Here is a 72,089-nt window from a genome sequence, read left to right as displayed (position 1 = left end):
TGTAAATTCTTTGTTTTCAGCAATGAATATTCTGAAAAACAATCATAGTACATGGCTCACAAATACTCCTCTTCATAAACTTTAAGAGTCGCTGTAAGTAGCAAGAAACAGCGTTTCGATAGTATTGTGAAGTCAAAGAGTGCTCATCATTTTTCTCGCTGATATCAGCCATATTTATTACACCACATTCATTCACTGATTTTTAGTCAAATATAAACAAAGTTTTTTAAAATCGTATTTGATGCTTTGTTTTAAGGTGTACACAAATAATTGAATGTTTATGTATGGTAAAAAATTCACTCCTTTAGCTCGTTTTGGATCTTTAATTTGTCAGATTTGGATGTAGTGGATCATGACCAAAAACATTTGGCCATCCCTGCTCTAATCATTGCAAAACCTACTGTAAATCTTCTCCAATTTCCAGAGGTATATAATTAGAATCCAAACACTCTATGCATACCCCTATGTGTAGGGCGTCCTCAAGCAAGTTTATATATCAATAAGTTTACTCTAATAGAGTTTAACAATTTACAGAATTTAAAAAACTAGTACGTAAATGCCAGTCTGCAACATAAACATAACATCATGTAATAAATTCCTTAAACCTTAAAAACGTTATCTTCTTATTTTATAAAACCTAGTATCCTGGCAGTCTAGTGTGTCGTAAGAGATTGCCAGGTGTAATAACTATGTGTACAATTATTTCAAAAAGCCGCAAGGCGGTAAATCGGCGCAGGTGGTAGAGTTTTGGTCTGCCGAGCTGAAAGTCATTAGTTTAAATTCTGTTCAAAGCAATCTTTTTTTAGCTTCCAACAGGTTTTAGGCCTTGAACAGAAGGTTGCACAAACACAACTAGTTTTTTACAAAGTTTTATAAACATTTATAAAATAAAAACATGTCGGCTGCAATATAATTATGAAAAGAAAATGAGTACCTGATGGTGAAATCGAACCAACTGCATTTCTTTATCGGTGTGGCTTGCTACTTTTTCGCTGAAAATTCTGCTGTGATGACTCATTCTTATGCAAGCAATGTGACCAACACAAACCTAGAACTCTTTTCACATTAGCAGAGCAGACAGACAGACAGACAGACAGCAGAGCTTTAGACTCGCTGCTTTTTCATGACAGTCAGCATCTCTGATTGGCAAATAAAATAGATGCGTTGCCACGTACATCAATCATACACACGAGGGTTTTATAGTTTATATCTATTTCAAATACATCAGTTATTTGCAACAAATGCATTCTAGACCATTTGTAAAACTTGATTTTTGCTCTTTGAATTCTAAATAAAAGAAACATTAAATAAAAAAATGATAAACTGCAGTGATTTAGCTCACAGCTCTCCATGATACAGTTGCAGGAGGGTGTGCCTGCTTTTGATGTTTGACTACTTTTATAATCATATTTTAATGGGCTCCTAACCAACTTAGTAGACAAAATATGCACTATTATATAGAGCAGCTGTGGTGTAGTGGGTAGCACTCTGGAATGCTAAGAAGAAGGTCAGCGGATCAAGACCAGCTACAGGCATCTGGTCATAAATTGCTATAAGTCGTAACACGAACAGAAAAACCTGCAGCAAGCAACTGAAAGCTAGATCATTACCTTGCCCCAAGAGAACTCCTACATTGGGAAAAGAGTTGGGGAAATACTGTTGACTGCTGAATCAATGGGGAATATTGCAGACTAATTATCTGGTACTTGAGCATAAATATATAACACTTTACCAGCATAGTAAATTCTAACAGTTTAACATAAATGAGATTTTTAAACACGCCATAAAGTTTTAATTCGAAGCGTAACTCTGTCGTCCAAATGATGAAACCTACATATTAAATCAGTGAGCTGAGAAGTATCATGGCTTCACCCTACCCTCTAATACCTTACAGTGTCAAGAGACCCAGGGCTAATCTCAACAGTCTCTGAGCCGATACCACGTTTGTCGCCTCAGCTAGTGCAGGAGCAACTAAATATGTAAATAACAGCCAGCTTTCCACTATTTGCCTTCGTGACTCATTAGAGAGGAGACGACTAACTTGGTTGATTCCTTGTTTAACATGATATAATGTTATGGTTGATTTAGTTGTTCAACCTACAGTCTCTGGCTAGAAAGGATTCATTGCATCATGCTGATGCAATGTTTGATTATGATCTAGTAACAATTCAAGTGCATTATTATATCATGGCAAAAATTGGGAAAGTTTTCAACACAAGATGAAGTTTCTCAGTTGACTGACACTAAAATCGTCTACATATCATTGCCTACTAGTTTCTAACTTAACAAGCATTATCTTTTTATAACAAATAATATTTTTGATCAACACAAACTAATAAAATGCATTTTTCAGGAAACTTAAGGTAACCCTATTTAGATTCAATTTTCTAATCTTTGCTGCTGCAGAAGGTAGTTCTTCAACAAAGAGATGCTTTAACGCAGGTTCAACAAGAATGAAACATAATTAGTTTATAGATAAAAATTGTTAAAAAATTTGGAATTGTGCAAAAAATTTACATGTGCTCTTTCCTTAAGTAAGCTGCCAGGAGAAACCCGCTTAGACTGTCATAAATACCGACTGATTGACTTAGTGCATAGGATGAACAACTCCAAAAGTGATTGTACATGAATGTCATTGAGATTTTGACAATCTATACAGTTTACAGGATTCTAACGCTAATTGATGACATTCTGTGCAGGTGCTTTAAACCGCTTCAACTGAATAGTAAGAGAGCTTTACCATAAAAGACTGTGTTCTACTTAGTTTCCCAAAACCAATCTCATTTTACTTACTGACAAAATTTTCAGATTACATTTATTTATTTATACAAATATGTTCATGATATTTTATTTTCAGCATCGATTTTGATGTTAGAAAAACAAAACAGGAGTTTTGAAAACAAAAAGACTCTGATGCAAGCTCCGAAATAAGGCAATTCTTTTAGCCAATATCTGAATGCGCAACAAAAGCGCTTATTGTTGCCTGCCATTTTAGTACAACTTCCTCATCTAGTCGCTACGCTACATTTTTTGGTTACCCAACATGGGAGATAACTTCAGCGCAAGGTGAAGCAGATTTCACAAGTACTAAAAAGTCTACACTGTATTTATATGTCCATATTAACTTTTGAGCACTGGTTATAGAATTACACCTTGTGGCTTGTGTGCACAGCTTGTTGAGTGTGATAACCAAAAATTATTCTTTCACACAAAATAAATGTTTAAAAATTGTCCGTAAAGATTAGGAAGTCATCTTGTTCGGTTCTTTTACTGGCTGATTAAATCGACTATTTATGTAATTATTTTATTTTATTCTAATTATATTTAGTTCTTTGATATACACTGTCTATCTCTCTGTAACTACCATGTCCTGGGAGAATGTAGTTAAATGTGGCACTCCCCCACTTTCTATGACCATGACCTCGCAGGTTTCAACAGTAGTTTACCATTGCCCTCTGTCAACAAACCATCTCTAGAGAGGAGCAACTCTGCCCTTTTAGTTTTATTTTTAGTCCTGGAGGTTGTTAGACACCTTCCTCATGTACACCGGAGTGCAGACAATGGAACCGGCTCAATTGCTGACGACCTGATTTGACACAGGAGCAAGTACGGTTGGATGCTTTTTTTAACACCACCAATGCTCCTTCTGTGATTTGAACCACTGACCTACTGATCACAAGCCAGCGCACTAACCCCAGAGCTATGGCTGATCCTTAAGATCCATTGTCCTCTTTCAATATACCACTATTTTAAGTTTTATGATTTTCTTTAAACATCTTATACTGTAAATAGCACAAAGTCAAATTAAAAATAAATTAAACTGCTGCAGTCTTGTAATGTTTTTTTTTCCCTGGCTTAATGATTTTTCAATATTGTAAACCTTAATTTTACTGAAAAGATAATTAAGCAACTATTCGATGCATCAAAATTCAATTTTTGGTCAATTTTGGCAAGCAGACAAAAGTATTATGCAATAAAAATTTATTAGGAAAATGTTATCTAATTTCACAATATGCCAAGTTAAAAAATCTTATTCCCGTATCAGACGACCTACCTGTTTTTTTGTTGCTTTAAACCTGCTAAGAGCTCTGATCAGAGGCTCTTCCTAGCCTGTAAAACAAACACTAAAAATAACCATACTCTGCTATATATTGTTGGAACTCTAAAGTTATAATCTTTTATTATGACAGCTTCCAATGAAGTTTTTACTTTTAAACTACTAAAGAATATTTAAGATAAACTGTTTTTAGTGTTTGAAAAGTATCAATTCGGTTCATATCAGACCATAAAACTGAGGTCTTATTTCAACAACGACACCTTAGCGATGACACTAAAAGCGATATACCAGCTAATCAAAATGGTCTGAGGTGTCGTTATCAAATTGAATATTACATTAAAAACTCCTACAAGTAAGAGTAAGGTGTGAGAAAATGACCAGCTTGTGAGGTTATCAGCCTTTACAAGCAAATATTCTAAGGTTTTCCTTATCACGATCTTCAACAGCTCAATAAAGCCATCTCAAATCTTGCAAGCAGTCTTGTGACATTTTACGGCTGCAGCAAGTAAAAAAGGAATTTACACAAAACTTATTACATTTTATCTGAAAAGATCAGTATTTTCTATCGTTTGCGATTGTTTTTGATGTGATCTTTTTGCCAGAATGTTTTATGGTTTAAAATCGATAATCTTGATCACGATTGAAATGCTCCGATCAATTAAAAGTGTGATTATGAGGTCTATCCATCGTTTTTTGACGTCATCACCCTGTTTGCACATGCGCTCATCTACGAAAAAGCCGCCATCTTTGTAGAAAACGATAGTCATCCTCTTGATTATTAGTATTTTTTGGTATTGTTTTGATACTAAAATAAAAACTTTGCAAACAAAAGGGTTGTTTGCAGTAATTAATTGCAGAAGCTTCGTGGTGGACAATGATAGAATGACGTCACGAAACAACGAAGGGTAGTTGCAAAGAGACCGACAGAATAGAGACGCAAATTTTGGTCTGCAACGAGTAACTATGCGTAATGTGAACTTGTAACTATAATTAAAATGGAATAGCTGGTATGAACTATAGCAATTAGTGACCCCTAGTGACCCCTAGTGACCCTTAGTGACCCCTAGTGACCCCTAGTGACCCCTAGTGACCCCATCTTTTTCTTCTGAATGTTTTAATCAGGTTCACTTTTTGTCAATTTTAATCCACAAACATCCTGGCAAACAGATCACCTCAAACATCGACAATAATCGCAAACGATAGGAAAATGCCAATACTTTCTGATAAAATCTACAAGATTTTTGTGTAAGTTTATCTATAAAATTGTTTGAAGCTGTTTGTGAATCTTAAAATCTTGGTTGGACTGAAAATACTGCAGGAGTTGATTCGTACATCGCAATATGTTTACTTATGCAAATGTCTGGCTAGCCATTCTGATCGCTATTTTTCTATTTATATAATACACAGAATCGATTATTTAATATTAGCTCATTCTTTACTAGCATATATAACTTTAAAAAATAGCTGTCATTAAAAGACATTCTAACTTTTGAGTTATGCGCATAATGAAGGTTTTCTTTTTGAAACTAGTAGAAATGTTCAGAGCGAAAGCTTTCGTGAAATGACTGGCAAGTGGTAATTTTTACAACTAACCACTCAATATCTTTGTTAATGGTGAGTTGAAAAGGCTTCACTAGTTAGCTTAAGCGTGAAGTTAACAATCTATATATATAAATCTCAGTGTTTGTCTGTATTCTGTATGTCCGCATGTCTAGTTATACAGTATGAGCTACGCAAAATTACTACTGAAATAAACACAGTACACAAAAATAACACAGTGCACTGAAATAAACACAGCGCATAGAAATAAACACGGTAAACCGAAATAAACACAGTACACAGATATGAGCAAAAACATTCATTTTAAGTTAGAATGGTAGATGTTGTATATGTTGGTTAAGTATAAATTTTCTATGCAAAGCTTTCTTATTACCCATTCAATGCCCGGGTAATAAACAAGCTTTGCACAGAAAATTATAAGAAGACTTTTTCTAATTATAGCTAGTCTTCTTATAAAATTATAAGAAAACTAGATGAATGGTGGGCAATGCCCGACATTCAGCTAGTATTTTTATAAGACTGAAACTATTCAATCAATCATCTAGTAATATTCCACTGTAGTTGACGCTAAGCTAATATAACTTGCTTTAAGCATTTAAAACTAACTATTAATAATATGTATATTAATATATATATTATATATATTAATATTAATAATATAATATATTAATATTAATAATATAATATATTAATATTAATAATATAATATATTAATATTAATTTACCAGTTTTACTCAATTTAACAGTGTCACATTATATTTCACTACCAACTGGTGTAAACAGACCAAAGTTCATTTACTCGGTTAATACCATGAAAACTAGTTCGTCATGACATTTGACTAAGGATTAGCCTAAATCCTTTTTCAATATGTTGATGAAAGGCTCTTATAAATTAGGTCTTTTGCTTTAATTGTTATGAAAAGAACCTGAATGGTCTTTTTTCTTTTATTATATATTTTACCAGAGTGATTGTTAGAAAGATTAAAAAGAAGATTAAACTTCCATTAATTGTTAAATCAACCTATATGCAAATTGTCTTTATTCCAGCACTCAAATGTGACAGAGCTGATGAATCTGTGACATCAGACAATTTATTTTTCAAAGGGTCAATAAAGCTAACTGCAATCAGTCTAAGCATTTAATTCCAATAATTTCCTAAACTTTGTTAATCTTCATGTTGACCGCGCTAGGCTTTGAAAGCCTGTAAACTCATAAAAACACTTCAAAAAGTGCAGGAAAGAAAACACTTCAAATAGTTACATATATATTAGCTAACTAATAGTTGCAATATTATGATATGTAACAAACCTTTTGCTTGTAGCCTGGTCGGTATCTTCCCAATGTAGATAAATGCTCCATGCAATGAGACTTCTGTGTGTCAATGCCCAGCCTTGAGACACACGTTGCACTTGTCTGCGAACAGGCTGATAGCTGTTATAATCCAAGGCTTGTCCTTACTAAATGGCTGCTGAGTGAATTACGATTTGATCTACCTTCAAGTCTTTGTAGGCTTTTCAACAACAATTGTGGCCAATCAACACCCAGTATTCACACGACATGCTGCAACAGGTACTCCTTTAAAGAATATGTATATGCCACTCTGCAACAGGTACTCTTTTAGAAAATATGTGTATGCCACACCGAACAGGTACTGAAACAATACCGAACAGGTAGATGATACAATACCACTGGCACTTTTCTAAAGAATATGTATTTGCCACACCCCGACAAGTTCTTCTTTAGTCAATATATATGCCACACGGCAACAGGTACTTTAGAGAATATGTATTTGCCACACCACAACAAGTTCTTCTTTAGCCAATATATATATGCCACACTACAACATGTACTTATTCAACTACATTTGTACATAACTACAGAGTTTTATGCTCTGCCTGAAAATAGATCATAATAAATAGTTCACTGTTTAGTGCCTGCTTCCAGGGAAATAGATACCAATATGCGATCAATATGTGATCAATATCTACGCTAATTGACTCTCACTGGAAAATTCTTTACAAGTCAAATATACTGTTTTACTTTACAGAGTATTGCCGAAAATGACAGAGATGCTATAATGATAGGCTAGCAATAGACTGCTTAGTTTCACCTTGATCAGCTAAAGTCATAAAACACATGCACACACACATGCATACATGCATGCACACACACACATGCACAAATGTGCACACACATGCCCACACATACATACACCCATGCGCCCGCAAACGCATGCACGCATGCACACTTGCACGCATGCACACTTGCATGCTTGCATGCACACACACACGCACACGTACGCATGCATGGACACACACATGGACGCACGCACACACGCATACAGGAGCACACGCACACATGTACACACGCACACACATATACTCTTTATTTCTATATATGAGCTTGTCTATAATTAGTCGTGTGACTTTTGAAAAGGTTTTTTAGCTATATGATGATTCAAAATATTCTGAACTTCTAATTTACATTTGTTTATACATCATTTTTGACAATATTTTTAAAATTTCTATTGTGCTAAACGATTGCACTTTTCTTTAAGCTCACAAGTTTGGTTCAAGAGTATAGACTTGCATACAATTTCAGTTCTATTAACAAAAAAGTGTTAAATACAAAATAATATAGTTGAGCTCTTCTATTCGGAAGTGCCAATACTCTGGAAAGTTTTTGAGGCTGTTTCAATAGGAAAGGAGTCCTAGATAACGACCTCAGCCTCAGAATCTCAGTTATGCAAGTAAAACCTTACATTTACTTCATCATACTTCAAACAGATTCTTGGATTAAATAAGAAATTTCATAAGATAAGATTAGGGTGGTGAAGACGATTTGACAACATGATCTATAGAAAGAGTAACCACTGGCTCAATATTGGAAAAGCACTAAACATTGTGACCAGCTAAAAGTGGTAACAGAGTTTTTAATTTAAATGACACAAAGGTCTATTTGCAGACTTAGTATTTAAATAAAGAATGCGAAGAGCCTCTTAGAATCATGACTAGCTCATACTTTGGCCATTCAGTGTGCTGATAAACATATGGAACAATTATTATATATTATAATAAATATGATAATAAATTATTATATTTGTTATAATTATTTGTGATATTATTTTAGAATACAGGAGGAAGGTTGAATAGTACAGGTGCTCAAGTGTCAGTCTATCAAGCTGAATATCATGAGGTGGTGTTTCGTTGTAAACAATCTTTTATTCTCATGACCAACCATGGCTTCAGAGAAACAAACTGACAATCACGGCTCTTATTATAGTAAAGGCTGGTTCACACTATATCGATGTATCTCGGCGTCGATGCCACAAGACTTCAGTGATCGTCGATGACAACCATGTTCACACTATCACAAACCTATCCGCGTTTGCATCAGGAAATACTCCATGATGTTGTTTTTGCGATTCTATTTTTAAATTTTTGTGAAGAAACCTCTTTGTTTTCGTGTTCTAGAATCAAGAACTAGTTCTGCAGTGACTATCATAATTTGAAAGGAATAAATCACGCCATTCCCGAATTACCATTGCCAAAATGGTTCACATTTGAAAGGCGGTCATCGATGCTGGGCGAAATTTTGAGAACGTTTGACAGCTGCAAACGTTCCCGACCTGATGCTTCGTCAATGCCATCGGTTCATGGTTCACATAATAGACGATGAACACCGAAAGGGAAATGCTGACATATGGCGATATAGTGTGTACTAGCCATAAAAATGGTAGAACTTCAATTGTGTTCATCCTGTCTAGTTGATATAACAGAGAAAATGCAACGATTAAAAATTATTTGCACAGAACCAGAGATGTGATACGGTAAAGTTTAAAAGCTCATCTCCTAAGCAAAAGGTCTTACCATCTCATCATCAAACTTCAGGTACTCCTTAAGTTTGTCAGTTGGTTGAAGTTAATTAGTCATTTATATATCCACTGTCGTAGCAGATGGGTTTCTATTCTCTCTCACTCAATTAGCTGTTACAATATTTCTGTTTTAAAACTACCATTACAAATCATAGAAATTATAATAAGTGTCACAGATCATTGTCGTACTAACAGAGTACTTGGGCAGTTATATCTCAGCTTGTGTACCATAATTAGTCATACCACAAGCTTGAGAATATATTAAACTTAAATAGTGTTAGCAGAAAAAGACTGGTATTATATTTGAGATTCTGTCACGTCTGGCTGACTCAATTTTCTAACTTTACCTAGTTGACGCTGAAGTGAACATTCTCAAAGCTTATAAAGTTTTCTTTAGCAGGCACTTGACCCAGTAAGCCTAAATAACTACTATATTTAGTGTGCAAGTCTTTCAATAGCTGTCTGTTCCCAGACTATATCGCTATTTCAACTACTGGGATATTAATTTCACTATATAACTTAATAGTTTAATGCTATGTAAGCAATAAGTGGTTTAATAGAAGGTGAAGAGGGCGCATGCCAGTCAGATGTTTCTAGGGCTGCCCCATATTACCCTCATCTCTTTCCAAAGGTTTATAATCACCTTGATACAATTTAATGCTCTGATAAGAATGTTGATATAACAGCTTAAAATGATGTTCATAGATCGTGCTCTGGTGCATTTAGATAATTTGCTACTGTGTTACCTTGTTGTTCACATCATTAATGCTAGCCAATAGGCATGTGATCGACCAGCATGACTAACCAGTTTATACAGTGAACTCACAGCTCACTGGTTTCCAAGCCGAGTAAAACTCTCAGATAGATTTCTACTTCAGACTAAAACTGACTAGCGCTATAAATAATACAGGAATACAATAATTTTAATCATTGAAACAACCTACAGAACAAGCAAGCCATACTTCCACAAATCATAAACATATATGAATGTACATATGATTTAAAATAAACACAAAGTTGACATAAAAATGAACATAGACATACATAGACATAAACATTGACACAGACATAAACTATACATAGTCCTAAACAGACATGGACATAGACATAAGTATAGATTCGGACAAAAACATAGATATAGACATAGAACTAGACATCGGCATAGAAATAGTCATAGACATAGACATCAACATAAGCACAGACATAGAAGTAAATATAGACATAAACATAGACAAACTTGTAGACCTAGACCCTGTCATAGACTTAGAAATAGGCATAGACAAAGACATAGAAATAGGCATAAGCATAAACACAGAAATTGCTAGCTTCAACTCATTATCTATGTTGGAGTATTGTAATGGCACCTTTTGGTGCCATTACAATACTCCAACAAACTACCAAAAAACAAGATTAATGATATCATAACTTTTTTCTAGTGAAGATAAAAATTTAACTAATTTTATTTTGGTTTTATTGTGCTTTTCCTTGAACATGTCTAGAAAGCATATAAAGAGAAATGACATAAATTAACAATTGAGCTCAAAGAGCAAAGCACAGAGTTAAAAACTCAACAATTTTGACATTTCCTCGGGAAGTCATCAGATTTGTGGCTATATTAGTCATGAGAAGACAACTTACACTAAACTAGACACTTGTAATACCTAAAAAGCTACTGCTGGTTATAAAATTTTTAACAAAGTTTGTTTGGAAGAAGCAAACACAGTGCTAAGAACACTCCTAAAGTATTTAAAATAAGTAAAAAAATTTTAAAACTCTTTTAAAATAAATTTAAAAATTTAAAAAGTTCATTCATGATATCTTCATTGGTGTTGAAATATTCAAAAGATGGATTTACCAAAACATTACAGACACCTTTCTATAAGTTCACACTAGTGAGTGAAGCCTAAATTGTGTATTTGACTCCATCAAAATTTAAAAGCCATTACGGACAAAAATAATTTAGCAAAAATTAACAGTGTTGAAAAAATACAAATGTATCATCAAAGTAAAACCATGACCTCTGTACCTGTTTGCATTGGCTCATTTTTTAGACTAAAAACGCGGAAAAAAATTGCAACTTTTTTAAAGACTTCAATATATTATTGAATCTTTTTTTCTAGTAGAAGAATCAATATTAAGTTAAGTGTAGCAATATCGTAGACAAACTACATACTGTTAGACCTTTTGGTCAAAGAGTTCCAGTACAGACAGCGTAAAATGAAAAATCAGAAGACAATCAATAATTATTTTTTGCATAAAAATATGAAACCTTGGAAGTCTGCTAAGTTTTTAGTTATGCAAAACGTTTTCTATCAGAGATATGATTAAGAGAATCACACAATAACTCAATATAAAAAGCTATTTTTATAATTTTTCATGTTGTCAAGGAGGTCACAAAAACTAAACATAAATCTTTCATTCAAAGAAGTTGAAGATGTTAAGGAAAGACATAGCAGTATGGCTGCCAAGTAGGGAAAGCAACTAGCAGCATACAATGGCAACTTGATTCCATAAAAAGAAAGTGCCTGACTTCAACAGTTTCAAAATTCATGATTAGTTCTGTAATGAAAATGTAACATCAACTCTATCAACTGTTTTATCAACTCTAATTAACTCTTATCTCTGTGTTTCCCAAGTATGTTTATTATTGTGTTTACTCCAGATCTAACATATTTATAAGATTTTAACATAGTTTTAATATAACTAGTATGTATCTATAAAATACTAATTTATATAGCTAAATTTCAATGTCTGTCGTTCGGTCTGTCCAGCTATAACCATTAAAATCTAGGAATAAAAGATTTGCTTCCTTCTGAATTTGACCTTGAAACCTCTCTCTCATCTGGCGATAACCTAACAAATTAAGCTATGCAAGATGCAATAGAATCATTAGGCGATATAAGTCGTTATCTCTGTTAAAATACGCGTACTAGCACCTCGAATTACGCAACATCACTGAAGCTTGCTCTCACGGCTCTTATTAAGAAGTTTAGCAATATGAATAGTAGCTTACTCAAATTAGTTATTGGCAATGTGCCAGGATAATGGTAAATGGCAGGCAACTACATTACCTGCCACTGTTTATAAGCTGTTTTCTCATACCCGTGCAACACAAGAAATTTGGCTAGTAAAATGCTACATCAGAGTTGAATTCCAAGTTAAATGAAAAGGTTAAATTTTCCCCGTTTAATTGATGACTTGAATTTTTCCATGTAAAATCATTTAGAAAAAAAAGCAAACATTATTCAAATAGTACCATATGTTATTATCAGCCGTAGTACATCAGGTTGTTCCCATTTCTTTATGATTGGTTCTGTGATGAAAAAGCAATATTACTTATTCTACATATGACCTGATTTACCAACTCTTAACAAACTTCTCACATTTAGTTACTGTGGAGATCAAAATTATGGGACCACCTAGCAATCTTTGGTGCTCTTTGTCATCTATGGCATAACCTCAATTTCTTTATTATCCCAGCTCATATATACTGCATATATTTGAGAAAAAAGTTATGCAGACACTCTGGCTGCCACCAAAGTATTCTGAAGATCTAATCTATTTATTGAACTGATTGATTGACAATAGAGACTGTCTAACTAAATGTTAAGATTGCACTAATACTCCAAAGGCTATCAATTATATTTCATAGAGTTATTAGAGCATAGAGTCATAGAGCATTAAAACCATGTTAAGTTTGGCCAATTTTGTCAACGAGTATAGTTTTAGTTGTTATTTGATTTTTGTGATAATGTTTAGATACTGCATAGTTACACCAACAACAAGCTACAAAAGTAAATATCAGTTGGTATTTAATAATATTCATGTCTAGAACATTCTTAGCTTTATAATAATATATTGTCATAATTAATCTGATAAACAACTAAAAACTTAATTAACTCTGCATTTTAATAACAAATAACGCGTTTATTTAAACAGTTCCATAATTACGATCATTATTGTAATTGCTTTTACATAAAGTATTTGTTTTTCTCAAAGTAATAGGTTTTCCTTCAACCTTTAAAATTGTGTATTTTAGTTTATTTGTTAATAACTGTCTTGTTGCCACTTTTTTCTTTTTTTTGGTTTTATTGTTATTGTATGATTTGAAAAACATTTCTACTTAGAAATAAATTTATTGCCAATGAAGTAATATATGTATATATGTACATATATATATATGTATATATATATATATATATATATATATATATATATATATATATATATATATATATATATATATATATGTGTATATATAAAAATACATATATAAATATATATATATACATTATTTATATACATTATATATATATATATATATACATTATATATACATTATACATATAATGTATATATATATATTGTCCACTCTAACTGCCAGTTTTGACAGCGTGCTGCAAGTATAGTTACCTAGAGACTACCCAGCAAATTGGTAAAATATATATACGAAATTGAAAAGGTCTGAATGACTAAAAGCAACTTCTCAACTTCAAAGAAATTCAGCCTCCTCATCAGGAAAATAGCTTCACACATTTAGGTTAAGTAGTGTCAAGAATTCTTGGAAGTGGTGAGCTTATAACGGATGATTCACATATACCGGTTCTCTGCCTTTGATCTCTAGCCGTAAATGTGAAAGTTGGTTATTTTCTTGTGATAGCGTAGTCTTTGTAATGTCGATCTGTGGTGATAATCAACTGAACGATTAGATTTTTGCAACAAAGCGAAAATAAGGATGACAAAGAAAATGAAACATTATTTCTTGCACTTAATTCTAATTAAAGAATTAGAGAGGTTTCATAAGTTCGGCTTTTACTGGCAGACCATTAGGTGTCTCGTACTGACCTAGTAAACTATGAGCGTTCCGAGTCTATTTTTGGCAGATCTTACTTAGCCCTTTTGCATACTAGGAAAACTACATAAGTACCAATATCAAATATAGCGAGCATCTCATTTGAAAGAAACAATACACTGTAACAAACCCAGTCTAAATATTGCTGATAACACGGAAAAGTGCTATTTATCACCATCTATCAAATCAGGATCAAGGAGAACTAATATCATAGCACAACGTTTAGTGTGCAACTCACTTCATTAGAAAAAAATTTATGTACTATTTGGTTGGATGGCTCAGATGACTAAGAGCTAAGGCTATGTATTCGCGGTTGCTTTAAATTCATTGCATATGTACATATATATCTTATATTCAAATAAAACAGTTTTTTATCTAAAAAGAGAAATTATTTTCTCTTTTTAAAAATTTGAAACTATTTGCGCACCTTCCGACAATGATATACAGCCCCCCAAGGATAGCTGACGGCTCTCATATGGGCCGGGTTTAATGATGAAGCTCTGTTGGGATGAACCCGAATACGGCACCCGAACAAACAAATATGCTGATTAAAGCCCATTGTAAATTTACAAATATTATGAACTATAGTGGTTATTTTACTTATCTGTTTAATTCTTTTTGTTGTCAAATAAGTATAGTATCCCAATATTGTCACCATTATGATCAGTCCATCGCCATTCGCAAGCATTCGTGATATTAATAGTCGCAATCGTAAAATAGCTCAAATTTGGTTTTATATTTAGATTTTGAGTATGAAAACTACACTGCACAGCTTTGCCTGCTGTCCCATCTTATTGGCCAGGTAAAACAATGTGAGAACAATGAAAGAATTTGTCATTTTATATTAGGGGTGGCAAAATATTAATCAAAAACTAGGAAAAAAAGGCCGCTGTCCGGGTAATTTCGGGAAATTAAATTCAACTTTAAGCATATACAACAACGTTTTCCAACTTAAAAATTACTAAAAGTAGGTAATTTAAAATGTTTTATTTTGCATGGACCCATTATTTTGATTAGGCATCATCCCTACATTGTAAAAATTCCAGGTTTGCTATTGTGAACCGCGGGGTCTACTGACTGAATGAGCTAATGAAACGATAACAGTGAGTAGTGTTTTCCAAAACCTAACAAGGCAACGCGACCACCCCGCGAGAGTTGTGTTTGCTCTGAAACCCAGGCTAGCCCAATCCTGACAGAGCTCCATCATTAAACCCCGCCCTTGTGGTAGCCGTCGGCTATCCTTGGGGGGCTGTATATCTTTGATTCCGGTCAAGTCACTGAAACAGATAACATTCAAAAAAGACAAAACTAAAGATGAGGCAGTAGTTCCAACCAAACAGTTAGTATTTTGTTCCGATCTACTATATGATAAAATTCTTGATGAATTCTATAATAAATTATAGAATTATATATATTAAAGAAGTCATCAACTCATATAAAAGTCTTAATGAATTCTATAATATATTATATTATAATATACTATATTATATATATGTTTATAATATAACATAGTATGTTATAATATACTATATTATAAATAATAAGTCTTGAACAAATCACAGGGCTTCATGAAAGGTTGGGGTTAGTTGGTCTCAAACCCATGACCTTCAGCTCGCAAGACCACCACTCTACCACTTCCACCCCTTGACAATTGTTATAGAATAATCTTACAAGATTAATGTTAATGAACTCTCACACGAGGACGAACTATAAGGGCTTACTTACTACAGCTTATTTATAGTAAAACAGTAGGTTTTGTTTAAGAAATCTCAGGCTCAATTGGCAATCTTAGAACTGTCTGTTTTCGTTATGTGACTTGATCTATCTATCTATATATTTCTCAAAGTCTGTCTGTGCATCCGTCTGTAGGTTTTCTGGCTATAGCTATTATTAGAACAGCTGAGCTGGACAACAATGCAGACTCAAAGTCATGGCTTACCGTCATTGAAAGCCTAACCTTATTAACTAGCTTAGTGGAGTTTTCCATTGGCAATATGCCAGGCTACAAGCTTGAAAGGTACAGTTGTTGGACAAAGTTTTAAAACCTTTACAGCTGTTTTCATTTTCCTCTTAATTTATTCCAACTACACAAAACACTTCTCTCATGATATGTAGTTTGAAAGTTAGAATGGTAAATGTTGTTATATGTTTAATACAAATCAATTTTCTGTCCAGACTCTTTTATTACCCAGGCAACGCTATGTAGCACAGCTAGTCTGATTGGAAAATCAACAATCCCTCTTTTTATGCAGTAAGAATAGTTGCCCTAAATGAATGTGCTCATAGATTTTTAGCGTTAGCTACATAGACCTATTAACTATACTAATATATTAAAGTATAGTTAATTAGTATAGTTCTATTAAACTAGTAGAAACATAGCTAAAACATTTAGCTTTAAAAATGAAAAAAATCCCGAGCATTGTTGGGTTTAATGATAAACTTACACTAAATTTTAATTCCTGATATCTGAAAGTATCGGCATTTCCAATTGTTTTTGATGTTTGAAGTAAACTTAATGCCAGGATGTTTCAAGATTAAAATTTACTAAACTTAATCGTGGTTAAAACGCTTACAAAAAGTGCGGAATGGCATCACTAGTTGTTATCGTTACGATAGCTGCTATCAGCTATCGTAACATTTTAAAATGCTCATAAGAACAGTACATGCAATAGGATGTCACTAGTTGTTATCATTCTGACAGTTGATATCAGCTATTGCTTTCAAGTTACAGCATTACGCGTCTTTATTTCATTGGTCTATTTTCAACTAGAAAATGATAATACCACTTTTGCTTCATCTGAACGTTTTAACAACGATGAAGTTTTGTGGATTTTAATCATGAAACAGGGTGTCAGGGTGGCCTAGTGGTATCATCTTTGACTATCAACCATGGGGTTGGTGGTTCGAGCCCTGCTTAATGCCAATCTGAAAAAAAGCTCTCAGCAAGCTTACAACCCTTAATTGCTGGGTCTTTTGGATCTAGACCTTAACTTGGAGGCCCCGTGTACCACACTGACAACATGGGCACGTTAAAGATCCACCTCTGTCCTTCGCACATTGAACAAGTAAAATGACAGAAGCATGCCATTATTTATTAATCATGAAACATCCTAACAGTCAGATCACGTCAAACATAAAAACAATCGCAAACTATAAAATACCGATACTTTTTGATGAAATCTACTAAAATCTTTTGCAAGTTTATTTTGAATGCTGGTCTATTATAAACACGAGCATCAATTAGGTTGTGTATAGGAGGCTTGCAATTTGATGAATATGTCTTAAAGCGGTATACTGAACCGTGTTGTGAGTCGATCATTTCTGTATTCGATGTTGAGCAAACTTTCTGTATGACTCATTGACTACTACTTATATTCAATACTCCTGAGCTAGAGAGCTAATTTAGAGCGTGAATAAGATTCAATAGGAACTTCAGGACATAAACCCTTTCCTTTCAAGTGATATATCTGGGCAGATATTTCACAGACTTGATCTTTTGACAGCATATTTAGCCTATTTGCAATACTTGACAAATGCCTCAATCGCAGTGGCCCATTGGTCTAGATCACCTGAATGCAAACCCTTGCTCTAATTCTCAAAAAGGCCAGTAACAGTAACAGGAATGACATCCAACCCTAAATCTCTTTCTGCAACTGGACTCAGACATGTCCAGCCAAGATTAAAGAGCCTTGTTTATGCAACAAGATTCTTCAAAAACACGCACATTCTCTCACTATGTTCTTATGACGGCATAATTTGCAAATTTGAGCCAATCCGCAAGTTAGTGGCTTCATGGAAACGACATTAATCTGTAAGCTAAGCGAGTTTTGTGATTTGCAAAACTTTAACGAATATAGCATGCTTGCGAATCATGGAAACAGCACTTGCGAAAGTTACGCATTAAAATATCGCGCCAGCTATTCAATTTTAAACATTTTTAATATTTCCTTTCTCGATTGAGTTTTATGCATTTGTGTCGCTAACACTCTTGTCTACTAAGCAGACATCCTACTAGCTCATCGAGGAATTCTTCACATGAAACTTTACCTAAAAGCATTCTATTCCAGCATTTCTTACCAGTAATTTTCACAGCCACAGCAATTAGTAAACCTATGACCTTCCTACTAATTAAGGATATCTATATATACATGTCTCAAAGTTTGACTGTATGTGTGTCATTTGGTTTGTCCAGCTACAGCTGTTAAAATTTAGGAATGAAATGTATGTTTCATTCTGAATTTGATCTCACCAAGATTGAAATCGCAAGTTTCAAACCACGCATCCAATTACTGAGCCATACAGCCCTTAAAATTCTATTGGTCTTATTATGTACTTTACACAATATGCACACATTAAACACACTACCGTAGGGTGAATGCCTACATTTAATCTTATTGGAGAAGAGGAGCCGACATCAATTGTCATGTTGATGTAGCACTAATATTTTCAGCATTTCACTTGATTACTAGAAATTCTATGATTGCCAAATAAAAACTAAATACATCGACAGAACTGCTTTTCAAATTTAAAAGCAACAAGCAACAAGTAGTGATGAAAATTATAAAAAGGCAGGAAACAGACATATAGGCCAATTGAGTTACATTATTAGCTCAGAAGAAATGCGCTTTTTACCAAATAAGGTCAGGCTTGTGTAGTCACATTTTCACAAGTTATATGAGGAGCACAAGCTAATTCTTATGCTAAGGAAGCCATAAAACTGTCATTGTTATGTAAGGAGTGTCTTTAATCAATGGGTGCAGGATTATTGCAGATAAAAGTCATCATTCAATTACAAGATAGCACCACCCAAAGGCTGGTTCACATTATATCGCCATATCTCAGCGACGATGCCTCAGTACTTCGGTGATTGTTGAGGATAGCAATGTTCACACTATCACAATCCCATCCGCATTTGCATCAGCAAATACTCTGTAACATAGTGTTCTCATTTTTGGTTTTAATTTTTTTTTCACAGAAACCTCTTTGTTGCTGCGGGCACAAATCAAATAAAAGTCTCGCAGCTACTATCATGGATGGAAATAAATAAATCATGAGTCTGCGGCAGCAACTTACCACAAATTACTATTCACTATTGAAGAAATGGTACACATTGCACAGGCTGTCGTTGGTACTCGACAAATATTGGGAAAGTTTAACAGCTGCAAACTTTCCCAGCGTATCCTCATTGCTTCAATTCAATCGGGTTACGGTGCCCATAGTAGAGAATGAATGCCAAAAGGATGTCATCATAGTGTGATATAGTGTGGTACAGTGTGATGTTTTGTGATATAATGTGATATAGTGTGATATATATTGTGATATAGTGTGATATAATGTTATATATATTGTGATATAGTGTGATATAGTGTTATATATATTGTGATATAGTGTGATATAGTGTTATATATTGTGATATAGTGTGATATAATGTTATATATATTGTGATATAGTGTGATATAGTGTTATATATATTGTGATATAGTGTGATATAATGTTATATAGTGTGATATAGTGTTATATATTGTGATATAGTGTGATATAGTGTGATATAATGTTATATAGTGTGATATAGTGTTATATATTGTGATATAGTGTGATATAGTGTGATATAGTGTGATACAGTGTTATATATTGTGATATAGTGTGATATAGTGTGATATAGTGTTATATAGTGTGATATAGTGTGATATAGTGTGATATAGTGTGATATAGTGTTATATATTGTGATATAGTGTGATATAGTGTGATATAGTGTTATATATTGTGATATAGTGTGCTATAGTGTGATATAGTGTAATATAGTGTGATACAGTGTTATATATTGTGATATAGTGTGATATAGTGTTATATATTGTGATATAGTGTGATATAGTGTGATATAATGTTATATAGTGTGATATAGTGTTATATATTGTGATATAGTGTGATATAGTGTGATATAGTGTTATATATTGTGATATAGTGTGATATAGTGTGATATAATGTTATATAGTGTGATATAGTGTTATATATTGTGATATAGTGTGATATAGTGTGATATAGTGTGATACAGTGTTATATATTGTGATATAGTGTGATATAGTGTAATATAGTGTTATATAGTGTGATACAGTGTTATATATTGTGATATAGTGTGATATAGTGTGATATAGTGTTATATAGTGTGATATAGTGTGATATAGTGTGATATAGTGTGATATATTGTGATATAGTGTGATATAGTGTGATATAGTGTTATATATTGTGATATAGTGTGATATAGTGTGATATAGTGTTATATATATTGTGATATAGTGTGATATAATGTTATATAGTGTGATATAGTGTTATATATTGTGATATAGTGTGATATAGTGTGATATAATGTTATATAGTGTGATATAGTGTTATATATTGTGATATAGTGTGATATAGTGTGATATAGTGTGATACAGTGTTATATATTGTGATATAGTGTGATATAGTGTGATATAGTGTTATATAGTGTGATACAGTGTTATATATTGTGATATAGTGTGATATAGTGTGATATAGTGTTTTATAGTGTGATATAGTGTGATATAGTGTGATATAGTGTTATATATTGTGATATAGTGTGATATAGTGTGATATAGTGTTATATATTGTGATATAGTGTGATATAGTGTGATATAGTGTAATATAGTGTGATACAGTGTTATATATTGTGATATAGTGTGATATAGTGTTATATAGTGTGATATATTGTGATATAGTGTGATATAGTGTTATATAGTGTGATATAGTGTGATATAGTGTGATATAGTGTTATATATATTGTGATATAGTGTGATATAGTGTGATATAGTGTTATATATTGTGATATAGTGTGATATAGTGTGATATAGTGTGATATAGTGTGATATAGTGTGATACAGTGTTGTATAGTGTGATATAGTGTGATATAGTGTTATATATTGTGATATAGTGTGATATAGTGTGATATAGTGTGATATAGTGTTATATAGTGTGATACAGTGTTATATATTGTGATATAGTGTGATATAGTGTGATATAGTGTGATATAGTGTGATATAGTGTGATATAGTGTTATATATTGTGATATAGTGTGATATAGTGTGATATAGTGTTATATATTGTGATATAGTGTGATATAGTGTGATATAGTGTAATATAGTGTGATACAGTGTTATATATTGTGATATAGTGTGATATAGTGTTATATAGTGTGATATATTGTGATATAGTGTGATATAGTGTTATATAGTGTGATATAGTGTGATATAGTGTGATATAGTGTTATATATATTGTGATATAGTGTGATATAGTGTGATATAGTGTTATATATTGTGATATAGTGTGATATAGTGTGATATAGTGTGATATAGTGTGATACAGTGTTGTATAGTGTGATATAGTGTGATATAGTGTTATATATTGTGATATAGTGTGATATAGTGTGATATAGTGTGATATAGTGTTATATAGTGTGATATATTGTGATATAGTGTGATATAGTGTGATATAGTGTTATATATTGTGATATAGTGTGATATAGTGTGATATAGTGTGATATAGTGTGATACAGTGTTATATATTGTGATATAGTGTGATATAGTGTGATATAGTGTTATATAGTGTGATATAGTGTGATATGGTGGGATATAGTGTGATATACTGTGATATAGTGCGATATAGGGTGATATAGTGTGATATAGTGTGATATAGTGTGATATAGTGTGATATATTGTTATATAGTGTGATATAGTGTGATGTAGTGTTATATATTGTGATATAGTATGATATGGTGTGATATATTGTGATATACTGCGATATAGTGCGATATACAGTGATATAGTGCAATATAGTGTGATATAGTGTGATATATGGTGATATAGTGCGATATAGTGCGATATATGGTGATATAGTGCGATGCAGTGCGATATAGTGCGATATAGGGTGATATAGGGTGGTATAATGCGATATAGTGCGATATAGTGCAATATAGTGCGATATAGTGCGATATAGTGCAATATAGGGTGATATATTGTGATATAGTATGATATAGTGTGATAGCCTATAGTGTGATATAATGTGAACCAGCTGTAAGATACATAGATAACAACTATGATCAACCATGATCAACCGTGTTTTAGGATCTCTCAAAATACTTTCCCAATCACAAAGTACTTTAACTGCATAGAATCCACTGAATTTAGTACTTGAAAGCCAAAAGAAGCTGCTGTTCTACTGGTTAACAGTAGCACTTGTTTTGTCACGTTGCCTTTCCTATGTATACAGGTCACGATTCTTCTGTGTCACTAAGCATCAAAGCATTTCTAGAATTTTCTTACTACTTGATCCAGGTTAGGAGAAATAGACATAGTATAAAACATATAGCCTCTATTATACTTGACTTCGCCAACAATGGTAATCTTGGCAAGAGATGAACCCAACTGTCAAACCATCCTGCGCATGTAAGATGACCTGGCTGGCATGGAAACGAGACGAAATGTATGCTTACAGCCAAACCTTGGCACAGAGAAGTTCAGACCTTCTACTTCAAAGAGCTGGTTTAAGTATTGTGCTCTTTAGTGTTTGCGGTTGGTATGGCAGAGTTTCTATGTAAAACAAGAGGCTGTCTCTTCCTTGGTAGTTGGGTGAAGTAACTAAGACTGTCTATAGTTCTGACTTATGTATGATAGCAGATCTCCACTAAGTTCAATTACAAACAGTCATTGGTCATGAGTTTGTATTGATCTAACTCCTTTTTAAATTCCTTTTAGTTACCTTTTTATAGCAGGTTCTAGGCTTTTATTCATTTCACTGTTATCACATAGTTGAGCACATAATAGTTGATGTGAAAGCAAACCTTGTTTTATTCTATTACAAAGCCTAACCATCCCAGACTATTTTGAAAACAGATGTGAGCCATTGATAGTCGGAATGCCCATTTTAAAAATTTTTGCGTTTGTCATCTTGTCCTGCCGCTTGACGTTCGGAATGCCAGGTCTCCCATGACCTCATGACCTCAGGTCTCCCATCATCACAGCCTGTAGTTTCTCTACTTGTACTTGCTATAATTTTCTATGTAAAACAAAATACTCATTGGTTGATGCTGTTTCTGGTTTCTGTTCTGGTCTCTCTTACTCCATCATATCTGCTTCAATAAAATTGTTAATGCTAAATTCTCTGAACCCATCACGGAATTCCAATTTCTGGTGAGTCTTTTCCAGTCAACCAAAAACCTTTTAAAAGAAAGTCAACTACTACATTAGAAGCAAGTAAGATAGAGCTCACCTTAAAACTTGGTACCACATTTATTTAAAAACTCTGAATACATCATTAAAGGAGCCGACTGAATTCTTCTACACACTCCACAACAATCAGACCAGTTGAGTACCAAAAAATAAATAGCTTATATATATTTCACAGTAAATATGTAATGGTACAGTCAAACATGCAATAATCATATAAGTAACTGTACAGTGTGAGACTTCCAGGCGCTCGCTCCACTGTTGGTTGCTTCTGCGGTGTCTTATATAGCTTCTGGCTTTGGCTTGGCTTCGCTCCTCGATTGTAAGACCGACTCAGTGGCCAACCCTTGACCGACCAAAAGTACGATTGAGGCCGGGCTTGGTTTGGAACTTTGGGACTTGAGTTTGGAGAATGGGTCGGAACTTGGTTTGGTCGTGTCGTCATTCGCCTCGGCGTTGGTAGTCTTTTCACTCTCTGCTCTGGCCTCGGCAGTCGGCCACCACAGTAGGCGGAAAACTAATCGTGTGTTACCACCAATTAGTTTTCACCAATAGAAAATACCACAAAGTTTTTTAAACTTTGTCTGCCAACACGAACCAGGATGAATAAAAAACAGAACTTATGTTACTGCTCATGGCCCATGCCTCGACACTTAGTCAGGTATCTCTGGTGAAATCAAAGGACCTAATGTGCTATTACAAAGTTTCTTCAAAGACCACATTAGGCAACCTGCCAGTCACCTGTTGGCCTGTCAGCTGGCAAGCTTATTAACACTCTGAACATTTGAATGCTAGTTTTAGCGGTCATATTTAATTGATGGCTTGTCAGACAGGCTGGAGTTCCTACGTGCCATTATGAATGATCATAGTGCCTCTGTATTGCTCATGGTCCAATATCCTGCATGATGGTAAGACACAATGCTTTTTAAGCGAAGAAACTCCAAATGCAAAGGTCTTTTTAATGGGGTAACCAACAAAACCGCATTGTTAGTTTCATTTGGTCAGCAAGTAAAGAGGTAAAAATCTATATTTCATAAGAGGTTGTAATCAAGACCGATATGTGGATGTTTTTGATGGAAGCTTTTACTATGCCCTACCTTTTTTAGCTGATAACCGAACTCTAGGGAAATGAACAATGGTTAAGCTACAATTATAGATCTAGACATTTACTAGAAAAAATGGCATGTTTCCAACTCATACAGCTGCTGGCCAAGAGTAGCTGATAGCAGTATTGTCGTAGAGCTCTTTGCAAGAGGGGCTGCTGGAACCTAGACAGATGAATGGAGCGTGAATCTAGCAACAGTAATAAGTATTTTTATGCTGGTTATATATTATAAATAATATATAACCATATATTATTAATAATGTATGGTTATATATTATAATGTTATAGACTATAATTATATAAAATTATATAATCAGGAAGTATCGGTATTTTTCTACCATTTGCGACAGCTTTGATGTTTGAGATGATCCGACTGCCAGGATGTTTCAATATTAAAGTCGATAAATCTTGGTTCCGGTTAAAATGCTCAGAAAAAACGCCTCCAAAAGGACTTCAATAGTCATGCACGCAGCTTGTTCAATTTGCAGCGATGCGCGTCTTTATTCTGTTGGCCTTGTTACAACTATAATCACCATAATTGCAATTTTGCTAGATCTGAGCGGTTTAGTCATGATAAAATCACAATCGATTTTAATCTTGAAACATCCTAGCAGTCCAATCACCTCAAACATAACATCCTAGCAGTCCGATCACCTCAAACATAACATCCTAGCAGTCCAATCACCTCAAACATAACATCCTAGCAGTCCAATCACCTCAAACATAACATCCTAGCAGTCCAATCACCTCAAACATAACATCCTAGCAGTCCAATCACCTCAAACATAGAAAACAATCGTAAAGGATAAAATAATATTGATACTTTTTGATCAAATTTACTAAAATGTCGTGCAAGTACATCTTTAAGTTTAATTCATAAGCAGGTTATTAAAGACTCTATCATTTGAAAAATTCCTTAAAATTATTATAAAAAAGGAAATATCTGTATAAAGTTGGTTCAAATTTCAGTGGATTGACTTAATAAATGAACAAACAAATGCAAATCAAATGTCAAATCATATGTCATGCTAGGTGCAAACAAACTGTAAGAATGTTCAAGGAATAGGGGGTAATTCATGCGCAAGATTTATATTTTCATTAAGAAGATAACTCCTTACATACAAGCAGATAAGGTCCTAATAGTGTATCATGCTAATTATGTGGGTTATTATTAATTTATCTGAACACACATGCTTTATCTTTTATGAGCATCTCTAGAGGAATGAATGGCAAACTTCAATCCGGAGAAGGCTTTCGACTTGCCTTTCAGTTTCATAGCTAGCAAACATTTAATAATTAGGTTTAGTTTCTTTGATGTGATAGGTTGATCCGACACCCACTCGTAAAAAAATCTGAAACACAGCACACAGAAACACAGCACAGGTAATGAGCTGCTTATTGATAAAGCAGGCACAGCATCGGAAGATTAAAACAAAAAAGTTTTTAGACAAGAAAAACTATCTCGCTAATCAAATATGTTTATATTTTCCAAAATATCTTTTTTAAAACACTTGAAAAAAGTTTTTTAAATTGTTTTAAGACTGATTGTCGATTTGGTTAGTCAATAATTTTACTCATGTAACAATTTATTACGTTAATTAATAACAGTTTATGATATTTCTAAAAACATTTACAAAATGTTAAAATTTTAGTTTTAGTACCATAGTTGCTGATAATGGAGCATCTGAATGATTTTATTATTTATTTAATAAAGTATTTATTACCATAAATCTTTGCATATAAGCCGACCTCACATGTAAGCCGACCCTACAAATCATAGTACGCTGTACGTAGTTATCGCAGCAAAAGGTTGCAAAAGAGAACTAATAAAAGTGAAAACCATTGTTTATTGTTTCACATAGATTTCTATACACAACACCTGCGACATGATTATGCCACTCAGTGTATGCGTTTCCTGCTAGCCGCTTGCATCCACTGATGATGTGTTGGATATATATATATATATATATATATATATATATATATATATATATATATATATACTCATGCTACAGACAGTACTGTTTCGGCTATTGAAGCCTCATCAGTGCAGCTCAGAGCTTAGGCAAGGGACACAAATCCCATTACCAATGAGAGTTGACTTCCTGCCATGAAACAACTAGGTTGCCTCACAGACTTTAAGAAAGTCAATGTGCTGGCACCAGAGTGCTCAAATCACAAAAGTGATGAGCTTTGCCCAAAGGCTAATAGTGCCGCACCTCTCACAGAGTGCTCAACCAAACCGAAGTGAGGGAGCATATACTCATGCTACAGACAGTACTGTTTCGGCTATTGAAGCCTCATCAGTGCAGCTCAGAGCTTAGGCAAGGGACACAAATCCCATTACCAATGAGAGTTGACTTCCTGCCATGAAACAACTAGGTTGCCTCACAGACTTTAAGAAAGTCAATGTGCTGGCACCAGAGTGCTCAAATCACAAAAGTGATGAGCTATATATATATACATATATATATATATATATATATATATATATATATATATATATATATATATATATATATATATATATATATATATATATATATATATATATATACATATATATATATATATATATATATATATATATGTGGTTTATTAAGGCCAGTCTATCTGACGAGTGTGGCCTTAATAAACCACAACACTGGTGGGAAGCTCCTGGTAAGGCAAATGAAAATGACCGCGCTAAAATCCTCTGGGACTTCTACATCCAGACTGACAAGCATGTCCTAGCAAACCAACCAGATATAGTGGTTGGTTTGCTAGGACATGTATATATATATATATATATATATTACTTTATTGGCGATGATTTCATTTTAAATGAAAAAGTTTTCCAATTTATGCCTTACAACAATAATAAAACAAAAAAATAAAAAAAGTGCAACAGTTAGCCACTAAAATCGAATAAATAGTTTAACATTTAGTGTTAAAAATAGCTTTCTCTTTTTCGAAAATGAATTTTAGGTGGGAAATGGTTAAAGCAGCCACATGTATAATAGTAATAGCTATAGGAGTTATTATGAGGTGGGGAGGTGGGTTGGAAAAGTTTTACAAAATGAATATAGATTAAATATATTTTCTTTATGTCAAACAGAAAATGATTGTTTTAAATAAAAGTTTTTGGAATCTGAGCTCGAGTCTGAGCAGATTAAACTCATCTCGAGGTATCGCTTTAGTCTACAAATGATTGATTTTTTAGACATTTCACTTCAGCTTTATTAAAATTAAGCTAAAACTAATTCAAAACAAAACAATTTGAAGAAAACTCGATACTTCTATGAATAATTCTATGAATATATATATAAGTACATCTTAAATATTAAATGAACGAAGGATAATGATAAGGCAATTTCAAGCGCTGCGACTGACCTTTATACAGATATTTTAGATATGTCAAGCATGAGTAATGTGTGATTATGTTCACAAAGACAAACTGCAAATCTCCCGACAAGGTAACTGATAAAATAAACACGGAGACAGTGTCTTTAGATAGATGAGTAATGAGATAAAGTCGTCTAGCTGTTACTATAGAGTTAATAACAGATGCCTCTGGTATGTCTTTCATCTCCTTCGACTCAAACAAAAACAAATAAGTCATGTTTACCTTCTAAGGACTAACTAATCAGTAAATATTTGTCCCTGAGCACAGGCTATTCAAAAGTAAACATTTGTTAGACAGATTTGGGTAATCTGGCAAAGTGAGCCTAATTGAGGTGAGCTGCAGTGATATCAATTATGCTCTACGTGTTTGAATATTCTTTTCTGAATTGATCTGAGTTCATTTATCACTGCTAGACCTTATTTTTCTTTAGCCTGTAAGTTCCAGAGGTAAGTCTGATCTCAGGATGTTTTAACTTTGTTTTCGATATATGCACAATTAGTCTATAATAAATGTATCAAAGTAAATTACAATGTCAAGGACAAAGCCGTATATGAGCGAGATGAAAGAATGCTGCAAATCAAATCACGCTGTCCAGATACAACTTTGATTGACTGTAATTTTTACAAAACTACTATTATGAACCAAACAGACATCTACCAAAATATCTACCAAAATATCTGCCAAGATATCTACCAATATATATATCAAAACATCTACCGAGATATCTATCAAAATATCTACCAAGATATCTACCAATATATATATCAAAACATCTACCAAGATATCTATCAAAATATCTCTTAGGCTTATGCATATCTGATTACTTTTATAATAGGACATCAATTTTAAAGGTTTTTATGTGCTGTTTTTGGCTTCTGGTGATACAATTGAAGGAGTTTGTTAAAGCAGCTTTACTGAAATATACCGTTTTATGATATTTTAATATAGAATTTTATTATAAATATATTTATTCCTGTGACCAGACAACGCTAAGAGGTCATAATTTTGATAACTTGAAGTATGATAAATCTAGGTGGATAAACCTCCCGTTTGACCTGTTATTAGCTTACCAGATTTTCTCATCCTCAAGTAAGTATCGCTACTTTTCTAGCAGCACTTTTTCTAGTTAGAGAAACTGGAGAGTCTAAAGTAGAATTTGTGAGTTGAGCACCAAATTGTTGTAACTTCTATTTTGTGCTATAAGAAGTTACAACAATTTTGCGATCAGCCCACGAGTTGCCCTGCATTTATTGCTAGTTAAAGTTCAAATTCATAAGTTCAAATTCAAGTTCAACTTACATAAGCAGCAACTATTGAATGGCACAAATACAAGCAAAGCAAAAGCCTTTTACTTTGCTTAATAAACATTTTTGGAGTTTTCCTACACTACCACTAGTGTAGCAAAACTCCAAAAATGCTTAATTTTAAAAAGTTTTTAGTGTAATTGAAGAAAGCGTATTTTGCGATTCAAAACTGCCTCTACGTGTAGAGTGTTAGCTAGCTTAAAAATTGTGAATATACTTTTTTAATTTATAAAAAGTATACACACATATATTTTTTTAATATAATTCTAATAATTTTTTAATACTGGGGGATGCTATAATGACTTGAGCACAAAATGAGACGGATTAGTGGGAGACCTTGTAATGGTCAAACATTCAAACTTAAGTTGTAAAGTAATAATATAGTTTGTGTGTTTTCTGTGTTATTAAAAAAATACACGTAAAGTGAGCTGTTAAAAAGAAAACTAACTTGAAAAATCACAAGCAAAAACCAACAATAGAAAAATGTAAAATTTTCTTCTTTTGTGTTACTAAATAATTAGTTTATTTGCATTAAATGCATTACCAAAAACATTACGTTCTATAAAGAGTTATCTTTCTATGCTGCACTTGCAGAAACTATGTTATTTGTTATTTTAGCTGTTTTGGTAACTTTTACACAAAACAGCCTCAATGCCATCATCTAATACCTACTTATTGTCATCTTGGTACACAAGTCTTCAAAAAATTTGAGTAAATATTTGGCTCTGTGCCAACATTAATACATACGTGACAGCTTTATAAGTAATAGTGCAAAGGTGGTGACAATAAAAATAAAATGGAAGCACAAAGTTAATAAAAAGGGACCTACCATGTTTTTTGCACCATAAGACACACTGAAAAGCCAAACATTTTATTAAAACTAGACTGCAGCCTTTAATTTGGTTAATTGTAGGCTGAGTTTTAAAAACTGTTGTGCTCCTTTGGTAAGTGCATTATGGCCACCGCTCTGTGGAGGACTTCTTGATAAAACAACAAAAACTCTTGTCATGTATACAGCAGAGATGTTTTACTAATTGCTAATTACTTGTTTAAGGAACCTTCTAAAATGGCATCGGTAAAGTGACACGCTGATGAGGCTGAGTTCAAACAGCAAGCGGCAGGCTAATTACACCACCCTATATGGATGGACTGTGAATACTTGGGCTAAGGTAAAGCCAGCCTCTGCTGTCAGAACTTCTAATCTATAGTAGACATTGCAGGAGAGTATAACTCTGATAACAATGAAGATAATTCAGGAATGTTGGACAGTGAAATAACCCAGATGTTCAACTTGTATACTGAAAATGACAAATTTGAGGGTTTTGTGATGAAGAGTGAACATTTTATTCAGTAAAGTGAATTAACTTCACTGTTTTGTAGCTGTTGTTTTACATTAAAAAAACTTGTCTTATAATATTAGCTAAATAATATATAAATGTATATTATAAGCTTATATTATATATAATACAAGCTTATAATAATATAACAAGATAATCATAAATATATTATATATGTAATAATTATATGTACATTATAATTATAACTTATATTATACATTCTTATAATATAAGGTAAACTTAATCCAACCAACTTTTTTTGACCTAATTTGGAGTAACTTACCGTGAATATTTCTATCACCCAATTTACCTCCTAATCTAAACGGTGCCAATCTTGCATTTTGAGCACTTTGACAAAAGTAACAATGAACATCTCTTTTTAAATAATAAAAATTTTACTACTTCAATTTTTTTTACTTATAATTTAGGTTTTACATAATAGTTGTTATAAACAAACTGCATGTATTTGTTTTAATGCTAGGTGTGTACACACCCAACGTGTTTATTGAAAAGTTATCCTCTCTTACTTAGTTCTGGCGTTACATAAATATATTACAGCATATTTTAGTAAAAACACTTGCTCTAATATGCAAACCTTTACATCTGAATAAGAGCTCCAATCAAAATAATTTTGCATGCAGAGATGTGATTGTATCACTACTCAGCTTTCCAGAATCAATCAATAACCAATCAATACAGTAAATGATCTAATAATGTGAGTCTTCATAGGCTAAAACTCTCTATATTTAGGTGAGTATGATAAATGTGAATTTGTATCAAATACACATTTAGAGATTTTGGACATTTAAACTGACAGCGCAACGTAAAAGTTGAGATTCATATAGTCTAAAATTTTGTTAAGGATGTGTAAGCATTCCTTAGAAATTAGCTACTGCTGTGAGTGGTTTTTTGAGATGCATAAGACAACTCCAACTTGACACTTCATTCTTAATTTCTATACACCTGTGTCATACCTCTAATTATAGGGCAAAACAAAAAATTGTAAAAATTTTGATATATTTTTTAAAAATTGTCATTTATTTAGAACAGGTTTGAAAGTTTTTCAGGTAACACATAAACAGTACTGTAAAGCAATGTTTGCAGCAAACTGAAATCAGGGAAAGAGCCTCGCCAAAATTGATTAACTAAAAAGAGAGAGCACTTTATTTAACAAAATTTTTTTTATTTTATTTTACAAATTTATTTATTTATTTAGGGTGGTGAGCAAAACTCAAAAGTTGCAATGCTTCAAAGCGAAGGGAGAATATTATGAAAACAGAGGCATAATGTGCTGGTATGGCATGCACACTCTAAAAATGGTATACATATCACTCGTACCACAAACTGAGAACCGCTCTTCTGATCCTATAACCCAGTCTAACTGTTTTTTACCCTGTAAAAATAAACCATATGTGAAAATTTTATTTAAGAATTTATAGAAAACGAAAACTTCAGTTATTGTTTTTACTGGACCAAAGACTATGTTAGCCTGTGAGTCTATGTTTTCATGAAAAGCATTAATTTACCTGCTTATTAGTTTTTTAGTAGTTGAAAAACACTCGTTTTATGAATTCCTTCCAGCTTTGTTTATTCAATCATTAAAAATATTTAACAATAATATATTATGTTATTATTAATATTTGCAACAATAATATATTATGTCACAAAATACTTGTAACAATAATATATTATGTCACAAAATATTTGTAACAATAATATATTACAGTATGTCATAAAATATTTGTAGCAATAATAAATCGTGTCATAAAATATTTGTAACAATAATATATTATGTCACGAAATATTTGTAACAAAAATATATTGTGTCACGAAATATTTGTAACGACAATATATTATGTCGCAAAATATTTGTAACAATAATATATTATGTCACGAAATATTTGTAACGACAATATATTATGTCGCAAAATATTTGTAACAATAATATATTATGTCACAAAATATTTGTAACATTAATATATTATGTCACAAAATATTTGTAACAATAATATATTATGCCATATCAACACAGAACATGTCAAGAGTTTAGACCAGCAGAACTGATAGAAAATGATTAAATTGATTCAGTTTATTTGCATCCGTAGTACTAGGCTATGGGCCAAGGCAGTTTATCTTGCATTTACGTTGGCACCTCCTTTCAGTGACAATTTCTGCAGTGATTTAGACTAATTTTGGTGTGGAGATTTCAAAACTGAAAAGTTGCCGCAGCTGCCATTCCCACTTCTATGAGAAATTTAATAAAAATGATGTTTTAGGATTTATCTCCCCTGCAAGTAAAATTCCTTCCATAGAAGCATCAGATTTGCAACTTTTATCATAATTACCTGGCAGTGATTTAGAATGTCAGTGGTAAAGTCAAAATTCATCTTCTATTTATTTTCGAAAATTCCATATCCTATGATTGTTAAACGCACATGTAAACTATATACATGTATATACATATATGTACATGTGTATGTAATTGTATGGTTTAATAACATGGTTTTATAAAAAAATTCAAAACAATATAATTATGTTTTATAACCTGACAATGATAACTCATAGATAATAATAAGAACGCTGCAAGCGGTGTGAACATGGTGATTATTATTAGCATTATTGTTAGTAGTATCATTAGTTGCTAATATCAACAGTTTCACAAAAGGAGCTGGGATATTTCAAAATATCGCATATCCTAACTATTTGTTCAATCTGTTGAGTTCTTCGTCATTGTCCTCATCATCGGCATATTCTGCTACTCTCGCTTCAGTTTTGTCTTAGTGCACACATGTGCAAAGCTCTGTGTAAGGCAGCTTTGCCATGATACTGGCACATCAGCTCCCTCGGCACCTGGAACTTTGACACTCCCATAAAACTGCTTGTAGAATATCAAGTGAGGCGATGATTCTGGTATGACACTTTACTGCATACTCATCGTTTTCTTACCCAGTATCTACCGATGTAAAGAAGGAAATGGTGCATCGACAAGTTATGTTGTTGCCTCTTTCCATATACAGTCAAACATGGATAACTCGCCGACGGATAGCTCGAACACATGGTTAACTCGAACGGTTTCTTTGGTCCGTTCCCACGTAATGATAAATTGCTATAGATAACTCGAACTCAACACTGTTTAACTCGAACTGTTTTTTGCCCAACGGCTACCGAAACGGTTGTTGTCGCTTTAGAAAATCACTTTATTCCAAGCCATAGAGGTAAGCCTCAACTTTTCGTAATTCATAAGCGTCGTTATTACCACCATCGACAAAATATTTTTGTCAACGTCTTTTCTAAAGGTTTGGTGAAATTTGATTTATACCAAACATCCGCTTAGCAATCGCTCTTTGGAAGCAAGGTAAAGTGAAGTAATCTTTGCATAAACTTCAAGAAATATCGGCAAAATTGATCGTGGGTAAAACGCTCAAAAGAAAAAGATGTCTTTTCTTTTGAGCATTTCAACAACGATCAAGTTTTGCCAATGTCAATCTAAAAAACGTCCTGGCAATAACGTCACCTCAAACAACAAACCAATCTCAAGTGATAGAAAAATCTCTATACTTTTTGATAAAAACGTTTTAAACTTTACATTAGAAGCATTTAATTTAAAACAAGCCATTTGTGCTTTTGATTTATATTATAGTTTGTGTATGTACATGTAACTACTAATAAATAAGTAAATACATGGACTTGTGACAGTGCCCTGATAACTTGAACGCTCTGATAATTCGAACACTTTTGCTCGGTTCCGTGAAGTTCGAGTTATCCATGTTTGACTGTACATGTAGGTAGCTGCTATATAATTGACACAATGTACATGTTTTTTTCAGCGATTGAAAGGAGGGACTGCCTATAGTGTTCAATAGTCATGAATAGTCATTGACTAGTCAATAGTCAATAATTCAATAGTCTTCAATAATCAGGCATTGAACTTTGTGTCTGGCCCAGACCTAGACACAAAAAGCCTGTCCCTTAGTCAGTTGAAGTCTGTGCCATTTTTCTGGGTGCTATCTTCTTGGCCATAGAGTCTGCATGTGTAAGTCTCACAGAGAGAATAAAGTTGCCCCAAAACTTAAATGATTCTCAGAGTCGACTTCTATTTTGATGAGTTTCCTATGTCTATTTTTCCCTTTGCCTGCAAAGGATGAAAGTGCATCACAGCTAGAGAAACTGTGCAAACCTATGAGATTTTTACACTGGAAATTGATCTCCGAGCTTAGTAGCCTTAGTAGCTCTATTCTTGCAAAAGTTTTTGATCACAAAATCTAAACAAGCAGCCTTGCACCTTTTAGTATGAGCAATAAGCACATCAAGAATGGTATCAGCAAGTTGACAGAATGTTAAAGGGATGGCACTGACAGGCAGGGCTTGGATAAGCGCCATGGCATCCACAAGGATGGCCCCACATCCTCAATAACTTGGAGTAACCGCATTTATGGTAGTTTGATCATGTCTGCTATAGATGTGGACTAGTCCTCTGAGAAGGTTTCTAACTCAGTTGCCCTCTGGGAACCTAGGCTGTAATATCTACAAACTGCAGCTAGAGGCACAGCTCTCTGCTTGTCTCCTTACATAAAAAGTTCCAAGATACCATAGGTAAGTAGTGAACAATCTTAATTGATGCTGTTGAGGCAAGATTGATCAATATTTTCACCAATTACGCAGTTGTGTATCGAGCATTACACAGATATACTTGTCATAACACTTGTTATGAGAGGCCACCTCTAAAGCAATCACATCTTGATCAAAGTTCTACAAAGTACACATTCTTCCTGTTTCATGGGAGCAGCATTCTTCAGTCCATCCACATATGTAGAGAGGTGCACCGCTCGCAAAAGTATCAAGTTGTTTATGCGAAACCGTGCTTGAAGATGTCACTAGGAGTTTAAATTCGTTGTGAGGGCCGTAGTTGCTTGTAGGGTGATGTGATGCCAATCATTGGTGCCATACCACTACAAGTTGGTCTGCAAAACATTTCTGGGCACTGCTCATCAATTATTTAATCACAGTAAAAGCAACTGAAACAATCATATCTTAATTTAATTTACAGGATAGATGGACATACCAGCAAACACAGTTATGGCCACTTGAAGGACAGATTTGCAAGTATGTAGTTGATTTGTGTGAGTAGTACCACACCTTCTTTTCACCAATCATGCATACATGTTTAAATGTGGGTCTTGATGTGTATAAGTGGACAGCAGAATTGAATCTTGTGATTTTCTTTGGTGGCTCATCTTCAACTTGACATGATGCATCGTGAGTAGCTGGTTTCCAACTCTTTTCATGTGACTGAATGAATGCCAGGACAACATTGACTGAAAAAAATCATCACCACTTAGTCAGCTTAGACCAATAAACTTGAGTGAATACATGAATTATTTGTCTATTTGATAAATGAGGGCAAGACTAATGGTTAATGCCTTGCTGGATTGAAATTTAATTATTTTTTGAACTAAATACAAGCATCTTGATCTGTAGCCACCACTACTGGTTTTTGCGGATTACAATGTCTGCATTCCTTCCATCTCAATAGTGATTATTAATTATGTACTTAATTTACATAAAAATTATTTTATAGATTAATTATAAGTTCCATTATCTCACCTTAAATGTTTGAGTGGTAAAGTATTGCAAGTCTAAAAAGATACTCACTCACCTCACGGTGTTTTCTCCTACCAAGCTCAATTTTGCTGTTAGTCAGTCTTTGATAGCATGTTCTGTGAATCTGGTAGCCCTTGCAGGCAGGTTGAAGGCATACACCATTGCAAACAGGCCTTTCAGGTTATTTAAAAAGTGTTTTTTCCAGCTTTCTAGACAGTGACTAAGTGTTTGACCTGTGTGCTTAGTCAATGTTTATCAAATTAATTTCTTGAGAGCCATGTATGTGGGCTACACAAGTCACATCAAGGCTCAAACCGAGAATGCACTTATCTTGTATCTTATTATTTTCTATGATTCATCAGTGTCAGGTTATATAACATAATTATAGCGTTTTGAATTTTTTTTGTAAAATAAAGCCATTAAACTGTACAATTATACACACATGTACATATACGTATACACAGGTATATAGCTTACATGTGTGTGTAACAATCGAAGGACATAGAATGTTCGAAAATGGATAGAAGATGAATTTTGACTTTACCACTGACATTCTAAACCACTGCCAAATAATTATGATAAAAGTTGCAAATAGGATGTTTCTATAAAAGGAATCTTATTTATGGAAAGATAAATCCTAAAATGTAACTTTTATTAAATTTCTCATAGAAGTGGGAATGACAACTGCGCCAACTTTTCAGTTTTGAAATCTCCACACCAAAATTAGTCTAAATCACTGCAGAAATTGTCACTGAAAGGGGGTGCCAATGGAACATCATTTCTAGAGCTCTTTTGCCTGCTCGGCCCATAGCCTATACCACTAGAACAGTTTACTGTCAGTAATAAAAGTGAAACGTAAGGATAATGGATCTTAATTTTATTGATTCTCTTCTGCAACTTTTTTCTTTGACAGGTATGTACGGTATCTTATGATTTGTAGAGTTGGCTTACGTGCAAATTTTTATCAATTCATCATTTCAAGCTGTTTTTCTAGGGTCGGCTTACTTGCGAGATAGACTTATATGCAAGGATTCATGGTAATGAACATTTTATTAAATAGATAATATAATAATTCAGATGTCCCATTATCCGTAGTCATAGTTCTAAAACTGATTTTTTTATGTTTTTGTTAATACTTATAAAAATGTAATAGACAATTACTAATATAAGCAATAAATTGTTACACGAGTGATAATTATTGACTAACCAAATTGAATGTGAAAAAAAATAAAATGATAGAATGGTATAACAAAAGCCAGCAAAGTAACAGATGTAGAAAAAGTAGTAGTCAAGGAGTGACAGATGAAGTAGTAGTCAAGGAGTGAATGATGATGGGCCAGTGAGCCAAAATGGATTCCGAGATATGATAAGAAAGGCAGGTTGTGATCAATGAATTGTCTAAATAATGCATGCAGAAGCAGAGAACTTGGTCATGGGCAAAAGGCCTACAAAGTTTCTTTTGGCCAAGACAGCAGCCCTCCTTACAAAAACTAAGCCAATGACCAATGATGATGATGATGAAATTAGACAATGAACATTAAGATAACGATATGAATGGGATGGATAGCTATGGTAATCATTTCTTGTCCAGTAGTGGAGATGTGGGGAATCAGGCAACTCGCTGCTATTATCCTGTTACTGAAATGACTAGTCTGTGATGGAATGCTACTTTTATAGTAGACTGGAAATGAGGGAATAAAGAAAGATAGTGTATAACATCTGAAAAAAAGAAGGGGTCCAACATCAGTGAGCAAAGACTGGCAAATTAGTATAATAATAATAATTATTGTTATTATTATACTTATTATATTTATTATTATCATTACTATTATCATTATACTATTATTATATTATTATTACTATTATTATATTACTATTATCATTATTGTTACTACTACCCTGACAGTCCACCGCGCCATGTAAGATAATCATATTGTGTAACAGCTATCCACACTGTTATTCCGCAATGAAGAGGTCAAGTGGTGCAGTTGGTAGTGCCTGGCTGCTAGGCCAAATATCCGCGTTTGATTCCGATGGGATGCATTTTGTTCCTAACCTCTAAGCATGGCTTCGGACAAATGAACAAACAAACAAACAAACACTGCTCTTAATGTATTGAAGTGAAAAGATGATTGCCAAAAGAATAATGGAATAAAACGGACAGAATGTAAAGAGAATCCTTGAGCAAAATTGCGAGCTGATCAGAAGGCAGCCATCACAAAGTGAGAGAATACTAAGTCATTTAGGACGGCTATTGAGTCGGTGGAATAAGTGCTGGAAAGTCTTTCAGAGATCAAACTGTATTCTCTTAACAACACGCCATTCTGAGTGAGTCTGCGCCTATACCAAAACCTAAGTCAGTCACAAAAACTCTTGCTGAGTCAAAGATAACGTGGGAAGTGCTTCACTTCAATATGGCTGTGTGTCTGCATCTGCTAATAAGAACACAATAAAGACGGAAGAGTCGACAGTTAGTTAACTCTATGTTAAGAACCAACAGTTGTTAACTGTAAGTAGTTGTTGTTGTTAACTGTTAAGTGTAGTTGAAGAGTCATCATTGGCGCAACCTTCAGAGTTTGGGCTAGACAGATATTGGTAGAAGTGATGATTGTAGTACTATCGATATATGTCACAGTAGCAATAGTACCAGTAAAAATTGCCAATATGTCAGTTGTCATGGTGACAATTGTGATAGTGACTGTTGTCATGGCTGCATGGAAAAAATGCGCTGGTTAGCCAATTGCAGTAGAGTCTAGACTTTCATAATGAAAGTAGGTCTACTGGAAATGAACTATTTTACAGGTAGAACAATGCTGTCATCGTTTTGAGCAACTGTGCGCAGTAAGGATAGTGAGGATAGCGATGATTTCGTTGTTGCTAAGTGCGTCTTTTTGTAATGGCAAGTATCATTGGTTAATAGCCTTTGTTTATAATTTCATTCAATAGGCAAATTCAACAAACTAGTTTTCATGTTATTACAAAAAACGATGTACAAAAACGTTCGTTTTACCTGCTTACCATTGTGTGACTTTGTCCACAATTTTTTATACCATGGTGATTTCTAGACAAATCTGTGATTAAGTCAGAAGTACATGTACAAGTATTCTCAGCGCTAAAAGATACCCGACGAGAAAAAATATGTAAAGTTTTTGCTGAACCAAAGAAACTAGGCAAATGATACAAAGAAAGCAAAATCTCAACCTGGTTTACTGATTGTGGTATGGAACTCTGCAAGAGAGAATGCTTCTGAACCCATTATTCATAATGGCTAAAACTGGCAATAGCATGTCTCCAGTTTTAAATCATATTTTATTTTTTTATTTATTTTATTTATTTATTTGTTTTTACATTTTTATTTATTTTGCATTAAATTAAGTATGTCTAAATTAATATATTAAATAACATTAACACTCAAGTTTGGAAATTTTCTTTATTGAAAAGTTAATTTGCCTGCTGGAGGGTGAAATAGCCTGAAAACCTACCTGCAAAAGGGTTAAAAGTACTGCCCACAAGAACAAGTCAAGCAGTAGTTGATAGCAGACAACCAGACAGATAATCAAAGTTGTAAAGTAATAATATTTAAGAAAGTGAGCTGTTTAATAGATTGGTGCTGCCAGATAAATAGAAAAAGCTTGTTTTATGATAGGGAAGGTGAGAGTTCAAATCACATCGATGTCTAAGGCTATGGTAGTTATAGGAAATTATAAAAAGTCACAAAAATTAGAAGATGCACCAAAGATTAGGGAGTGAGCTGTATAAATCTTTGGAATTCACAATTAGAAAAGTAAACCAATCTTATCATACAATAAAATTAATGACAATCATAGGAGTGTTATTGAAAAGCACATTAAACTTGAAGTTTAAAAAACCCATCAAGCCCCGTGTTCATAGAATCTTAGCATCATATAATGATGCCTCTAGGTTCTGGCTTGTCACTTCTGGTATGAAATTAATACTTAAATAAATAATTATCATTTGTTTTTAATAACTCAAAGTTTACTTGCACTGAATAACCAATTTTATACAGTAACTATGACACTAGACAGCATGTGACAGAAACTAGTTTTATGCCAAGTGTCATCAATCATAAGTTTGACAGCTGGTGGTAATTTGCTGACTTTCTAATCTGGTGTCAGCTATGAGAAATATTATTTGACAAGAGATTAAAGACTAGCGATTACCCAAATTTTAATCAGCTATTAAAGTTACTAGTAGCCAGGCAGTCTTGGGTATTGTGAGAAATGCACAGAGAATAGCTATGTGCACAACTAATCTGAAACACCAAAAGGTGGTTGATAGGCGTAGAGATAAAAGTGTTGGTCTTATGATATAAACGCTGCGAGTCTGTATGATATAATACTTTTTTCCAACCGCCGACCTTGTCTTTGAACAAACGAATGAACAAACAGACTTTTTATTACAGTATGAATAAAAAACGTACTCAACTATTACGAGTGAATTACATAAACACCTCCAGCAAACAAGTGCTTCTTACATTTAACGATTCTCTAAATTTTTATGAAAAATGATTATAAACTATCAATTTTTTGCAAGTTAATGCAAATGATTGCAGCTGCATGTCTTTGAACTTCTGCAAATGTCACAAAAGTTTACCAAAGATTTTGTCAGCGACTTAACCGATGTAACGTCTCTTTTGGTTATAACATGATGCAGTGAAAGGTTACAAGTGATGCTATGAATGATGCAGTGTGTTATATTTATTGGCTGATAGGTAATGTTGTAGTGAACTTTGCCTTAAACTCTGTGAAACTAAAAGACCAAAAGTAGAAGCAAGTATATCATAATGCAGATTCGGGGTATAAAAATGACAAAATATTACAATCTTTCATAGTACCAAAACCGTAGTAATTTCAGTTCATAACAGGCATTTAACAAATTGTAATAATGATTGAGGAAAACATACCTCTACTACTCGGCTAGCAGAGTGTTAATGATGTATTTTTTCTATGATAGGCGGAGTAAAAGGAAGAAGATGTAATCAGAAAGATTACCAGCTTGAATAGTATATTATCTCCCCTGTAAGAGGGTCTGAATGTAACTAAAACATGGTTTATTTAAAAAAAAATTCACATCCCTAAGTGAATATCTAACTACAGCTAAGGTAATCTAAATGTGCCCAACCAGCAAGCTGTGACAGGGCTTGCACACAGGCATATAATGTACAAGTATGTTGCAATGTACCATCTAAAATATGAGTATTAGGCAGCATGTGTGAATGCACAAACTGAGTGAAGCTGCCCTGTAGTGAGAGTTGATAATTATGGACCAGCCATTGCTACAAGTGTCAATGTTTAGGTCAAAATTCAAGTTTTTTATCAGTCTGCGTTTAAATGAAAGCACAAGAGTATCATGTGCTTGTTTGTCACCACAGTATTTCCTTGTAGAGCCCCGTCAGCCAATCAGACTGTTCATTTTATTCTAATGTAAGTGAATCATTCGTGTCAGCAATTTGGAATAAATAATAGTTCCTTCTTTGCTTGCTCAGTTAAGCACTCTGACTCATTGATTCTAGTCAGGCATCAAACCTTTAAGGCTACAGCTGATCTGATAAGTTGGTTTGTGCCATCTGATGAAGCCTATATAACTTGTGATAGTAGGATAGGAAGGTGATCTTATCTCTAGAACTTTTGAGGGCTTGCTAAGCAGTGTGACTGGTCTCAACCAAAAACAAATGCTAAATATTATCTTTGGTTATCTTAACTGTATTATTATATTGCAAATACTTCTTTAATTTTATCTTTTATTTTAACTTCTCTAATTACAACAAATAGCTAAGAATAAGATTTCTGTGAGCCTTGTTAGCAAAAGTTGCAATAATCATAAAAACGGTATATTAAATAATATAATAATAATAATATAAAAACGGTTTGATTCTGACATGTCGTTGTATTATTATAACTATAGATTACATATTGCTATTTAATATACAATGCTATTACTTATTATTTATGTACAATATACATATTAATTTACAGTATGTTATGTTATCTATAATAGAAAACATAGTATGCTGTAAAACCTCTATTTGAATGCCATGGCGCTGTATTTTTGAACTTTTCCTCTACAGTTGCATTTTATTAGAGGCGATGCTCAATTACATGGTAGCGCTGTATTTTTTGATTAGCTTGCCAGAATTTTGGAAAAATTAATTTGAACCTTTGATGAGCAAAGCGATGTTAATGTCTCCTCTAGTTTGTACGCTTTTTTGGGTAGAGCAACATAAAAGCTATCATTCTAGCCTCAGCATTTATGTTCAGCTATACTAATGAAATATTAACAATAAAAAATCCGCTTTACCCTGGGTTCGAACTCGAAACACTAGTTCACGAGTTAGCGAGCTAACCCTTTAAACACATACACGCTAGTAGCAGATCACTCGAATAACAGTGGACATAGTCATTACATTGGTTAGAACAAACATATTGACTCTGTGGGATGCTTAATGTCGCTATAGCTGGCCTTACGACTCATGGCACTCATGGCACTCATGAATCTTATTATAGTAAGCTTAGAAATATACTTATAAATTATTAAAGTTAGGCAATAACAACTGCATTACCCGCAACAGCTTATAAGCTGTTTCTATTACCCATGCAACGCCAGGCATTCTTCTAGTAGCATTATATGATATACATAACATACCGTAATACAGTTTTGTAGACTCTTCTCAGCTAGAGCCTCTTAAAGCGATGGGCGCCACTCTAACCATCTGTAAAGATACATTCAGAACAGCTGGCGAGGTTCAGGGTGGAGCTGCACAGCTGGCTGGATGTTCTCCTATGAATAGCTTGACCCGGAAAGCAATAATATGGTTTTGCCTTTTTTGTTTTGGAATTTGGCAAACCATTGAAGAAATAACAGCTCTTAATGACTTTTGTCACAAAACGGAAGATAATGACTATGATTACAATCATAACTTCAAAAATTTGTGGATCACAGGAGTTTCTTTCGAACTACTTGTCAGACTTAGTGAGCTTTCACTGATAATCGTTGCTCTTTATGAAGTGATTGAAACTGACTTGCCAAATGTTTCTTTCTACACAAACTGGGCTGCTCTCGATCATTTGATGCAAGTAATCTTTGTTGACCTTTTCATTTCTCTTGCAAAAAACAACTTAGTACAGTCTTTTTTAACGGGTGAGGCTGTCACTGCTATGGTAGTTTGTGCATCTGTAAGACTCGGTGCAAACACTTTGATTATACTAGCGAGGTGGTGCACAAGAAAAGGGCCAACAGCGTCCAGAGTTTCTGCTGACCTGCTCCACTTGGCTGTTTGTGCCTTAGCTCTATACTACTCAGTTCACACTATGCAAATAGTAAAAGAGATGTAAGTGTGCCAATGAAGATATACATATATAAGTAAACATATACATGGTATATCACTTACAAATCATGTATTCTTTGTTCTGTTAACCAACTTATTATTACTAGTTAGTATTATGAGATGAAATGAATTTGTTTGAAGCATTTCATATAAATAATTACTTTTTGAATTATCAGTTTATATTTTCAAGTAAGTTAATATCTACAATCAAATAAATGTTCAATAACTGATACCGGTGCATGTGCTTTCTTGTCAATAATAGTAACAATAATAATACATCCTCATCAACAATATTATAAACACCATGATGAGGCTGATGTAGCTCATGGTTTTCTATCAAGTTTTCTAAACAACCTACTCCAAAGGTTGTGTTTGTATGATCATTTATTATCATTTGATCAGTTATTCATATATTCAATGCTTTGGCCTTTAGCCTCTTGCTTATCTGTTGTTTTAGCATTGTTTTTGTACAAACAGTGCAGCAATGTTTACAAGAAAAGACGATATAGTGCCTTTGATATAGTGCCTTTAATATAGTGGCCTTAATAGAGTGCCCTTTATATAGTGCCCTTAATATAGTGCCCTTAATATATTGCTCCTAATATAGTGTCCTTAATATATTGTCCTTAATATAGTGCTTTTAATATAGTGTCCTTAATATAGTGCCCTTAATATTGTGCCCTTAATATAGTGCCCTTAATATAGTGCACTTAATATAGTACCCTTAATATAGTGTCCTTAATATAGTGCCCTTAATATAGTGTCCTTAATATAGTGTCCTTAATATAGTGCCGTTAATATTGTACCCTTAATATAGTTCCCTTAATATAATGCCCCTTATATAGTGCCCTTATTGTAGTGCCCTTATGAAAGTGCCCTTATTATTGTGCCTTTAATATGGTCCCCTTAATATAGTGTCCTTATTATAGTGCACTTATTGTAGTGCATTTAATATAGTGCTTCTAATATACTGCGCTTAATATAGTGCCCTTTATATAGTGCTCTTTATATAGTGTACTTAATATAGTACCCTTAATATAGTGCCTTTTATATAGTGCCCTTAATATAGTAGCCTTAATATAGTGCACTTAATATAGTGCTCTTATTATAGTGTCCTTAAAATAATGCCTAATATAGTGCAATTAATATAATTCGCCTAATATAGTGCCTTTAATATAGTGCCCTTAATACAAAGCCCTGAGTATAATGCCCTTAATATAGGGCCTTTAATATAGTGCGCTTAATATAGTGCCCTTAATATAGTGCCCTTTACATAGTGCCCCTAGTATAGTGCCCTTAATATAGTGCATCTAATACAGTGCACTATGTTAAGTGGTTATTATGAGTGGTTAAGAGGGTCTGAAAGTGACTAAAACATAGTCTAGTTTTTAAACATTCACATCCCTAAGTGAATATCTGACCATAACTAGGGTAATCTAAATGTGCATAGTCAGCAAGCTGTGACAGTACTCGCACACAGGTATATAAGTACACTGTATGTTGTAATGTACCATCTAAAAGTACCATCTCATAAGCTGAGTGAAGCTGTCCTGTAGTGAGAGTTGATAATTACGAACTAACTATTGCTATGACAAGTGTCAATGTTTAGGTCAAAATTCAAGTTTGTAATCAGTCTGCATTTAAATGAAAACACGGCGGAGTTTCAAGTACTTGTTTGTCACCACAAAACTTCCTTGTAGATCACCGTCAACCAATCAGATTCTCCATTTTATTTTAAAATATGTGAATCATTCCTGTCAACAGTTTGGACTAAAGAATAGTTCCTTCTCCTTTTGGTTCAGTTAAATCCGTCGAAGCCTTGACAGGCATCTAGTCAGGCATCAAACTTTTAAGGCTACATCTAGTCTGATGAAGCCTACATAACTTGTGATAGTAGTATAGGAAGAAGATCTAATCTCTAAAACTTTTGAGAGGTTGCTGAGCAGTGTATCCGGTCTCGACTGAAAATAATTATTAAATGCTATCTCTGGTCATCCTAGCTGTATGGACATGATGCAGAAAATTAATTTGCTGTGGATAACGTTTAGTAGCTGCAGAATATGTCACCCAAGGTTTGCTACAAAGAATCGCCAGAACTAAGATCTTTGTTTACCTTAATAGCAAAAGTTGCAATAACGATAAAAAACGTACGTTAATTATTCTGGTTAGTTCTGAAATTTCCTTATATTATTATAATTATAAATTACATAATGCTAATTAATATACAATACTGTATATAGCCAACATACTATAATGTAAAAACTTTATTTGATGGCCCTGATGGTGTATTTTTCAACTTTTTTTCTAAAGCGGCATTTTATCAAAGAATCAATTACAGTGTGGTGCTGTACCTTCTGCTTAGTTTGCCAGTGTTTTGGGAAAATTAATTCAACCTTTTATCAGCAAAGTGATGTTAATATCTTCTTTATTTTATGTTATTCTTTGAGTGGAGCGACATTAATGCTGTCAGCCTCTGCATTTTTGCTTAACCGTTTTCATGTACGCCAAACTATCAGACCGAGTGAAACAAGGAAATGCATTGAGTAAAACATACTAGCAAGACAAAGTTATTGATTATTTGGATGGTGTTTTGATAGAGTTAGAAAACACACTTTGAAAAAAGTCATAAAAATATTTCTGATGATTGTAATCAATAATCTTCAATAATCAATGATCTTCTCAAGTACACGGTCACTATAACCATGGCCACTACTACAGCAGCTACAAAAGAATTAATTGTTGTTGATGTAACCGAGTCATTATTAGCACCATTTTGAGGACAATTTTATACTGAACACTTATTACGATTTTGTAAAGTTTTAAAAATGTCAAATGGATGGTCACACAAAGGTGGCATTCAATTCAAGGGTGGTACTGTATTTTGTAAGCTTTTTGTTAGAGTGCATTTTATTGGAGGTAGTGTTCAAATGAAGGTTGCATTTTAAAAGAAGTTTTACAGAAATATGCCATAATACAATAAAGTACGACAAAAAACAACATAGTAGAATGAATTACTATAAAAGGCATATAAGGTAAAATATACGCCATACAATATATAAAATATACGTCATATAATATACTAAGTACAATACATATTAATATAATAAAAACACATTACAATATAGTGTAGTATAACATATGACAGTGTTAAAGTGCATTTTAATATGATATAGCTTGATATAATGTCATCTCAAGAGATATATTCTTATATCTTATTATGACATGATATAACACAATGTGATACAACATAATATGGCTTAGAATAACATAATATGCTCATTTTACATATACATCATTGTAATCACACTATATCTGTCTCGATGTCTCATCAAAAGTATAATCAATTATAACATTGTATTATATAATATTGTTCAATATAGTGTAATAAAATAGGAAAAATCTAACTAGTTAGTGTACTGGTACGGCGATTGGTAACTATAAATCTATAAATCCGAAAGTCTGTCATATGTCAAGTGTGTATATTCAGCTGTGCCGATTAAATGTTAACGAGAAAAAAACTGCATTGCACTGGGTTAGAACTCAGAACCACCAGTTTAGGAAGCGTTAAGCTAACACATTAAACTACTCACACCACTTGGAGTTCAATCAATTAACTATGCACATAGTCATTACATTGGTTAGAATAAGCATAACGACGGGGCAGTGTGATGCTTAATGTCACTATAGCTGGCCTCATGATTCATGGCACTCGTGGCACTCGTGGCACTCGTGGCACTCGTGGCACTCGTGGCACTCGTGGCACTCGTGGCACTCGTGGCACTCGTGGCACTCGTGGCACTCGTGGCACTCGTGGCACTCGTGGCACTCGTGGCACTCGTGGCACTCGTGGCACTCGTGGCACTCGTGGCACTCGTGGCACTCGTGGCACTCGTGGCACTCGTGGCACTCGTGGCACTCGTGGCACTCGTGGCACTCGTGGCACTCGTGGCACTCGTGGCACTCGTGGCACTCGTGGCACTCGTGGCACTCGTGGCACTCGTGGCACTCGTGGCACTCGTGGCACTCGTGGCACTCGTGGCACTCGTGGCACTCGTGGCACTCGTGGCACTCGTGGCACTCGTGGCACTCGTTTATATTATCGGCTCTTATTATAGTAAGTTTAGAAATATACTAGATTAAGTTATTAAGCACAGTACACCCTCAGGACTCACATTACCCTGATATTCAATTTTTTCACCTTATACGGACTAAAACATGATGACTTTTTTAACTCACTATACAAACCTTTTTTCACCATACGAGTTCAACAAAAATTTTGCCTGAGTTCAAATTTTGCAGTCGGTGCGCTTATTACGTACATCAAAATAACAAAGACACGGAAATGCTTATCGCCGAAAAGCATTTTTGCAACACCTGAAAGAGACACTAGTACTAACTTCTCTCAGTTCAGCAAAGCAATTATCAAATGTAAAACGGTTAATACAGTGCTAATTACAGCAAATAGCTAAGAATAAGATTTCGGTGAGCTTTATTAGCAAAAGTTGCAATAATCATAAAAACGTATATCAGTTATTCTTGTTTGATTCTGACATGTCGTTGTATTATTATAACTATAGATTACATAATGCTATTTAATATACAATGCTATTACTTATTATTTATGTACAATATACATATTATTTTACAGTATGTTATGCTAGTTATAATAGATAACATAATATGCTGTAAAACCTCTATTTGAATGCCATGGCGCTGTATTTTTGAACTTTTCCTCTATAGGGGCGTTTTATTAGAGGCGACGCTCAATTACAGGTTAGCGCTGTACTTTTTGATTAGCTTGCCAGAGTTTTGGAAAGATTAATTTGAACCTTTTATGAGCAAAGCGATGCTAATGCCTCCTCTAGTTTGTACTCTTCTTGGGTGGAGCAACATAAATGCTGTCATTCTAGCCTCAGCATTTATGTTCAGCTATACCAATGAAATATTAACAATAAAAAACCCGTTTTACCCTGGGTTCGAACTCGAAACACTAGTTCACGAGCTAACCCTTTAAACACACACACGTTAGTAGCAGATCACTCGAATAACCGTGGACATAGTCATTATATTGGTTAGAACAAGCATAATGACTCTGTGTGGTGCTTAATGTCACTATAGCTGGCCTCACGACTCATGGCACTCATGGCACTCACGAATCTTATTATAGTAAGCTTAGAAATATACTTATAAATTATTAAAGTTAGGCAATAACAACTGCATTACCCGCAACAGCTTATAAGCTGTTTCTATTACCCATGCAACGCCGGGCATTCTTCTAGTACGGTTATATAATACAACACAACATACCATAATACAGTTTTGTAGACTCTTCTCAGCTAGAGCCTCTTCTTAAAGCAATGGACGCCACTCTCACCATCTGTAAAGATATATTCAGAACAGCTGGCAAGGTTCAGGGTGGAGCTGCACAGCTGGCTAGATGTTCTCCTATGAATAGCTTGACCTGGAAAGCAATAATATGGTTTTGCCTTTTTTGTTTTGGAATTTGGCAAACCATTGAAGAAATAGCAGCTCTTAATGACTTTTGTCACAAAACGGAAGATAATGACTATGCTTACAATCATAACTTCAAAAATTTGTGGATCGCAGGAGTTTCTTTCGAACTGCTTGTTAGACTTAGTGAGCTTTCACTGATACTCGTTGCTCTTTATGAAGTGATTGAACCTGACTTGCCAAATGTTTCTTTCTACACAAACTGGGCTGCTCTCGATCATTTGGTGCAAGTAATCTTTGTTGACTTTTTTATTTCTCTTGCGAAAAACAACTTAGTACAGTCTCCTCTGTTAACGGGTGAGGCTGTCACTGCTATGGTAGTTTGTGCATCTGTAAGACTCGGTGCAAACACTCTGATTATACTAGCTAGGTGGTGCGCAAGAGAAGGGCCAACAGTGAAAAGAGTTTGTGCTGACTTAGTGCACTTGGCTGTTTGTGCCACAGCTCTATACTACTCAGTTAGAACTATGCAAATAGTAAAAGAGATGTAGGTGTGCCAATGAAGATATACATATATAAGTAAATATATACATGGTATATCACTTACAAATCATGTATTCTTTGTTCTGTTAACCAAATTATTATTACTAGTTAGTATTTTGAGATGAAATGAATTTGTTTGAAGCATTTCATATGAATAATTACTTTTTGAATTATCAGTTTATATTCTTTAAGTAAGTTAATGTCTATAATGAATAAATGTTCAATAACTGATACCGGTGCATGTGCTTTCTTGTCAATAATAGTAACAATAATAATACATCCTCATCAACAATATTATAAACACCATGGTGAGGTTGATGTAGCTCGTGGTTTTTTAACAAGTTTTCTAAACAACCTACTCCAAAGGTTGTGTTTGTATCATTTATTATCATGTGATGAGTTATTCATATATTCAATGCTTCGGCCTTTAGCCTCTCGCTTATCTGTTGTTTTAGCATTGTTTTTGTACAAAGGGTGCAGCAATGTTTACAAGAAAAGACGATATAGTGCCTTTGATATAGTGCCTTTAATATAGTGCCTTTAATATAGTGCCTTTAATATAGTGCCCTTAATATAGTGCCCTTTAATATAGTGGCCTTAATAGAGTACCCTTTATATAGTGCCTTTAATATAGTGACCTAATATAGTGTCCTTAATATAGTGCCCTCAATATAGTGACCTAATATAGTGCCCTTAATATAGTGCCCTTTATATAGTGCCCTTAATATAGTGCCCTTAATATAGTGCCCTCAATATAGTGACCTAATATAGTGCCCTTAATATAGTGCCCTTAATATTGTGCCCTTAATATAGTGCCCTTAATATAGTGTCCTTTATATAGTGCCCTTAATATAGTGCCCTTAATATAGTGCCCTTAATATAGTGCCCTTAATATAGTGTCCTTAATATAGTGTCCTTAATATAGTGCCCTTAATATAGTGCCGTTAATACAGCGCCCTTAATATAGTGCCCTTAATATAGTGCTCTTAATATAGTACCCTTAATAAAGTGCCCCTAATATAGTGTCCTTAATATATTGTCCTTAATATATTGTCCTTAATATAGTGCTTTTAATATAGTGTCCTTAATATAGTGCCCTTAATATAGTGCCCTTAATATAGAGCCCTTAATATAGTACCCTTAATATAGTACCCTCAATATAGTACCCTCAATATAGTACCCTCAATATAGTGCCCTTAATATAGTGCACCTTAAACAGTGCACTATGTTAAGTGATTAACATGAATGGTTAAGAGGGTCTGAATGTGACTAAAACATTGTCTAGTTTTTTAAACTTGCACATCCTCATCTGGAAATGGGCCCACAACTAGAGTATTCTGAATGTGCACAGCTATCAAGCTGTAACAGCCCTGGCACCCAGGCATATAGTGTATGTGTATGTTGTATTGTACCATCTAAAATGTTACTAGTAGGCAGCAAGTGTGAATGCACAAACTGAGTGAAGCTGCCCTGTAGTGAGAGTTTGATAATTATGGACCAACTATTGCTACACCAAGTGTCAATGTTCAGGTCAAAATTCAAGTTTATTATCACTCTGCAATTAAATGAAAACACAAAGGTTTCATTGTCTCGTTTGCTACCACAGAACTTCCCTGTAGAGCACCGTCAACCAATCAGATTGTCCATTTCATTCTAATGTAAGTGAATTATGTGTGACAGCAGTTTGGATTAAATATAGTTCCTTCTCTTGTTGGCTCAGTTAGACTCTGCGACACATTGACTCAAGGCAGACATCAAACGCTCAAGGCTAAAGCTAATCTGGTAAGTTAGTTTGTGGCCTCTGATGAAGCCTAGATAATGTGTGATAGTAGGATAGGAAGGGGATCTGCTTTTTAGAACCTTTGAGAGCAGATAACCTTGTGCCATATGATAAAACCTAGATAACATGTAATAGTCAGATAGGTAGGTTATCTACTTTCTAAAACTTTTGAGAGCTTGCTAAGCGGTGTGTCTTGTCTCAACTGAAGACAAATGCTAAATATTATTTTTGGTTATCTTTGCTGTATTAATATATTGAAAAAACTTTATTAACTTTTGATAGCTTTTAGTACCTGCAGCATGTCACCAAGACTAATTACAAAAATAGCTAAAAATAAGAATTCTGCGAGTCTTAATAGCAAAAGTTGCAATAATCATAAAAACAGTATACCAGTTATTCTTGTTTGGTTCTGAAATGTCGTTGTATTATTATAATTATAAATTACATAATGCTATTTAATATAGCATTATGTAATTGACATATTACATATTATTTATGTCCAATATGCATATTATTTTACAGTATATTATGTTATTTATATATAACACGAAGATAACACAATACACTGTAAAACCTCAATTTAAACTTCTATAGTGGCATTTTATTAGAGGTGACGCTCAATTACAGGGTCGATCAGTATTTTTGATTGGCTCACCAGATTTTTGAGAAGATTAATTTAACCCTTTTATAACAAAGCGATGGTAATGTCTCCTCTAGTATGTACTCTTCCTTTGGCGGAGCTGCCGTCATCCTCAGCATTTATATTCTGCTATATCGATTAAATGTTAACAACAGAAAATCCGCATTGCGCAGGGTTAGAACTCAGAACCACCAGTTCACCCATTGAACCCATTAAACCACTCACACTATTTTCGATACAGTTGATTAATCATCCACATAGTGATTATATTGGTTAGAATAAGTACAATTCTGCTGTGTGATGTTTAATGTCTCTAAAGCTGGCCTCATGGCTCACAGCACTCACAGCACTCATGGTTCTTATCATAGTAAGTTTAGAAATATACTAGATTAAGTTGTTCAAATTAGCCAATGACAATTACATTATCTGCCACTGTTGATAAGCTGTTTTCTTCCCCATGCAACGCCGGCCATTCAGCTAGTGCGGTTATATAATGCAATATAACGTAATACAGTTTTGTAGACTCATCTGAGCTAGAGCCTCTCTAAGCAATGGGCATCATTCTAACCATCTGTAAAGATACATTCAAAACAGCTGGCGAGGTTCAGAATGGAGCTGCACAGCTAGCTGGATGTTCTCCTTCAGATAGCTTGCTTTGGAAAGTACTAATATGGCTTTGCCTTTTTGGTTTTGGAATTTGGCAAACTATTGAAGAAATAACAGCTCTTAATAACTTTTGTCACAAAACGGAAGATAATGACTATGATTACAATCATAACTTCAAAAATTTGTGGATCGCAGGAGTTTCTTTTGCGCTGCTTGTTAGACTTAGTGAGCTTTCACTCATACTTTCTGCATGTTCTGAGTCAGGTAACGCTGACTTGTCGACTGTTTCTTTTCACACAAACTGGGCTGCTTTTGATCATTTGGTGCAAGTAATCTTTGTTGACTTTTTCATTTCTCTTGCAAAAAACAACTTAGTACAGTCTCCTTCGTTAACGGGTCAGGCTGTCACTGCTATGGTAGTTTGTGCATCTGTACGACTTGGTGCAAACACTCTGATTATACTAGCTAGGTGGTGCGCAAGAGAAGGGCCAACAGCGTCCAGAGTTTGTGCTGACCTGATGCACTTGGCTGTTTGTGCCACAGCTCTATACTATTCAGTTAGGACTATGCAAATAGTAAAAGGAACCTAAGGTGCCAATGAAGATATTTATACTTAAATATATACATTATATATCACTTACAAATCATGTAATCTTTGTTCTGTAACAAGCTTACTATTGCTATTTAGTATTATGAGATTAAATGAATTTGTTTGATGCATTTCATATAGATATTTTCTTTTGAATTATCAGTTTATATTTTTTAAGTAAATTGATATCCATAATTAAATAAATGTTCTATAACTCTGATACCAGTGCATGTGCTTTATCATAAAACATTGTAACCAATAAACAGGCAGAGGTTCATTATAATCTTTGGTAATCGAGAGCAGACAACCCCTCCGAAAACCATTTTAAATTCAAATTATTTCAAAATTTTAGTAATAATAAAAGGAAAAAGACAACACTTTAACCAGAATATATCTATAGAAGTAGCTTCATTTGGTAGTTTGTGCCTTTTGTAAGACAATTGAAGAGCTATCTCCTTTTTTGTATTGTAAAATATTGAATAAGGATCCTGGCTGTTGCCTCTCATCCAGAATATTTGCAAAATGTAGCAGTGCGATATAAGCTACAGTAGATTGTTAGCTGCACAAAGACTAGAAGTAAAGTTGATCAATACATGCTCTGTAAGAAATCCTCTGAAGTTATGAATGCTAACAGATGTCATCTAATTCTTCGAAGTACAAATAACTTTTTAAATATGATAAACATTTGCAGGTTCTAAATAGAGTTGGTATAGAAAAAAGTTGCATATTTACCAGAAGTGAAGCTTTTATTTCAAGCTGAAAGCTTTGCAGTCTCTTTCACTAGTTATTAATTGCATTCTTGTCAATAATAGTAACAGTAATAATACCTCCTTATCAACAATAATATGAACACCACGATAAGGCTGATGTAGATTGTGGTTTTTTATCAGGTTTTCTAATCAATTTGTTCCAATGGTTGAGCTTGTAATATTATTTAGGTATTTATATAATCAATGATTCAGCCTTTAACTTCTTGCCTCTTTGCTTTTCTGGCATTGTTTTTGTACAAGGACTGCTCCATTGCTTTCAAGAGAAGACAACTCAATCATTTTATTCAGATTACTCAGCAACTTTAGCTATAAAATGGAGTGTAAATGAAAATTACAAGTGTGTTTGTTCACTTTTTCAAAAGTGTATCTTAGTAAACATATGTCTCTCAGGATTAACAATAAAATACTATTATAAAAGGTGAGACAATGTGTTGCGGATGAGCACTTCCTGTTGAACATTATATGTGCCTTTGCATACAGTTAGTAGTGATTTATCACTGCCAGCAGATTGGGCATAGGTAGCGATGAAGCAAAAATGCTAACAGGTGTTCTAGAAAAGTCTAGAATGTTCTAGGAAGGTCAGAATGAAGACTAGTTGCAACAATTCTATTAGTGCTTACATTTTTAGATGCTATTGATTTCCTCTTTCAGCAATCAACATACACTAGCTGACAGAGCGCGTTGGAACTTGAGTGACCTTCTGAACATTTTTCTTGCTACCTTTTCTATTGTTGTAAATTTTATCCTAATATTTGCTTTGATCTTTTTTAAATCCGCTTGCATTCTCTTTTGTGGACACAATTTATTGCTTTTATCAATCCTATGAGCAGCTGATTAATCATCAATAGAAACAATGTTGTGAGACAGTAAGAGTTGTCTTTCCATTATCCCCTTTTTGTAAAGCATGAGAAGATAACTCCAACACTATAAACGCGTTGCCAGTTTTATTTCTACATACTTTCAATCATTCTGGTGCAGCTCTTGATCAAAACTAGCCTATTGAGCAAAGCTAACTCCAAGTTTGTAGCAAAACTATAGCCCCAGCAGCTAAAGTACAGCTTTTCCACCTGTTCAACAACTTACACTTTAGCGGCTCCTCAACTAGAGCAATTACAGTTCACCCTCGAGATACGATGTTAATTCGTTCCAGGGTTGGCATCATATGGTGAAAAATTCGTATATTGGGATATAGAGACCATTGTAATTATACAATGCAAACATTCCTGGGTAAAAATCGTCAAATTCTTTTTATAAAAATGTGTACATATCGACGATTAGCAACAAAATAGTATGTTAATTTTAGTAATTATAGTTACCTACAATAACTGTATTGTATTTAGTGTATTTTAATGGTTATGATCTGCAATAAAATGCAAAATTATAAGGTGTTTACCAAATGCAGTATGTACGATAAGGAGTTCTTACCTTCAAAAGGTACGCATAACATAAACTTTGAAATCACTTCAAATAAGTATAGCTTGCTAAACCTACACTTAAAACTAAGTTTTAGTATGTATTTTGAACTATTTTACTGAATTTCAACTTTTTATATTACAAAATTTTATCCTTCAGCAGTTCCTATCTTCACTTTCACTATAAAATTTAGCGCGTCTGGTTGAAACCTTATTCAACCTAAATCAATTAGGCCGAGCGATATAGTTATAGAAATCAGCCTCTTGCACACTTGACCATTTAATGGCTACCGAAAAGAAAAATAAAATTTTATTTGCTATACAGGGTGTACATACCTTTGAAGTAACGTGGCTTCAACAGGAGCATGTAGCGAGTAAAGCAGAGAGGAGGCAAAAGCGTATCAATGCTAATTTTGTTGCTGTACACTTGAAAATAAATTTAATAAGTAATGAATTGGAATTTTTTTCCCAGGCTAAAAGAAGTTGCCCATTCCTGTCCAATTTTTCTACTGGCTTAAAAGAAAAGGTTGATGGTGCAATGCAAAAAATTGCTAGCAAGCTAACGCTTGTAAAAGGATCCAGAGAAGGTGGTACAGTAGTTTGTCTTGTATGAAATGTGTACAAGAATCAATGTAACCAAACGTAAAAAGTTTGAACTTATTTATACCCTAGAGGACAGGGCTTTAGCAGCTTTTAGAAAGTAATGTAGATGCATCGACTATCTTGAGTAGCTAGTTATATATGAGTTACATACATACGATGAATTGTATTTACGTAGTAGAGAACAGGCTGGACTGCAAAGACATGGTTGAACAAGAAAATAACACATAAAATCAAAATGAAATAAATAAAACATAAAATGAAATGAATAAAACATGCCACAAAAATATAAATAATGATATACATTCCACACGCATTAGTTTTATGTACCATTCCACATCAGCAAATTAAACACTTGAAATATTTCTGCCAATGTAGGTTTTTCTGTGTCTTCTAGTTCCTCGGCCCTCGCCCATACTAAAGGGTTGCTCCTCTTTAATGCTGATCGCGTGCATGGCCTTCCAACAGTTTCAAATCGTCAGTTGTAAGCTCCTCCTTGTGCTTGCTTTAATAATAACTGCAAATTCTGATTAGTTACGACCATATTCCTTGACATTATTAACAATACCGGCGCTTTCTTCTTATTTATTTATGACTTCCAACTTTGTTGACATGGAAATAATTTTTTCTTCATTTTGTAATGTTTGTATCGGTCTCAGATTCCATAGCTAACAAATTAAATTTAGATACTTGTAGTTATATACGTATGCTGACTAAAAGTTTATAGTAAAAGAGAGTATAACGCAGAAAATGAATATTTGCTCTCGCTTTTGTATTTTACACGAAATTTCCACGCGAAATGCTGTCCTGAAAGAAGTCGGTCATCGTATCTCTTCTAAACGTTCTGAAAATGTTTTCGGCAAACTGTATTTCGGTGTCTTTATTATTACGACGTGCGTTATGAGCACACCGACCGCCAAATTTTAACTCGGGCGAAACTTTTTTCAAAATCGTATCGTGAAATAAAATTTGTATAGCGAGGTGAAGATTTCACAATGTTCAACTTCGTAAGGTGAAAAAATCGTATATCAGGGTAATCGTTTTCCCGAGGGTGCACTGTATAAGTTCAGTTTTGGCTGACCTATGAAACTAGTTCTGTGGTTTTAGCTATAAACTGGGTGACAACAGTAAGAATGGTAGAAGGGACAGTATACCCTTCGTAGATTGCTTTGATAATATATTATTTTATGGCTATACTTATTGATTGCTACTGTAAATACCTCAACATCCTAACTTTTACCAACTTAGTGTTTTTTTGGTAGCGCATAGCTAAATTTTTAAATAATGGAATTTTGTAGAATATACTGCTCAAATTTTTATATGCTACAAAATGCAGTAAAAATATTTACATATTTAAATTGTAGCTAGCAAACATTTGATATGCTGCTTTAAAAAGGGCATTAACTCATTCAGAATATTTATTACATTTGCCGCTAGCACAACATTCAAACTTTAAAGAAGCATAAAAAAAAACTTTGATAATTATATTTTTTCGCACTTTTGACTTAGAATGTAAAAATCTGTAGGATGCATTAGCTGCTTAAAAATCAAAAAATTTATAATTAACATGAAAAGTTTTTAATAATATACTATGGATTTAGTAAGATATGATGATTGTAACAGTACATTAGTTGACATAAACAAAGGAAGTTACAATATTACCAGAATCAGAACATACAAAAAAGGGGTCAAGTAACTGCGATAAATAGAAGTAACTCAATCATCAACCCTTATTAACACTTATAAGACTTGCATATAAAACATAACTTGCAGAGTGGAATAAAATCAGTTGACACAATATTTGTTTTTAACTTGACCTACTAACTGAACTAACTCAACTAAACTTTAAATTAAGGTTACTTTAATAAGCACTACAAAAATACATTTGACAAAACCGGGATATAACAAAAACAAAATCCTTTAAATAACATAAATTTTCAACTTTCAGCATTATTTGTAGCTGACTACCATGGTAAAATTGGTCATGTATAACTGAGTAAGAATTTTTTTAGTTTTTGAAGCAAAAATAAAAATACCAGTTGTTCCACTGTATCCCAATGTTCTTAGAAAGCAGCCTCAATATTTCTTTATCAGGCTCAGCTAACAGATCTGTGGGGAATTCTTGGCGCTGCAGGAAAAACTTGCTACACAAGAGTTACATTCTATGCTGTTAAAGAAGGCAAACACTATAGTAGAGCAGGAACATAAACTTATCTTTCAGCCTTTTCCTTCGGAGGGTGGGCTACTCAAACTAAGATGTTTTATAGTCAGAAATTTATGCTGAATTCAATTATAATGTTTCTACACCTATGTGTTTGCACATTTCTGAGCTAGAGAGCATTTTCGAAATGGGAGGGGGCAACTCCAAGTTTGGTTGGAAAACCTTACATATCAGACAAAGAAAACTATTTTATAATCTCAAAAATTAATAAATGCTTTTATTTGAGATTAGGTGAGTCAATTCTCAGCATTCCTTAACCCATGCCAAGGATGCAGCAAGACCGCTTGTTTCACTGTCTTGATTAGTCTGTGAATGAAACCCTAGTCAGAGTGACTAAACTTCAATATGAGACAGCCAAACAGTATTCAAACAGATGGTTGATATTGGAAGGAGAGAGCATTCAATGTGAAATTGCTCAAAAAGTTCTAATCATTGAGAACTTCAATGAAATTTCAGACTTCTTGTCATTATGCCTGTTATAAAAAGTATTGTAACAAACTCGTTATGGAAAGGGCTGAGAAAAGACATGAGAAGAGACAGAAAGAATGTGATACAGCAGGAGAGGTGAGATCAGATATTTATAGCTTTAAAAATTCATGATGATTACTCCATGATGATGGTACTTTGGTGGGAGAAAAAGAAAACATTTTCATTTTTGTCTGCACATTTTGTGAGCAGCAAAACTAACTCTTTGCAGTTTACATGACTTGTTATAGTCTACAATTTGGAAATAAATTTACAGATCAATTACATGTATGATCCTTCCTTGGTTTTTTGCATATGACCACACAAACTACGCTAGATATTGCATGCTGTACTATGCAGAGATGAGTAATCTGAAAGTATGGCGTAGCAAGGTGTATGAGGCTCTTATGAAAAAGGGGTATTTTACTTATCAATCATGACATCACTGTCCATTCAGCTCTATCGCTTGTGATCAATCTATTGAGCAAACAGTTAAAAGAGACTCAAAGTCTCACGGTAGAATCATAGGGTTTAACAGAAATCATCGGCCTCTCAATGCTGGACTCTATCTCACCCAGAACGAACAGCTGTACATACAGACATGAAGAAGATGCTAGTGCCTGGTGATTCGGATGCAGCAAGTTATGAGATGCGTGAAAAAGCATGGAAGGCTGATGAGGAAATGAAGGAAGTCATGAAAGACTCATAACAGCAAAAATAAATCAATTTGCGTTTCAAACCACCAAGCTAGTACATATTACCAGTGGTGCAAAAGTCCCCATCGAAGTGAAGCAGGATCTTGAAATGGCAAATGTGATAGGAGAGAAACAGCTTTCAGAATTTGTCCAGAGGAGGTTAAGCACCCAAGAGATTGATTTCAATGCATCCATCAAGTCAAACAAGCTCAAAACCTTCCCCACATTACCATCAGCTAAGAAAAAATCAAAAGAAAAAGTCCTAGCGTGTTCGCACAGACTGTTTGAGAATTTGTTAGTGATCAGCCAACGGCGTAACTTGGATTTGAGAAAAGTGTTATCATTCTCTCTTGGCAACATCAGCTGGTCCCTGGCTAACTCTGATGGCTCTATATTGAAGACTGCCAAGTCGGCTCTGATGGCTGCTGTTGAGGAAGATGCTGATGATCAACCATCAATCTATGTTAACCAGGATCAGCTACCAGTCTTTGACGCTGTTGTGGTTAATGCTACGGCCGAAATTCAGACCCTGAAAGCTCCTCCAACTTTTGGCATGGTTGCAAGTCAGCTTTTGCAACGGATAGTTAGTATTGCAAACGTATAACACACATGTCGTGTGGATTTTGTTTGTGACACATACCCTGATATCAGCATTAAAGGAGGTGAGAGAAGTCGTGGAAGTGTGGAAGGAAGGCAGAAGGTTGCTGTGTTCAGTCCGAACTTCTGAATTTTCAGCAGATGGCTCAAACAAGACAGCTTTAGTGAAATTTTTAAAGGATACATGGAGGAAGTCAACTGTGAAGCAGAAACTAGATCTTGAAACAGCTTTTTCTCAAGAATGCCACATGATCAGCTATGACCTTGATGGATCAATCGCTGTAAACCAAATAGATAGTTTGACACCAGACCACGAGGAAGCAGATACGCGCATGTTATCACATATCGTAAAGATAATGGAAGACAAACCCAGCTCAAAAGTTCTAGTCAAGTGCCAGGACACAGATGTTTTCCTAAGCTGTCTATCTCTAGTGAATGAGCTGCCATCACAAAAACCCATTTACTGCTGTGGTAAGAAGCAGTTGAGATATGTAAACAGGCTGTCTGTCTACTGTCCTCACATCCAAACGATGCAAAGCACTGCTCGGGCTCAATGCTCTAAGTGGATATGACAGTGTAAGCGCATTCTATTCCAACGGGAAGATAACTTTCTTCAAGCTGCTAAAGAACAACCTTGAATTCTGTAACACACTGAAATCATTGGGAACAGATTTTGAAGTTGATGGTGCAATAAGATAATCTATTGAGACATTCATATGCAGATTATATGGTGAAGAGACAAATTCCATCAATGAAGCAAGGTATAAGATCTTCTGCTCACCGTCTCGCACATCACAACCAAACCTACCACCCACACTAGATGAGTTAATTATCCATATATCTAAGGCTGCCTATCAGGACGCGATATGGAGAAGAGCCAAGCAAATCATCATCAATGTCCCATCCCCCAGCAACATGGATGGTTTATGGAAGATGGAGAGCTTAAAGCTAGATGGATAACACAACAACCAGCACCTCCTGATGTGCTCATGGACATGTTTTGTCGATGCAAAACTGGGTGCCAGTCTCGTCGCTGTCAGTGCTACAATACAGATTTCAAGTGTACGGACATGTGCAGAAGCAGCTGCTGTAGCAATAGAAATAAAGAGGATGGAGATGAAAGTAGTGATGCAGAAGACTCAGATGACTGTGAATTAGAAGGTTAGTATTTGAGTGGTATTGTAACCAAAGGTGCGCTTCATGTTTGATTAGAATACATATGTGTCACACCGTATAAAAGACTGACTAATTGCGATTTCACTTGCATAATAAAGTAAACGGTTCAACATAATAAGCATTAATGATGAATATATGTATACTAAAATGTTATATATACATGGTCTGAGTCTTTAAAAATACTTTTCATTTTGTTTTGCAGATCTGTAATGATATATGAGTTGCGGAATAACAAGGACAAACTGTAAAGCTGCCACAATATCAACCAAACTGAGAACACATAATATTATATATTACAATTCTAATATTATAATATTTGAAGAAGAAATATTTTAATGTTATCAGAATTGATTCCAACTTAGGTTATTGATAACTATTTAGTATTTATATGCCATTTTCATTATTACATTGCGGGTAGAAGCACATGAAACATTACAGATATTTATTTAATTTAAATAATATATTAATTAAATTGCTCAAAAAGGAACAATCTGAGAAGTGTAGAAACCAGATATTTGAAATCAGCTCAAAATTCTGATCTAGATGCCACTCTTATCACATAGCCCACCTCCAAAAGGAATAAATCACTTTTTTTGACAGCTTTTTGATGCCCTCCTGCTCTACTACTAGTCTGTGGTGGGAACTAAACTACTGACTTGGCACTTGACAGCTCCATAAGTCTCCAATGCTTCTGACATCCCAGAGTATGCACTGTCTTGTCACTTTGTAGTCCAGAGCACTAACCATTTAATCACTGTATTATTAAGGCAAATATTTTTTAAAATTTGATTATAGACATGTACAAAGCCTATTTTCAAATGTTTATATTTGGAATATTCAATAATTGCAATGAAATATTTTTGTTAAGTTTATCAAAATTTGCAAGCTGGGCATTCATTCTTTTAGTTTTTAAGATGAGCAGTCACACAATGAGTGGCAGTGGTTAGTACATTGTTTGGTCTTGTTTTTGTTCCTACTAGATAATAAAATATATATTGAATATTTTCAAAAACGTTTTGTCATATCTACGTAACTTAGTAGGATAAATTTATTTAAAAATGGACTTGTGTTGACGAGGTAAACAGGTGTCACTTTGGTTGTTGACGAGGTAAACAGGTGTCACTTTGGGTTTTTACTCTACACATGTGAGGCAATTTAATTATATAGCATTGTTCATGAAAATGTATGAGTGCTATTGATTGGTGCATTAAAGATAAACTTAAACACAATTCTAGTAGATTTTATCAGAAAGTATGTGGATCTTTTTATGATTTGAGTTTGTTTTTGATCTTGTGATGTTTGAGGTGATCTGATTGTCAATATGTTTTAAAATTAAAATCATCCAAAATTTTGTGCAGTTAAAACCATAGAACATCAGTTAAAACACTCAGAACAGAGTATGTTCCAAAATGCGTCACAGGTTTCCCGGTTGTCTGTCTCTCACTATTGATATCAGTTATTGTGTTTAAGTTGTCGCGTTATGTGTCTCTATTTCATGTCTTTTAACAACTATGGACATCATAATCGCACTTTTGATTGATATGAGGGTTTTAACAGCTTCAAAATTTTTCAACGTTTATGTTTAAACATATTGGCAGTCAGATTACCTCTAGCATCAAAGCATAAAAAATGATGGCATATTATAAAAAATACAGATAATTTCTGATACGATAAACTAAACTTTTGTATAAGCTCATCTTTATCTCTGAAGAGAATAGAGTCTGAATCAAATATTATCATCATATAATGATGACTTTAGTCACATAGGTTCTGGCTCATCACTGCTCTTGTGAAATTCATTCATAAATATGTCAATGGTCAATAAGTATATCAATATGTCATATATATTGTCATATATCAATAGTCAATGTTGTTTAAAATTACCAACACCTTCAGAGAAAAAAACAAAACAAAAAATACCAAAATAAGTTAAATGAATTGAAAGAAAAAGTTTGTTTTTATTTTTGCATAACGCTGTTCAATAAGGTAAATTGGCAAGATGTTGGTGTCTGGTATGAGGTGTAGCAATTTTTTGCAAAAGAAGGAATGTAATAGAAGGTAACAGTTTGGAAATGAAATTTGAATATTTTAAACCGCAAATATCTAAAGGCACATTTATCTCTTTAGCATTAGGTGGATAATTATAGACACTGGCCATAATATCAGATAACATAACTGTAAAAAATAATTTCTCAATACATTTTAATTTTTTTTTCAGTTTATGATACAAAAAAAACAGCTTGCAGTAGCGCAAAACAAAATGAATTATATATGATTCTGGTAAAACAGTGAAACATTTTTCATTTGTCTTGTAACTAACTCATGATTTGCTTGTAATTGAAAACTTTTACTGTAATATTTTTAGACACTTGTAGCAAAAAAACATCTTGTTGCTTTCAATACAATGTACGTAGTAGTGCACAAAATTATTGTAACTTTTGTTCAATATTGATTAAAAGATCTTCTCACCTCACTTTGACTCTATGTGCATAAATCTATACATAATTTTAAAGCTTAAAGTGTACTCATTTCATATAATTGATTTAGATGAATGTCCGGCATTGCCCGAGTAATAAAAGTCTTTGATATAGTGCCCTTAACATACCGAAAATGCAGAAACACCCTTAATACTCTTAACATGCAGAAAATTTATTTGTATTTAACATATAATAACAATTACTATTTTAACTTTCAAACTTCATATCACGAGGAAAGTGTTTTGTGCAGTTTAAATAAATTAAAAATAAAAAAAGCTGTCAAGGTTTTAAAACTCCGCCAAACACTGTAACTTTCAAACTTCATTTCACGGTAAAAATTTTTTGTGTTGGTCCAATTAATTAAGAAACACAATTAACTACAAAAGTGTTTAAATGTGAATGTGAAATATTAGCAAGTAATAGCTACTGTAAATTAAATCTTTTTTGCTATAATTTCAATAAAAGATGATTTGGCATTGATACAATTAATACAGACTGAAAAAACAAAATGAAAATCCTGAATAAACTAAATTAATATTAAAAATTTGTGCATAGAAGTGTGTGTGTGTGTGCGTGCGTGCGTGTGTGGTGGTGGTGGTGGTGGTGGTGGGGTGTGTGTGTGGTGTGGTGTGTGTGTGTGTATGACAAAGGTTTTTGTTCCAGCAGAAGCTATCCATAAAAAATTTGAATACGACGATACTGGTACCTCTCATTACTGGTACAGATGTAAAAATGAAATATCGGACTGTCTTTGTTTGACCAGAAAAAGAGAGAATGTAGAGCCTATTTCTACTCGAGATAATACAATTGTACTCATGAAAAGTAATGACCTTTACCGATTTACGTTCACGATGGACGTTCACGAAAACACGAAAAATCATTGTGTTTCATAGAGGTAGTAGAGTTCCTAGAGTTTCAGCTAATACGTCATTTAGCATGTGAAATTGGAAAAAAAGTTTCACGTTGTGTTATAAGAGCAGTAGAATAGATATGATGGCTGTTTGGCTATGGATAAGTAGATTGGTGGCTAAGTTCATCATTCGAGTCTTGTGGCTCGAATCTTGTGGGTTGAATCTTGCGGTTGTGGTATTCGTGGGCTCAACTCCACGAGAGCGCCAGCTTTAAATTCTTAATTTTTAATAGCGATAGCTGGACATACCAACAGGCATACCGAAGGGCATACCGAAGGGCATACCGAAGGGCATACCGAAGGGCATACCGAAGGGCATACCGAAGGGCATACTGAAGTGAGTATGAAAAAGCGTAACAAAGGGCGTACAAAAAGGTGTACCAAAGAGCGTACCGAAGGGCGTACTGAAGTGCATACTCAAAGGACATGCCGAAGGGTGTACCGAAGGGCTAAATAATTACTATATTTTTATATATAATTTTCTATTAAAAGTGGTATTTATTAAAGTTTCAAAGTTTAAAGATGTGTTTGTTACCACAAGCCTGTCAGCTTGTCAACATAGATTTGTGAGTCCAATCTAAACACTTAGGACGTGTTTGTTTTCGTGTTTTTTTTTTAAAAGTTTTCTCTTTTTATGAAAAGATCTTTATTGTGTAGTCAATCATGAAAAAATTGAGGAAAGAAACTCGTGAATATGCAAATTCATCATTAATGAATCATTATTGACAATGTTCTCAATATCGTAGTCCTGCATCTATTGCACAGTTTTCTGCAACAGTTGTTTATGTTAGATCAATCAATTTAAATGGTGCCAATGTGTAGTGTATCAAATATTATTTTTGAATTGTTATAATGTCTTTGCCTCTTAAAAATTCTAAACATTTTTGAAATGCTAAGATAAAACTGGAGAACATTTTTTGATGATCTCATCAAATTAGCTCCTCTAGATGTGTCAAGTATGAGTTTGCCGTGTTCTACCAGAATTTACTTTCTGGTATGATTATACCTTCACATAATATTTTAAATTATTAATGTAGTCAGCACTTCACTGGTTTTGTTGGTTGTCAGTATTATTTGTATGTGTTACTACTTAAATTTGGTTATAGGCTGACAGGATGGAAAAAAAACTTGGTTATTAGTTTTCAAGCCTGGTAATATGTTGTATTAAAATGTTTAATTGAAAATATGTATTTAACAAAAGCTAGAAATAATTATCCTAATATTATAAAGATTCTCACAGACGTCAGAACCCAAGGTCAAAACGCTCAGGCCAAAAAAACATGCCCAGACTTGCCCAAAATGATGTAACAAGTAATAAAACCTGTCTCTATTTCTCATATTCACATCAGCGAATGCGATAACAGTCTAGTCTTACATGGCTCTATTGACATATATTTCATTTTATATTTTTGGTCATGTTGACTAAAGTAAAATTCTAGCCACAGATACATTATTATGATTGTTTCAATCGCCTCAAATAAGGGAAAACTTCATCTAAGTTCTGCGTAAAACTTTGTGTACCGACTACCGATTATACCGGTCTATGGTGATTAGGTCATTGAGTTAGCTTATTTTATCATGGCCTTTGTATTAGCTAAGTTTTCAGTTGCTACCAGACCTCATTATCAGTATCAATTTGTAGAAAAGATTTACTGGTCACATTTGATTAGTTAGTTCAAGTACTAAACAAATGGTTTTATGAGTTGACCATAATAGTGAACGCAAAACAATGTTCATTTTGTTGAAATCATAGATATATAAACCTAGATTGACCAATAATAGCTATTCCCATCGGTTGCCTTGTCAGACTTGAATAGCACGACGTAACGTCATTGTATTGTACCTCATGCTTGACTGCGCTGTTGTTAACAATGGAGCTCATCAGGAGAAGGTGACAAAATCTCATTTATTTTCACATAAAAACTTTCTTGGATAAATAATCCAGTAAACTAAAGCAGTTCTGTGATAATATCTGATAGCCACCATAGATTAAAACTAAAAAAGCTATGAATTGTTGCACACAAATCGTGAGCCATCAGGGCTTTATTTGCCACCCTCTCCTATCTCCATTCTCTCTTTTATCTTTCTCCAAAGAAGAGGTAAGAAGGGGAATAGAGAAAAGAGAGAAAGGAGAGGGAGGGGGGGACAAAGAGCCCACCCACTCAAAAAGCCAGACCCTGGCTAGGTAAATAGACTAATATCTTGCTGAACTAAACATGACTAAATATGATGAGTATGCAAGTATGTCTTAAGTCAAAAATGAGAAACAACGATTATTTTACAGCTGGCTATGTAGCTGGCTAAGTCACCAAAGCTGAAGTGTAATGATTGTTTCACTAGCATCGTGGATGTTACGAACTATGGTGTAAACCAAGCAATGAATTCCCTAATCACAGTTAAGAATCGTGGTGGTTTGACTTTGTCTTCGCCTGTGGTGATTGAGGTTTGCAACCAGTGAGAAAGCGAAAAGAGTGTTGCTTAGTAGTGCTGGATTGGTGAAAAACTTTTCCAGGCTAGCACTAATTGCCACCACGAAGAAGTTGCTGAGATTCAACATCATGCTATTGTTTAAGTGTAATCATCAAGCTAGTAGCCTAGCTCGTGAGATAGCAAAGAGATATATTTCGATTAGGGCGCATTATGAAGCTAAGAATAGAGCTGGCACGGGTAGCTCGTCTGGTCTTGACCCACTAGGTCAGAGGTGCCCGGGTCGGGCCACCTGACCCTCGGGTTTTCCTATACAAAGACACAGGTAGGACTATGGCTAAAGAACAGCGGTTGTATATCGCTTTTTAAGTGCGATTGAAATTGAGTCGCATATAGTCCTAGAGCGGAAGAACCAGGCGAAATAAAACAAGGTGAGTCAAGACTATATTTTTACGTCTGCGACAATAGTCTTTGAACTATAGGTTTCACAACGTTTTTTGGCAAAAAATAATCAACATGTCGGTGGTCTGGGAGTTCATGAAGAAGCCAGTCACAAAAGAAAAATACCAAGTTATTTGTACAATAGGCAAAAGCAAGTTAAAGTTTAACTTGCAACAAAATTCACATTACAGTTATTTGGTATCAAAAGATTTACCATGTCTTACTCTGTTGTGTTGTAGGTGTGAAATATATGGGATTGTGATTACAAGCTCTTAAAAGCTAAAAAACGAACAGTTAATCGCCGCCACACGAGATCTCCGTAGTTTGGATTCGCTTACCAAAACGGCTCAAATGAGCTGTAGTTGTTACAGGATGGTTTCTGTTTACACTTTCATGCAACCTCATTCGTCGAATTATTTTCACAAATATACTTCACACATTCAATAAAACCATGTCTATTGTTCTTACGCGTCTTTTTTATCATCATTGTAATGCTGTCACTTTTAGCACTGACATATTTTAACTTAGCGTAAAAAAAACGTTAAACTTTTTAACCTTAGCTCGAAGGAGCACATATCATTGTTTAATAATTATGACGAGCCTGTTGGTCACCTGTGATGATCGAAAAGTGCTGCAAAAATTATTTTTGAAGTATTGGGTCACGTGATCAGATTACGACTTGACGATTGAATAATGCCAAAACGGAACTGTAAAGTAGCGAGCATCTATATTTGATACCGGGTATTCGGTAAAACCCGAAGTGTTTGTGATAAACTAGTGCTACGATAAGTTTTATATGGAGCTTTTTATTGGTTTTTCAATTCACGTGAGAACATCACGTGACATGACGATAACATAATTGTAATGACTACGTCAGATAAATAAACAGATTCCAATCTATGACGGCTTTTCATTTTTGAGCTTTTAAGAGCTTGTAATCACATTTTCACGTATTTGGCACCTACAACACAACAGAGTAAGACATGGTGAATCTTTTGATACCAAATAACTGTAATGTGAATTTTGTTGCAAGTCAACCTTTAAGCTACAAAGAAGGGTCCACCTCAATACTATTGAGGCATTTACAACGAGGGCATCCTGAGGAACTTAAAAGCGCGTCTAAGAACCTTCAATCTAGTGTTGTGAAATTACATTTTGGCGAGTCCAATGATACTAATTTTTATAGCTTATGTTCCTAGAATTATTTTTTTTGTATTGTGTGATTTTTCTTTTGTGATCAGATGGCTAGCTTTACTTTTAAATGAGATAGCTTTTTGTTTTGCGTTTAACTCACTCTCTTTTTGATGATCATTCAGTCAATTTGGACGTGTTTTAAGAAGAGTGTGTTAGAGGTAAATAGAATTCCATCGGAATTGTTAATTTTCCTTGTCGTATTTGTAATTGTAATTGTAAAGTGTATTGTATTGTATCGTTGTATTGTATGTTTTGAATCTGGGTTGATTCTACAACTTGTTGTACAACCCAGATAGTATTCATTTGTAATAAAGTAAATACTCACTAGACAAAGGACCCGTGTTTTTGATTTGGAATGATATTTATTTGAGATATATAACCAATTCCATTTCATTGGGGGCTTGTCCGGGATATTTAAATTTAGAGTTGGGATTTAAGATTCTTAACTTTGAGTTTATTTGTCTAGTGAATTTGTCAGTCTGTGTTAGCAGTAGCTAATTGCAATTATGTCAAACCATGATGACTCTGTTGAGGCTGGGTATATTGATGGAGATGACATATTTTATGACAGTAGGGAAGACACTTTCCAATCTACCACTGTAGGTTTACCTACTATACCTTCATTTATTCCACAGAGAACTATTCCTCCTACACCTAGGCCTAGATCTACCGTAGTAGTTGGGTCATCTTATCCTTCTGTCACCCCCAGAGAAACGTTATCTGCTGAGACTGTGATAGATGATGCCTATAATAGGTGCTTTCCCAGCTCAGAGCCACAGATAGGCCTAAACATTTCTCCGGTGCCCACTGCTAGGTCAAAATTAGTGAGGATAAATCAATATCCTGATTCTTTAGGGAAGAGATTGAGTAGGCCTAACCAAACTGTAAATAAGTTTGAAACGACTCCTTGTGTTTCCGACGCCTACGCAAGTACAGGGCTGCCTGTGTTACATAAACCCAGTGCTGCTGAGTCGGCTCCAAAGCCGTTGCATTCTTCAACCTCAGCTCAAATTAATAGTAATACCGAAGATATGTTGCGGACTTTGGTCAACGAGTTCACCCACGCTATAGAGGAAAGGTCAACTTCAAATGTAGTCAAATCAACATTGAAAACCCCTCGCTTTGATGGTACAGGAGATGTACATCTGTTTATACAACAGTATAATGATGTATGCGCATTGAGTGGTTGGGAGGAAAGGGTGGCTTTAGCACAGCTGAGAGGTGCTCTCGATAAAGGAGCAAAAGAAGCCGGCAGAGCTGATAGTGTTAAAGAGGTGTTTCGACGGTTGTTATACATGTTTGGTCTTTTACCAGAGGAAGCACGTGAGAAACTTCATCAAACCCGACGTGAGCCTGGTGAAAGCTATATGAACTTGGGAAACCGGGTAGGAAGACTGGCTCGTCTTAGTTATGGGGGTCTTGCTTCAGAGGTGGAAAGTACTCTTGCTGTGGAAGCGTTTGATCGAGCGCTAGACGACCCAGCATTAAGGCAATATATATCCCTAGCCAAAGTCAATACATTGGATGGAGCTGTTAAAGCTGCAGAGCGCTATGTAATGCTTGCACAAGTACCTCCTAAACCTGCTCCACGACTGGAGCGAAGTGCTAGAGTGGCTGTAGTGGACTCCACACCTGACGAAACTTCAAGATTCAAAGCCGGTTGCCCGAAACCCGACAAATTTGAAACACTGTTAGCTTCATTCTCCCAGAAGTTGGATGCACAGACTAAGCAAATTGAGGAACAGTCACGTCGTCTTGCTCTCTACGAGCAAGGTAACCGACGTCAGACTGACAATTTGTTGAGGCCTAATTCTTCTTCAAATCGTGTTAATGCAGAAAAGAATAGTCGGGCCTGTTACCAGTGTGGCAGTACATCGCATTTTAAGCGAGAGTGTCCACAATTAACCAGTGCTAAATCTAAAAATTCTAGCAATTCGGAAAACTAAGTAGGTCTGCACAGAACACTGCGGAGGCTGGTGGTAGACCGGAATCATATTTCCGCATAAACAGTGGTGGGGAGGAAACAGTAGTTAACATTGATAGCCGAGACGTGGTAAAAGAGCCAGTTGAGGTGCCTGATCACCTACTCACCAACAGGTTACCTGCGTCAACGTACGGTTCTTCAGTTACGACTACTTCGAACCAAACCACTGCTTGCACAATATTGGAAAACTTTTCCGTGAACATGGCATCATGCACACCTGCGTTATATTTGCCTGGAAGAGTTGGGCGTATAGCAGTTCGCTATCTATTGGATAGCGGATGTACCCTCAACATTCTCTCCAAAAGAATATTTAATAAACTTCCTCAGGTTACTAAGAAGAGTATGAAGCCTTTTCATTGCAATACTGGAACCTTGGCAGATGGGTCAGGGTTGCCAATTGAGGGTCAGGTAGAGTTGGATAGTAGACTTAGATCAGAAATGATCAATGTGTCTTGGGTAGTAGCCAACATTGAACCTGACGCCATTTTAGGTATGCCTTTTCTGCTAGGTAATAATTGTCAACTTTTCTGTAGTAATTTCACATTAGTAATGAATGGTAAAACTCTACGATGTTCTGACCGCCATGGAGTGGACTACACTAGCTCTGTGCAGGTAGTGTCTGACGTAGATGTTCCTCCGCAATCTGAAAAACTGTTGGATTGCCAATTATCAAGAGTTATCAATTCTTCTGTTGGAATGGTAGAAATGAGTAGAGCGACAGTTTCCAGAGGTTTAGCTTTGGCTTCTTGTGTTGTAGCATGCACCAAGGGAGATAGGTTTGTGGTCAGATGTTTGAATCCACAAAATAAGACGGTATTCATTCCGTCTGGGTCAATTATTGGGCAATGTTTTAGTGTGGAAAGTGACCAGCTTGTCGAAACGCCAGTCGAGTGTGACACAGGTCAGAATTCAAAGCAAGGGGAATTGCTATCTGATAAACCTGTACCAGAACACTTGGAAAATTTATACAGAGAAGCCAGTAGCATTTGTACACTGACATCACAACAGAAAGTGATTGCCGGCCTACTAGACCGGTTTGGAGATGTTTTCTCTGCCGGAGATCACGATATGGGGTGCACAACTCTGGTTCAACATTCGATTCCTATCGAACCGGGAACTAGACCCATTAAACAGGCACCTCGTCGTCTAGGGGCGGAGAAAGAGGTGGAGGTCGATAAGCAGGTTAAGAAGTTGATCGAGCAAGATCTTATTGAACCAGCACAGGGGGCGTGGAGTTCTCCAGTGGTGCTGGTTAAAAAGAAAGACGGAAGCTGGAGATTTTGTATCGATTATCGACGACTTAATGCCGTCACGGTACATGATGCTTACCCACTTCCCAGAATCGACGAAAGTTTAGAAGCTTTAGCTGATAGTCAATATTTTTCTACTCTTGATTTAATGAGTGGATATTGGCAGGTTCCTTTAGATGAAGACGCGAAGAACAAATCTGCTTT

At 34.4% G+C, this 72,089-nt stretch overlaps 1 protein-coding gene and 1 long non-coding RNA gene across 2 annotated transcripts; one reads left to right on the top strand and one right to left on the bottom strand.

Annotated features, from left to right (window-relative positions):
• Positions 1-47,350: 47,350 nt before the first annotated feature.
• On the bottom strand, positions 47,351-48,928 carry LOC137397989 (putative zinc finger protein 286B). The gene is made up of 2 exons (XM_068084089.1): positions 48,881-48,928; positions 47,351-47,788 (listed from the first exon to the last, which is right to left on the bottom strand). Exons 1-2 carry the CDS (start codon positions 48,926-48,928, stop codon positions 47,351-47,353), a joined length of 486 nt encoding a protein of 161 aa, XP_067940190.1.
• Positions 48,929-51,376: 2,448 nt separating this feature from the next.
• Positions 51,377-53,486, top strand: LOC137398726 (uncharacterized). Its single transcript, XR_010979007.1, has 2 exons — positions 51,377-51,433; positions 52,594-53,486. It is a non-coding gene; the product is annotated as an uncharacterized lncRNA (long non-coding RNA).
• Positions 53,487-72,089: the final 18,603 nt, after the last annotated feature.

The sequence above is a fragment of the Watersipora subatra genome, chromosome 6 (genome assembly GCF_963576615.1).
Source record: "Watersipora subatra chromosome 6, tzWatSuba1.1, whole genome shotgun sequence".
NCBI lineage: Eukaryota > Metazoa > Bryozoa > Gymnolaemata > Cheilostomatida > Watersiporidae > Watersipora > Watersipora subatra.
The sequence above is the reverse complement of the archived record's forward strand: the minus strand, read 5'-3'. Positions and strand labels throughout refer to the sequence as shown.

What these genes read in the sequence shown, in the direction of transcription:
- LOC137397989 (XM_068084089.1), bottom strand. Translation starts at nt 48,928, where the DNA reads ATGCCCGGCGTTGCATGGGTAATAGAAACAGCTTATAAGCTGTTGCGG. An exon ending in CAGCTTATAAGCTGTTGCGG is followed by an intron (nt 47,789 to 48,880) that starts GTAATGCAGTTG and finishes AACTTAATCTAG; the next exon opens with TATATTTCTAAACTTACTAT.